The 68736-nt window shown below is 46.1% G+C and overlaps 4 protein-coding genes, 1 long non-coding RNA gene and 1 other non-coding gene across 9 annotated transcripts in view; 3 read left to right on the forward strand and 3 right to left on the reverse strand.

Moving 5' to 3' along the window:
* Positions 1-12183: 12183 nt before the first annotated feature.
* On the forward strand, positions 12184-15336 carry ATP5MC1 (ATP synthase membrane subunit c locus 1). Of its 3 annotated transcripts, none has more exons than XM_066364467.1 (5): positions 12184-12321; positions 12988-13035; positions 14140-14217; positions 14614-14792; positions 14911-15100. In XM_066364467.1, the coding sequence occupies exons 1-5, from the start codon at positions 12259-12261 to the stop codon at positions 14954-14956; spliced, it is 414 nt and encodes a 137-aa protein (XP_066220564.1). In that variant the 5' UTR covers positions 12184-12258; the 3' UTR covers positions 14957-15100. The 3 variants fall into 3 exon arrangements, with proteins under 3 accessions (XP_066220564.1, XP_066220563.1, XP_066220565.1); XM_066364466.1 differs by lacking the exon at positions 14911-15100 and adding an exon at positions 15118-15336 and having other exon boundaries at positions 12244-12321; XM_066364468.1 differs by lacking the exons at positions 12184-12321; positions 14911-15100 and adding exons at positions 12374-12506; positions 15118-15336.
* A 4997-nt stretch (positions 15337-20333) lies between these two features.
* Positions 20334-20409, forward strand: TRNAV-GAC (transfer RNA valine (anticodon GAC)). The gene has a single exon. It is a non-coding gene; the product is annotated as a tRNA-Val (tRNA).
* A 1207-nt stretch (positions 20410-21616) lies between these two features.
* LOC136392354 (uncharacterized) lies at positions 21617-26922 on the reverse strand. 2 transcript variants are annotated; one of them, XR_010748934.1, is made up of 4 exons: positions 26837-26900; positions 24294-24363; positions 22450-22548; positions 21617-22321 (listed from the first exon to the last, which is right to left on the reverse strand). It is a non-coding gene; the product is annotated as an uncharacterized lncRNA (long non-coding RNA). The 2 variants fall into 2 exon arrangements; XR_010748935.1 differs by lacking the exon at positions 24294-24363 and having other exon boundaries at positions 26837-26922.
* Positions 26191-46015, forward strand: UBE2Z (ubiquitin conjugating enzyme E2 Z). Its single transcript, XM_066364469.1, has 7 exons — positions 26191-26637; positions 28423-28495; positions 30271-30458; positions 32756-32867; positions 36084-36196; positions 38125-38215; positions 44010-46015. Exons 1-7 carry the CDS (start codon positions 26309-26311, stop codon positions 44178-44180), a joined length of 1077 nt encoding a protein of 358 aa, XP_066220566.1. The 5' UTR covers positions 26191-26308; the 3' UTR covers positions 44181-46015.
* A 909-nt stretch (positions 46016-46924) lies between these two features.
* SNF8 (SNF8 subunit of ESCRT-II) lies at positions 46925-57268 on the reverse strand. Its single transcript, XM_066364470.1, has 8 exons — positions 57112-57268; positions 56708-56758; positions 54192-54330; positions 51546-51650; positions 50572-50644; positions 49501-49642; positions 48432-48506; positions 46925-47564 (listed from the first exon to the last, which is right to left on the reverse strand). The coding sequence occupies exons 1-8, from the start codon at positions 57163-57165 to the stop codon at positions 47427-47429; spliced, it is 777 nt and encodes a 258-aa protein (XP_066220567.1). The 5' UTR covers positions 57166-57268; the 3' UTR covers positions 46925-47426.
* Positions 57269-63283: 6015 nt separating this feature from the next.
* GIP (gastric inhibitory polypeptide) overlaps positions 63284-68736 on the reverse strand; it is a 5655-nt gene continuing 202 nt past the window's right edge. Inside the window, exons 2-6 of the mRNA XM_066366413.1 lie at positions 67982-68086; positions 66067-66213; positions 65448-65537; positions 64623-64724; positions 63284-63405 (exon numbers count right to left, since the gene is read on the reverse strand). Coding sequence (XP_066222510.1) covers positions 63396-63405; positions 64623-64724; positions 65448-65537; positions 66067-66213; positions 67982-68064 — 432 coding nt within the window. The 5' untranslated portion in view covers positions 68065-68086 and the 3' untranslated portion in view covers positions 63284-63395. The remainder of the gene's footprint in view (positions 63406-64622; positions 64725-65447; positions 65538-66066; positions 66214-67981; positions 68087-68736) is intronic.

Genomic DNA, 68736 nt, shown 5'->3' on the forward strand with positions numbered 1-68736 from the left:
GTAATCCCAGTTCTCATTTATCAGCTTGGCAGAAATTCGAAAGTTTGACCACATAATCGTACTTGGCTTGTGTGACATAATAAGAAATATTAAACCAGAGTCTCTGTCCCTGGTTCCTTACATAGTGCTCTTAAAACCCTGGTAGTTTCCTAAGTACAGGGGTGAGAGGAGCATCTTTTATAATCCGTGATAAATCCCTTTGAACTCCTCCTGAGTTTATGCTAGTGAGGTGAGCCCCGGATGGGGGCTGGTTGCCAGAGGAACCAACCACATGATCAAAGGGTTGGGACTTTCAGCCCCACAATCCCACACCCCACCCTCAAGGTCTGTGGGGAGAGGCCTCTTTGAGGATTATGTTAATCACCAATGGCCAAGGATTAAATCACTCATACCTACTCAATGGAACCTCCATAAAAACCCTAACTGAAGGGGTTCCAAGAGCTTCTGGGTTGATGAACAGAACGCATGGAGATGCGGGTTAGGCGGAGCGCGTGGAGAAGACAGGGAAGCGCCACGCCCCTCCCCACATCCCCCTGCCTGTGTGTCTCTTCCTTTTGGCTGTTCTAAGTTGTATCCTTTATAATAAGCCAGAAGTAGTAAGTAAAGTGTTCCCTGAGTTCTGTGGGCCATTCTTGGAAATTGTTAAATCTGTGGACCAGGTCATGGGAACCCCTGGTTTGTCACAAGTATGGGAGGCCTGGGCTTGTGACTGGTGTCTGAAAAAGGGGGCAGTTTTGCAGGACTGAGTCCTTAAACTTGGAGGTCTGCATGAACTCTGGGTAGTGAGTGTCGAAATGGAATTGAATTGTGGGCCACCCAGTTGGCATCGGGAGCGCTGGGGCACGGGCCGGTGTGGGGAATAAAGAGAACCCTGTATATTTGGCATCAAAAGTGTTGCTGTGACTAGAGGAATCAGAGTTTCCCTTTAGCTGGTGGGAGTGCAGCATGGTGACCCCTGTGGAAGAGGATTTGGCAACATCTAACAAACAAGATAGGCATTTAACCTTTAACCAGCGATCTCACATCTAGACTTTTCTCTGGATATAAGCCTCCAACAATATGAAAAAAAATACAAGGTTTTTCAGCATTGATTTTAATTATTTTTATTTATTTATTCATTTGAGAGAAGAGAGACAGAGAGAGAGAGAGAAAGAGAAGGGGGGGGGGGAGCAGGAAGCATCAACTCCCATATATGCCTTGACCAGGCAAGTGCAGAGTTTCGAACCGGCGACCTCAGCATTCCAGGTCGATGCTTGATCCACTGCGCCACCCCAGGTCAGGCTCAGCATTGATTTTAATAAGAAAGAATTAGAGCCTGACCTGGGGTGGCACAGTGGATAGAGCATTGACCTGGAATGCTGAGGTCACCAGTTCGAAACCCTGGGCTTGCCAGATCAAGGCACATACGGGAATTGATGCTTCCTCCTCTCCCTCTCCCTCTCCCTCTCCCTCTCCCTCTCCCTCTCCCTCTCCCTCTCCACTCTAAAATAAATAAATTTTTTAAAAAACGATTAGAAACAACTTAAATGCCCAAACATAAGAGATTGGCTAAAGAAATTATAGTACACCCACACAATGGAGTACTATGCAGCTATAAAAAAGAATAAGAATGTTTACTCTGAACTGACACAAAGTCATGGTCAGGTTATATTGTTAAGTAAAAACACACACACACACACACACACACACACACACACACACACAAAAACAAGGTACAAAATAGTATATACTATGTATAGAATGTTACTTTTTGTGTAAGAGAAATCGTCTCAACCACAAATTGGACTAAGGAAAACAGGGCATTCAACACAGGAGAGCGACAAAGGGGAATGTGAGGTGACAGCCGAACTGAACTGCAGGCTTGGAGAGCAGCCAGCCCAGATGGAGAGGGAGATGAAGAGCTCTAGAAGAACAGGCCCAACCTTGTGGGGAAACATATTGAAGAGCTGTTGGAAGGGGAGGGAAGAATTAGAATAGTAGCTACAAAGAAAACCAAATAAATCTTTTAAAAAAAGGCAATTAATTCCAAGCAAACCAAAAAATTGCATGACAAAGGGAATGTAATTGTAGTATACTATATGGCTCAGCTGGGAGTCATAGTTATTTAGTCATAAAATTAAAACATTAAATTAACCAAAATTTTTGCTGTGCAGAGTTTGGAGGTGTGTAAGAGGAAATAGTGGGTGGAACTGAATAGAGCTCTATGCTCGCCTACCATAATAATAAGTAAATGAATAATACGTAATGCTGAGAAATTAGGATTCAACAAGATAACCATATTATTTAAAAATATGAAAAAAATGAAAGAAATACAGTGGTAATACCAGAGAAAACTGCTAAAACTAGATAGATAACAGCAGTTGCCTCTTAGGAGTGGGACTGGGAAGTAGGGAGGGATCAGGCAGGGAAATGGTATTTTCCATTATAAGCCTTTTAGTATCACTTGCTTTTTAATTATTTATACATAATACTTTGACTTGAAAAAAAATGTTTTGCACTTTTAAAAAGATACATTAGGCCCTGGCCAGTTGGCTCAGCGGTAGAGCGTTGGCCTGGCGTGCGGAGGACCCGGGTTCGATTCCCGGCCAGGGCACATAGGAGAAGCGCCCATTTGCTTCTCCACACCCCCCCCCCCCGCCTCCTTCCTCTCTGTCTCTCTCTTCCCCTCCCGCAGCCAAGGCTCCATTGGAGCAAAGATGGCCCAGGGCGCTGGGGATGGCTCCTTGGCCTCTGCCCCAGGCGCTAGAGTGGCTCTGGTCTCGGCAGAGCGACACCCCGGAGGGCGTGCCGGGTGGATCCCGGTCGGGCGCATGTGGGAGTCTGTCTGACTGTCTCTCCCCGTTTCCAGCTTCAGAAAAATACAAAAAAATAAAATAAATAAATAAAATAAAATAAAAAGATACATTAAAAACAGATGACTCCAATAGTAAAGCAGCAGTAAAAGTTACTAGAGTGGGGAGTTGAAGAATCCAACCTTGTCCTCACTCACTCTGTCAAACCACATTCGTCCCCCTGATTTCAGCAGACTGCACAGATGAGTCTGACCAGCAAGGACCTGACCAGATCCTGAGATGCTGGAGTATTTGTTCATCTGATTTGTTTTTGAATGACATGCTTGAAACCGAGCAAATGATCTAACTTGGGCTCCCCCAGAAGCAGCCCCTGAGTCAGTGTTTGACTGACACATAGTGTTGACAATCCCAGGAGGCATGGGCAGAGGAGGGGAGTGGGGAGGCGAGGGAAAGAAGCCGACACCGGATGTGTTCCTGAGCAGATGACTGCTATAGGCAGCTGGGGTTCAACCCTGTGTAGAGCCCGCCACAGAGGTGCCTGAATCAAGAGTGAGAAAACAGGCCCTGGCCGGTTGGCTCCGTGGTAGAGCGTCGGCCTGACGTGCAGGGGTCCCGGGTTTGATTCCCAGCCAGGGCACACAGGAGAAGCGCCCATCTGCTTCTCCACCCCTCCCCCTCTCCTTCCTCTCTGTCTCTCTTTTCTCCTCCCGCAGCGAGGCTCCATTGGAGCAAAGATGGCCCGGGCGCTGGGGATGGCTCCTCGGCCTCTGCCCCAGGCGCTAGAGTGGCTCTGGTCGCGACAGAGCGACGCCCCGGAGGGGCAGAGCATCACCCCCTGGTGGTCAGAGCGTCGCCCCCTGGTGGGCGTGCCGGGTGGATCCCGGTCGGGCGCATGCAGGAGTCTGTCTGACTGTCTCTTCCCTTTCCAGCTTCAGAAAAATACAAAAAAAAAAAAAGAGTGAGAAAACTGGGGTATTCATCCACCAACTCCTCCCCACCAGGTTGAGGGCTACCCCCAGAGCGGTTAACTCCCAACATTTGCCCCATTCCTGGCCTGCCCCAAGTAGGCCAGTCACCTTTCAACAGCACAGCCTGCCTCGGGGTGAAAGTTGCAGTGCTCCATATAGAAAACTACCTGTGTGTAAGGAAGGTATGTAAGGGAACAGTGGATGTGGAGGGGTCAGGGAGGGGCACTGATGTGGTCTGCCGCAGGACTGAAAGGAACCACACCTCCTTTGCTTTAGGTGAGGGGGGAGTTTCTCAAGAAAGGGCTAAGACGCCCTGTGTGGAGAGTCCTGTAAGAGGGGAAGGTGGGGCAGATTGAGGGACAGACACAGCTGGCGAGAGGCAGAGTCCACATTAAACAACTCCTTTCTGCTTGACTTGTGGTGGCTCAGTGGATAAAGCATTGACCTGGAACAATGAGGTCACCAGTTCGAAACCCTGGGCTTGCCTGGTCAAGGCACATATGGGAGTTGATGCTTCCCGCTCTTCCCCCTGCCCTTCTCTTTCTCTCCCTCCCCCATCACCTCTCTAAAATGAATAAATAAAAAAATAATAAAGTTAAAAAACAACAACAACAACCTCCTTTCTAAAGCCTAGGAAGGGAAGCCCCTCCCTTTGTATGGTACAATGGAACATGGAAAATAAAATGACTGTCTCTTTTTATCACACTCTACTGCTCCTTTGAGCTCCTTCATTCGTTGTTGCCTAGTGTGTGTTTTGGGAGGGTTTTCTGTTCAGGTGGCCTAGAAAGCGTCAGTTCGCCCCCCTCTGCCCAGATTTCCAGGTGGGGTAACTGCTGGCCACCCCTTCATGGTGTCAGCTCTGCCGCAGACTCTCTTCTATCGCGGCCACCGGCAACTGCAGCAGTTCCAAGCGTAACTCTACACAAAATCCAGAGTGAGAGAAAGAATTATTTATCCTTGTTGTGTCTTTTTTTAGAAACCAAATGGCAGACTTCCCCCCATATGTCATTGACCAAACTTGGGCTCTAGGTAGCGGACCGATCATCTCAGTTGGCCTGGGACTGAGGGGTTTTCTGGGATGTGGGACTTTCATCCAGAGCACCCCATGGGCTCAGATGAAGCCGAACTCCAAGTAAGACCATATCTTCCCATCCCTTTCCCCTGCTTCCCTCATTTCCTGAGGACAGCCTGTCCACCATCACTTACACAAACATCCCTGTCTCAGGAGGTAGATTCTGTGACTGTAGGCTGAATTATATATAACCAAACTAATTTTACCATAGGCTGATTGATATAAACAAGAGTTCATTCCTACACATCTCATCAACATTATAAGGGAAGAACATTATTCCAGGACTTGCCGTATCTTGTATCTTAAAAGGATCTCTCTGGCTGCCACTGGGTGGATAAGGATAGAAGCAAGTAAACGCCAGGCAAGTGTTAGGTCTGTGCAGTAATCCAGGGCTCCCGCTAGAGCTGAAGCACAGCAGGTGTGGACAAGTGGTCAGATCCTGGACCGAACTGGAAGGCAGAACCAGAATGGTTTCCTGGGATTGAAGGTAGGGTGAACAGAGAAACCAGTTCATTTAAATAGCAAACCAAAAAAAAACAAAACCCTCAGGTCTCTCCACGGTACCATTCATTGAGCGCCCTCTGTCGGAAAAATGTGGAACTGCCTACCGTTTTAAAAGAACTTATAGATGTATTAACTTTCCAAGGCCGATTAGAAGAGAAAGTCTCCCATCAGACCCCTCACTCCCATTGTTCACCATCCATACCCTGAGGCTAAGGCTCTTCATTAAAAAGAAATTGATGCACTGTCCGGATAGCTCCGTTAGAGCATTGTCCAGAGAGCAGAAGTTACCGGTTCCCTCTCTGGCCAGGGCACATATAAGAACAGATTGATGTTCCTCTCTCTCTCTCTCTCTCTCTCTCTCTCTCTCTCTCTCTCTCCCCTTCCTCTCTCTCTAAAATCAATAAAACAAACCAAGCCTAGCTCTGACTTCACCAGGCCTGGAAAATTATCAGAGACAAGATTCTTAGTCTGAGATCCTTATCAGAGACCTCCCAAACACTGCTGAGGTTTTATGGGAATTGTAGCACCAGAAACAATATATATAATGCTGGCAAACAGAGGCCTGGGACTTTCTTAATCCAACGTTACAAGAAGACTCAGTCCCAAACCCTCATTTAAAAATAAATAAATAAAAGCCTGACCAGGCAGCGGCACAGTGGATAGAGCGTCGGACTGGGATGTGGAAGGACCCAGGTTCGAGACCCCAGGGCACATATAAGAACAGATTGATGTTCCTGTCTTGATGAGCCAGCTTGAGCGTAGGCTCATCTGGTTTGAGCAAAGCTCACCAGCTTGGACCCAAGGTCGCTGGCTCAAGCAAGGGGTTACTCAATCTGCTGAAGGCCCCCAGTCAAGGCTTATATGAGAAAGCAATCAATGAACAACTAAGGTGTCGTAATGCACAATGCAAAACTAATGATTGATGCTTCTCATCTCTCCGTTCCTGTCTGTCTGTCCCTGTCTATCCCTCTCTCTGACTCTCTCTCTGTCTCTGTAAAAAAAGAAAGAGAAAAAGAAAAAGAATACCAGCAGTAGTAGAAAGCAAATGGCTTAACCTGCATGGCTCCCTACAGGAAACCCTATCCATTGATCTTGGGAGCAGACCTGAAAGATGCTGGCTATACAAGGAAAGTCGTCTCAGCCGGTAAAGTCATTAGGACCAAGGAACTCACTCCATTGCCCAGGAAATGAGCTTATCTACTATAGATTTGACCAAGAGTGCTTAGAGTAGCTATTGGGATTGCCTTTTTCTTTCCCATTATTATTTTTTTAATATATTTTTTTATTTATTCATTATAGCGAGGGGAGAGAGAGTGAGAGAGAGAAGGGGGGAGGAGCAGGAAGCATCAACTCCCATATGTGCCTTGACCAGGCAAGCCTAGGGTTTTGAACCGGCAACCTCAGCGTTTCCAGGTTGACGCTTTATCCACTGCGCCACCACAGGTCAGGCCTCTTTCCCATTATTGTATATAAGTACTGACTACTAGTAGTTATTGCTAATCAAAACTAAAACTGGGCCTGACCAGGCGGTGGCGCAGTGGATAGAGCGTCGAACTGGGATGCATAGGACCCAGGTTCGAGGCCCCGAGGTCGCCAGCTTGAGTGTGGGCTCATCTGGCTTGAGCAAAGAGCTCACCAGCTTGGACCCAAAGTTGCTGGCTCGAGCTAGGGGTCAATCGGTCTGCTGAAGGCCCACGGTCAAGGCACATATGAGAAAGCAATCAATGAACAACTAAGGTGTCGCAGTGAAAAACTGATGATTGATGCTTCTCATCTCTCTCCGTTCCTGTCTGTCCTTATCTATCCCTCTCTCTGACTCTCTCTCTGTCTCTGTAAAAAAAATTATAAATAAATAAATAAAACTAAAACTGGGATTTTGTTATGGTCAGTAATATATTTATATAAGGAAATGTATCTTATAATTGATGCTAATGTAAATGTGTGTGTTTAGAAATATTTGGGGGCTGGAGAAATTTTTAAAAACTCTATTAACATGTTTAGTAAGCAAAATGCTGGGAGTTGCAAAGTTGATTTTAAAATATATATAATAGCCCTGTCCGGAAAGCTTGATTGGTTAGAACATCTTCCTGAAACACAGAGGTTGTCAGTTCGATCCCTGGTCAGGGCACATACAGGAACAGATCGATGTTCTTGTCTTTCTCCCTCTTTCTCTAAAATCAATAGAATAAACAATTTTTAAAAAGATTAAAATATATATATTATATACCATTTGATACTTTAAAAAAAATTTATTTATTGATTTTAGAGAGAGAAAGAGAAACATCAATTTGTTGTTCCACTTACTGATGCATTCATTGGTTGATTCTTGCATGTGTCTTGACTGGGGATCAAACCCACAACCTTGGTGTATTGGGACACTTTCTTAAATCATAAGAGAGAGAGGGAGGAATTGAGCTAAACTCGAAAGAATTTTGTGCAAAGATAATGACTGAGATCCTTAGACTAAAGGTCCAATGAGCCTGCGTACTCAGAAAGGTCTTGGCACTGCACCTACATAAGTGAACCAAGTGTCCATGAGTCTGTCTGGTCCTTGCACTGAGACTTGTGTTGCACGGAAAGAAGTTCCAAGTGAGCACAAGGTGGGGCACGTGGCAGACATATCTATTGTTTAATCTATAAATGACAGGATGATATGGACCCACACCAAGTTAAGATTGAGCCTGAACTAGAAGACCATACATCTCTAGATTATAATTGGCGACTAGCTGCCTCACAATGTTGCCTCTGGAGACTAGCTGGACATGGGTGATTTAACTTTGAGAAGAAGATGAGTTATGGTTGTCCTTGAGGTGGTTGGGTCATGCTTGGTGGGGGTCATCTTAGGCCATATTGGGCAAAGGTGTGTATCTGTGTGTGCGTACATGTATAGAATGTAGTGGAGACCTCTTGGGTTATCAGCCTGGTTATGAGTCTTCACTTTCCCTTTTCTAGATACTGCTCCTTGATTTCTTTTTTTTTTTTTAACTTTTTTTTTTTTCCAGGGACAGAAAGAGAGTCAGAGAGAGGGATAGATAGGGACAGACAGACAGGAACGGAGAGAGATGAGAAGCATCAATCATCAGTTTTTTTGTTGCGACACCTTAGTTGCTCATTGATTGCTTTCTCATATGTGCCTTGACAGCGGACCTTCAGCAGACCGAGTAACCCCTTGCTCGAGCTAGCGACCTTGGGTCCAAGCTAGTGAGCTTTTTGCTAAAGCCAGATGAGCCTGCGCTCAAGCTGACGACCTCGGGGTCTCGAACCTGGGTTCTTTGCATCCCAGTCCGACACTCTATCCACTGCGCCACCTCCTGGTCAGGCTAATTTCTTTTTAAAATTTTTTTTATTGATTTATTTTAGAGAGACAGAGAGAGGAAATGAGAGGAAGAATTAAACTGTTGTTCCACTTGGTTGTGGAACATCGGTTGTTTCCCATGTGTTCCCTGACTAAGGAACGAACCCTTAATCTTGGTGTTTGGGGACAATGCTCTAACCGGCCAAGGCAAATCCTTTATTTATTTGTTTGTTTATTTGTTTATTTATTTATTGTGACAGAGAGAGACAGATAGGGACAGACAGACAGGAAGGGAGAGAGATGAGAAGCATCAATTCTTCATTGTAGCACCTTAGTTGTTCATTGATTGCTTTCTCATATGTGCCTTCATGGGGGTGGGGGGGCTACAGCAGACCGAGTGACCCCTTGCTCAAGCCAGTGACCTTGAGCTCAAGCCAGTGACTTGGGCTTTAAGCTAGTGACCTTTGGGCTCAAGCCAGTGACCACAGGGTGATATCGATGATCTCACACTCAAGCCAGTGACCCCACTGTCAAGCTAGTGAGCCTGCACTCAAGCCAGCAACCTCGGATTTCAAACCTGGGTCCTCTGTGTCTCAGTTTGACACTTTATCCACTGCACCACTGCCTGGTCAGGCAAACCCTTAATTCTTGAGATGGACTCCAACAATCACAATTGAAAGGTTTTTGGTGTTTTTGCTTTGTTTTTTTGTCTAAAAGCATGGTTTTTAATGTTTTGATTTCTTATTTAATTTCATTGTGGTCAGAGAATGTGGTCTGTGTGATATTGATCCTTTGGTATTTATTGAATCTTGTCTTGTGGCTTAGTAAGTGGTCAATTTTTATAAGCGTTCTGTGTGTGCTTGGAAAGAATGTGTACTCTCTAATTGCTGAGGGCAGAGTTCTATATAAGTTCAATAAATAAAGGTAGTTCATTGTGTTAGTCAAGTCTTCTACATCCTAGTTGATTATTGGTCATTAGACCTGTCAATTACTGACAGAATGTGTTAAATCTCCCACTTTGAAGGTGAATTTCTCCTTAAATTTCTGTCAATTTTCACTTTACATGCATGTGATTAGGTACATACTGTTTATAATTATAGTCTCTTCATGAATTGAACCTTATGTTAATGTGTATATGAGACTCTTTTCTGTAGCAGTGATTTTTACTGTAAAGGATTTTGTGCCTGATAGTAATATAGTTATAACGCCAACTACTCTTCCCTACTTAAAAGCATTGCTTCAGAAGTCCTCCTTTTTCTCTACTTAAAAAGAAAATTTTTTTGTTTAGGTGAGAGGAAAGGAGATAGTGACACAGACTTCCATATGTGCCCCAACTGGGATCTACCTGGCAACCCCCATCTGGGGCCGATGCTTGCAACCAAGCTATCCTCAGCACCTGGGGCAATGTTTGGACCAATCGAGCTACTGGCTGTGGGAGGGGGAAAGGAAAAAAAGGGGGAGAGGGATAGATATAGATATAATTATAGATTATATATATATATATATATATATATATATATATATATATCACCAAATTGCTTTCAGGAAAGGTTTTCTATTTCATACTCTTACTAGCAGTATAAGAGATTACCTGGTTCACATTAATAAAAGGAATTATACTTTTTTTCTTTTTCTTACCACTGATCCAACTGCCTAGGACGTCTTTTTGTTTTTAATTCCTTTTAGCTACAGCCTGACCTATGGTGGCGCAGTGGATAAAGCATCGACCTGGAACACTGAGGTCGCCGGTTCGAAACCCTGCACTTGCCTGGTCAAGGCACATATGGGAGTTGATGCTTCCTGCTCCTCCCCCCTTTCTCTCTCTCTCTCTCTCTCTCTCTCTCTTCCCTCTCTAAAATGAATAATAAAAAAAAGAAATAATTCATTTTAGCTACAGAGGGAGAGAGATAGAAACATCAAGCTGCCCCTGCATGTGCCGGGACTGGGGATCAAACCAGCAACCTCTGCACTTTAGGAGGATGCTCCAACCAACCAAGCTATCCAGCCAGGGCAGAACTCTACTCTTGATAAGAGAGAAATGTTTCAGTTAAACTTATATTTCTTTGTTTAGTGAAGTTAAATGTTCTTTCCTTCAAATTTATAATACTTTAGTGAATTGCTTATTCCTATCCTTTGATCTGTTTTTTTTTACAAGTATTTTTTTTTTAATTTAATTTTTTTAATTTATTCATTTTTAGAGAGGAGAGAGAGAGGGGGAGAGAGAGAGAGAGAGAGAGAGAGAGAGAGAGAGAGAGAGAAAGAAGGGGGGGAGCTGGAAGTATCAACTCCCATATGTGCCTTGACCAGGCAAGCCCAGGGTTTCAAACCGGCGACCTCAGCATTTCCAGGTAGACGCTTTATCCACTGCGCCACTACAGGTCAGACCTGGTTGTTGTTTTTTTAAAGACAGGCACAGAGAGAGATGAGAAGCATCAACTCGTAGTTGCAGCACTTTATTCATAGATTGCTTCTCATACGTGCCTTGACGGGGAGGTGGGGTGGCCCCAGCTGAGCCACTGATCCCCTTGCTCAAACCAGAGACCTTGGGCTCAAGCCAGATGAGCGGGTGCTGAAGCGGGCGACCTCAGGGCTTGAACCTGAGTACTCAGCGTCCCAGGTCTACTCTTTATCCACTGTGCCTCACCAGTTCTTTGCCTGTTTTTCTACCGGGGTACTGTCTTATCCTTAGAATGTTGTTGTTACAATACAAAAAGAAAAAAACCACCCGCCTGGCTTGAGGTGACGCAGTAGATAAAGCCTCCACCTGGAATGCTGAGGTCGCTCTTCAAAACCCTGGGCTTGCCCGGTCAAGACACATAAGACAAGCAATCAGCAAACAACTAAAGTGAAGCAACCGTGAGTTGATACTTCTCTCTCCACCTCCCTCTCCTCTCTCTGTAAAATCAATAAATAAAATCTTTTTAAAAACCATCTGTCTGACCAATAGTGGCGCCTGTCGTCAACCTGGAATGCTGAGGTCACTGGTTGGAAACCCTGGGCTTGCCCGGTCAAGGCACACACGAGAAGCAACTACTAAGAATTGATGCTTCCTGCTCCTACCCTCAACCCCTTTCTCTCTCTCTCTCTTCTCTCTAAAATCAATATACTGTACAAAAAATTTTTTTGTTAAAGAAAAACATCTGGTTGCGAGTGCATGACTGTGGAACACCAGCAGAAGGGCACAAAGGCGCGCTTGGCCGCCAGTGAACTTTCAAGGCCAGCGGGCGGCTTTTATTCCCCATAGCGGAAACAAGGTTTCCACAAACCCACACGGGAATTGCTGCAAAGGCGTTGCCTCTGCCAGCACCAGGCTTCCTCAAAAATGTCTCGCGGGATTTCAGCTGTCCTTGGGGCCCGACCCAACTACAAATCCCAATATGCAACGCGCCTCAAGGCCTGAGCGCCCGAATGAAGTCTCGGGTCCAAGGTCATGTGTCTGTCTGCGTAAGGCGTCCGGTCATCTCTCTCACGCCTTTTTCTGCGGCTTCCACCTTAGTCGCCATTTTGTGAGGGAGGTTATGGAACCTCTGATTCCCGCCGACTCTATGGTCGAGCACTTCAGAGATCAACCAGTCCGAAGCCAGAATTCGGAGGAAAACCCCGCCTTTACGCTCAGGGAGGCGGGAAATGCCACGAAGCTCCCGTAGAGAGGGAAGAAGAAGCTGCAGAAAACCAATAAAAAAAGAGAAGGTAAAAACATCAACCAATGGGAACGCGGGAGGATTGTGGCCAATGAAAGTGTGGGGACCCCGGGACACGTGGGTGGGGAAGCTGACTCCTGAAACCTAGAGCTAAAGCTGGGAGGTGATTCAGTCACCTTGAGCCGGGCGAGAGCCGTGGTCTGAGCAGAGGCAGCAGGGCGGTTGGGAGTGCAGGTGACTTGAGGCCGGGAGCCAGCGATCGGCAGGGGTGTGGGCTGGACTGAGCGGAGGGCCGGGAGAGACGATTGGCATGTATAACCTTAACACTTAATGTTAATTACCAACGGTAATAAGCGATTAACTATCCCGACTGAGGCGGGCGGAGCACAGCTCTGTAAAATGAACAGGACCATACATGGCAGCTGCCCTGTGTCGGCCTCCAGTTTTCCCGGGAGACCATCCTCTTTCGCTACATTTCCCTCCTGGGGCTCGGGCTTCCTTCCTCTACTTCCGATTTCCGTGACCTTCCTTTGCAGACACACCGCGCTGAAAGCGGTGGACCCGGGAGTTCGCGATGTCCCTCTGACCTCTAATGTTGGGCACGGTGCTAGGAAGAGTGTGGTCCAGGGAGGACGGGCGAGGGTGACAGGGACGACCGAAGGTCGCCACTCTAAGAAAATAACCAAACTGTGGAATTTTTTGTTTTCCTCTGCAGACTGAAAAAATGCAGACCACCGGGGCACTACTCATTCCTCCAGCTCTGGTAAGTTGCAGCTCAGGGTGCTGTGTAAGCGCCAGCTGTGGGAGCCATCAATACCTAATGAATGAACTGAGAGGAGCTTGGCATCCTGATGATGTGGGCGTTTGGGGGAGGTTGTGAAATGTGGTGCAGTTAACTCGAGTTTATTTGGACCTGTAAACCAAACTATCTTAGCTTGGGAATGTGGTCAGAGTCTGGCTCTAACCTTTACCCCCAGCCTGGCTTGGCCATATGGTAAGACAGCCCACTGACAGTGATTCTTCTACCTTGGCTGCACATGAAAATCAACTGGGGAGTCTTAAACACTACTGATGCCCAGGCTGCACAGACTCTGGGAATGAGAGTGGAACCCATGCATCTGTATTTTTTAGAACTGCCCAGGTGATTCCAATGTTCAGCCAAGTTTGAGAACCACTGCACTAAAAAATATTTCAAGAAAGCCATGTTACAAAGGGTTCTGCTTAGATGGCTGTTTCAGGAGCCTCCCCAGGCTTACTGGTCCACTCCATTCAGGGTATGTAACAGTGAGTACCATTTTAGCAAAGTAAGATTTACCCCTTCTGCTTTCTTTGATGATCTGGGTACAAACCCTTCCTGTGGCTGGTTTGATATTGGTGTGGATTTTTGTCTTATTCTGGGATACCGAATAGGACTGTGCCCATAAAAGTGAACTCTCATACCCAGTTTTAAATGCGAAGATTGCTACCGCTGACAACACCAGGGTCTTAGGTATTGACCTTGAAATTCATTGGATTTTTTTCTTTCATTTTAGTAATGTGTTAAATTGATTTTAGAGAGAGAATAAAGAGAGAAAGAGAAGCATTGCTTTGTTGTTCTACTTACTTATACATTCATTGGTTGATTCTTATATGTCCCCTTAGCAGAGATTGAGCCCACAACCTTGGCATATCAGGACAACACTCTAACCAACTGATCTACCCAGCCAGGGCTCATTGGACTTTTTCTCCCCCGCCTCCCCGTTGGACTTTTTCTGTTTCTAACATTTGTAGTCCTTGACAGAAGCTCAGAGCTTGAGGGTTTGGGTTTTTTTTGTTTGTTTTTTTCTTCCTTGCCTGAGATGGGGGTTGTCTCTTTCTGATTTTACAGATCCGCTGTTGTACCAGGGGCCTAATCAGGCCTGCATCTGCCTCCTTTCTGAGTAGGCCGGAGATCCCACCTGAACAGGTAAAGGAGTATGGGCCCTCTTACGAATTTCTCCAGACAGAGGTTCTCCCAGTTAGTTGCATTGCCTTTAGGTCAGTCACAGTGGGCAGGGAGAGTATCTGTGCTGCTTTAATAGTTCTAAGTACTCCCAAGGTGAGCGCTATAGGTGAGAAACTTGCGAAAGTGAGGTTTCCCTAACCCATGACATTTCCCGAGCCCTCTCTGAAAGTGGACCCTAAGAGTAATTCCCAGTGCGCTCTGTAGCCTGAGCATTCTGTACTTGCTGGGCAGTTTGCCAGCAGTTTCAGAGCTCAGGTGGGAGGGGGGAGGGGGGTAGAGTCAGCCACCTGTCTTTGTGCCTAACTCCTTTATCTCTTTTCTCCCCTTCCGTATTTCCCTCTTTCTTGGTTCATCTAGCCTTCCTACAGCAACTCCCCACTCCAGGTGGCCAGACGGGAGTTCCAGACCAGTGCTGTATCCCGGGACATTGACACAGCAGCCAAGTTTATTGGTGCTGGGGCTGCCACAGTGGGTGTGGCTGGTTCAGGGGCTGGAATAGGAACAGTGTTTGGCAGTTTGATCATTGGCTATGCCAGGTGAGTTTGGGGGTGGCCTACAGCATCTATCACCATTCAACCCTATTTGGGGGAAGCCTCAGCAAGATGAGATCCCTCTAGTTGCTGGTTTATTCCATCTACCTCCTGTTTTCTCCAGGAGGAGACAAGAAACCTCTCTGATGCATCCAACCTGGCTCACTTAAACTTACCATGTTGGTACTCCGCTTGTCTGGCCAAATCCCAGGATTGTGCATATGCAGGCTAGGTCCTCTCCTAGTTTTAGCACTCCCCATTCACCTACCCTGCCTGAGCCCTCCACTACAGCCATGCCCTCACCCTTTCCATCACTCTCTGTCCCTGGCAGGAATCCGTCTCTCAAGCAGCAGCTCTTCTCCTATGCCATTCTGGGCTTTGCCCTGTCTGAGGCCATGGGGCTCTTCTGTTTGATGGTCGCCTTCCTTATCCTCTTCGCCATGTGAGGCTCCGTGGGGGTCACCTACCCATCCCTGCTGCTTCGACTCCAAGCCATGCCCGGGGCTGGAACGTGCTAAGCTTGACCATTAAACACATTTCTCTAAACCCATATGCCTGCGCCTCTGTCCTTTGCCCTCGGGGAAGGTCTTGGTGGAAAGTTGGGACAAGGGAAGAGGGATTGGGTCAGCTGTTGGTGATTACGAACTGCTCAGGTTGAGAAATATCCATGCCATGACTAAGAACCTGGAGGGTTCTCTTTATCTTCCGGGGGAGTGTGAGCTTGTCTAAGTAATGACTGGTGCTTTTTTCCTTCAAATTTAGTATAGCAATATGTACCAAGTGTTTTATGTTTTTACCTCAACGACCCTATGAATTCTAAGTACAGTGATTAGAACTGTTTTGTAAATGAGGGAACTGAGGTTTAGGGAAGCAAAATAACCTGTCTTCTGTCACAGAGCTGGTAAGTGGCAGAATTGGGGATTTGTCCACAGGCCTGTCTAAACTTTTAGCTGTGCTGTCCCATCTAGTTTACTCTTGGTCACACAATATAGGTGGCGCAAACAGGGAAACAGTCCCAAAGAAGTAAAGCACATTAGAGGTGGAGGTAGGACTCCACCCACCTGCATTCAGCTCCACTTGGAAATTTCATTATCTATTCGTTTGGGTTTTTTTGTTTGTTTGTTTGTTTTTTTGTTTGTTTTTTAGAGAGGGGAGAGACAGAGAAAGAGATGGGGCAGGGCGGGGGGGGGGGGGGGCAGGAAGCATCAACTCCCATATGTGCCTTGACCAGGCAAGGCCAGGGTTTTGTACTGGCAACCTTGGCATTCGAAGTTGACACTTTATCCACTGCGCCACCACAGGTCAAGCGGAAATTTCATTATCAATTCATCTTTTTGAGTGCCTGGGTGTTCTTTTAGTATTTTTTACTTTTTCCATTGATTTGAGAGAGAGAGAGATGCATGGACTCACTGTTCTACTTAGCTGTTCCATTTAGGTGTGCGCTCATCGGTGGCGTCCTGTGTATGCCCTGACTGGGATTGGACCCGTGACCTTGGTGCACTAGAATGATGCTCTATTCACCTTGCCATGGCCTTTGAAATTTTTTTATATTTTTGACCTTTTTATTTTTTATTATTTATTGACTGATTTTAGAGAAACAGGAAGGGAGAGAGAGAGAGAGGGGAGCATTCATTTGTTATTCCACTTAGTTGTGCATTCATTGGTCACTTCCCTTCATAGGTGCCCTGACCAAGGATTGAACCTGCAATGTGTTTTGGGATGACTAAGCAACTGAGCTAACCAGCCAGGGCATGGTGTTCTTGAATAAAGCAGAAGACAGTCTCCGTTTCTGGAGAATTTACAATCTTAGCTTTGCTAGGGATAAAAAGGGTGTTTAGGGGGAAGGAAGGGAGGAACAAACTAATGAATTGTTTAGAGAACTTTGCGAAGCATTTTCCTGGTGGTCTCAAAGTCTACACTCAGCAGGCTCTCCCACTTGCCCAGAATGGGACTGATAACCCAGGTACAAGAAAGCTAAACTGGTAAGATCACAGCTGCTGCTGCTCTGAGCCCCAGCAGGAGCAAAACGAGCAGAATGAACATAGAGGTTCTGATAGACATTGTCTCAAATTGGAAGGTTTCAAAAGAAAGTAATAAAAGTGGATAAAACGTCGACCTGGAAATGCTGAGGTTGCCGGTTCGAAACCCTGGGCTTGCCTGGTCAAGGCACATATGGGAGTTGATGCTTTCTGCTCCTCCCCCCTTCTCTCTCTCTCTCTCTCTCTCTCTCTCTCTCCCCTCTCTCTCTCTCCCTCTCTCTCCTTTTTTTAAAAAAAAAAAAGAATAAAAAAAAAATGGGAAAAAAAATTTGCCTGACCTGTGGTGGCGCAGTGGATAAAGCATCGACCTGGAAATGCTGAGGTCGCCGGTTCGAAACCCCGGGCTTGCCTGGTCAAGGCACATATGGGAGTTGATGCTTCCAGCTCCTCCCCCTTTCTCTCTCTCCCTCTCTCTCTCCTCTCTAAAAATTAATAAATAAAATTAAAAAAAAAAAAAAAAAAGTGGAACCCGCCTGACCTGTGGTGGTGCAGTGGATAAAGCGTCGACCTGGAAATGCTGAGGTCGCTGGTTCGAAACCCTGGGCTTGCCTGGTCAAGGCACATATGGGAGTTGATGCTTCCAGCTCCTCCCCCCTTCTCTCTGTCTCTCCTCTCTCTCTCTCTCTCTCTGTCTCTCCCTCTCCTTTCTAAAATGAATAAATAAATAAAAAGTGGAACCCATTTTGTGAAAACCTTGTATCAATTTACAGCAAAATTTCAGTGAAATAGTGAAATCAAGAATATTCCTAATTAGTGTTAACACCAAAAATGTGAGTCAAGAATGGATTTGGCCTGACCAGGCGGTAGCGCAGTGGATAGAGCGTTGGGCTGGGTTGTGGAGGGCCCAGGTTTGAGACCCCAAGGTCGCCAGCTTGAGCACAGGCTCATCTGGTTTGAGCAAAGCTCACCAGCTTGGACCCAAGGTCGCTGGTTTGAGCAAGGGGTTACTCGGTCTGCTATAGCCCCATGGTTAAGGCACATATGAGAAAGCAATCAATGAACAACTAAGGTGTCGCAACAACAACAAAAAAACTAATGATGGATGCTTCTCCTCTCTCTCTGTTCCTGTCTGTCTGTCCCTATCTATCTCTCTCTGTCTTTCTCTGTCTCTGGAAAAAAAAAATGGATTTGACCTTGGCTGTGTTGCTAAGTGGATAGAGCATCGTCCCAGTACATAGGTTGTCGGTTTGATCCCCAGTCAGGGCACATACTAGAAGCAACTGCTGAGTGTACCACTATAGTAAATGGAACAATGAGTTGATACCTCTCAAATTAATGGGAAAATTTTTTTTGAAAAGAATGGATTCCATTTATATGCAATTTAAAGACAGTCATGCAGGTATTTAGGTGCTAAGCATCCTAAGAGTCTTGGGGAAAGCAAAAAAAAAAATCTAAGGTCCTTGCTCTGAAGGAGTTTGGGGCATCAGCAGAGTGGAAATAACAGTGAACAATGCTATACGTTATGGAATATGTGGGTACAAAAGCTATGTGCTGTAGAAGAGAAAAAGCAGAGGCCAGTAGTAGTTGTAATACTGTCAGCTAACATTCGAGCACTTTTATGTCAGGTGTATTGCTAAGCTCTTTGTGAATAACTTCCAACTTCCCTATGAAGTCATTTTATAGGTAAGGAAACAGGGAGGCTCAGAGAGCTGAGGCAGCCTGTGGAAGTCACACTGTTGTTAGTAAAGCTGGGATTCAAACTCCAGAACCTGTGTTGTTGTTTTTTTGTTTGTTTTTAATTAAATTTAATGCAGTGACATTGATAAATCAGGGTACATATGTTGAGAGAAAATATCTCTAGATTATTTTGACATTTGATTGTGCTGTATACCCCTCCCCCAAAGTTAACCTGTGTTCTTATCACTGCAAACAGCTAAGGTTTGTACAAGCTTAGTGACATGCACAAGATCTTATGGCATACCACTGATTCTAATCTAAGTCCATCTAACATTCATTCAACAATCATGGCCTTCCAGCACAAGATTTCTCAACCTTGGCACTTTTGGGGCCATGTAATTCATTGCTGTGGGGCTGTCCTACTCATTGTTTGATGTTTAGAAGCATCCTTGGCCTCTTATCCAGTAACAACTTCCCTTTCTCCAGGAGAAACAACCAATTGCCAAGTAGATATTGACAAATATCTCCTGGCTAGAGGCAAAAATCACTCCCAGTTGAGAACTACTGGTCTACCCTAATCTGCTGCCTGCCCTTTTAGCCTCTCCACCGTAAGTAACTCAAGGTTACTTAAGTAAGCCAGTGATAGAACCTGAAGCAGAGCCCAAGAATCTCAGGGCCAAAGAGGAGGAATGGGACTGAGGTTGAACTGGCAGCTGAGTTATTACCAACAGAGCATTGGATTGACTGTTAATATTATTATGCAAACAGAATGCAGTAAACCTTTGGGATATCAAGCTGGCATCCTTGCCAGGTCACTACCCTCTGGTAGTAATCAAGTAGCAGCCCCCAGGGAAGGAGGTTGCCTTTCCTTCTTGTGAAGCTCCAAGAACCTAGTTTTTACCAAGAGGCAAGTAAGAATTTACCTTCAAGTGGGCTCCAAACAGCCTTGGAATTACTTGGCAATCCAAATCAGCAAGGTTGGGGATGTGGCTGGTAGCCCCATAGGGCACTATAAGGTCAGGAGAGAATATACCCCTTCCCCCAACCGGGCTACTCAGTCCATTACCATTAAGGTTTTTTATCTAGGGTCATGGTCCATGAGTGGAACAATTTTGCTTAGTGCAAATTATTTGTAAGTGGATAGAGATGTGCATTGTTCTTGGGAGAGGGTCCATTGTTTTCATTGTATTCTCAGGGGTAATAACCAAAGAAACAATTAGTAATTACTACCTTAGGAGTTCAGTGTGGTAGCAAGAACGTGGGCTTGAAAGTCAAAGGAGTGTGCAAATCCCAGCCCTGCCATTTCCTAACTGGGATGTTAATTATCTCCTCTGAGCCTTGATTTTCTTTTTTTTTTTTTTTTGTATTTTTCTGAAGCTGGAAACGGGGAGGCAGTCAGACAGACTCCCGCATGCGCCTGACTGGGATCCAGCCGGCATGCCCACCAGGGGGCGATGCTCTGCCCATCCGGAGCGTCGCTCTGTCACGACCAGAGCCACTCTAGCGCCTGGGGTAGAGGCCAAGGAGCCATCCCCAGCGCCCGGGCCATCTTTTGCTCCAGTGGAGCCTCAGCTGCGGGAGGGGAAGAGAGAGACAGAGAGGAAGGAGAGGGGGAGGGGTGGAGAAGCAGATGGGCGCCTCTCCTGTGTGCCCTGGCCGGGAATCGAACCCGGGACTTCCACACGCCAGGCCAACGCTCTACCACTGAGCCAACCGGCCAGGGCCAAGCCTTGATTTTCTCATTTCTAAAATGGGGATCAGAACAATTCATGGTGGTTGTGACAACAAAATGAGATAATATGGGTAAATATGTAAACTAGAAAGCCCGGCGGTCATACGAAATGACCGCTGTTCTAGATATTATAAATTGTAATTAAAATGATTTGTGCAGGCCCTGGCCGGTTGGCTCAGTGGTAGAGCGTTGGCCTGACGTGCGGAAGTCCCGGGTTCGATTCCCGGCCAGGGCACACAGGAGAGGCGCCCATCTGCTTCTCCACCCCTCCCCCTCTCCTTCCTCTCTGTCTCTCTCTTCCCCTCCCGCAGCTGAGGCTCCACTGGAGCAAAAGATGGCCCGGGCGCTGGGGATGGCTCCTTGGCCTCTACCCCAGGCGCTAGAGTGGCTCTGGTCGTGACAGAGCGACGCTCTGGATGGGCAGAGCATCGCCCCCTGGTGGGCGTGCTGGGTGGACCCCGGTTGGGCCCATGCGGGAGTCTGTCTGACTGTCTCTCCCCGGGAGTCTGTCTGACTGTCTCTCCCCATTTCCAGCTTCAGAAAAATACAAAAAAAAAAAAAAGATTTGTGCAAAGGTGTCTGCTAATTCAAACTGAATTACCCAGGGCAGGCGGCAAGGACGCCCCTTTGCTTACTGCCCCACAGGGTTTCCCCCTTCTACTTGCTTAATTGCTTAAAGTAGAGTGCAATGAAGGAAACCACTGGCGGTACATTTCTTAAGAGCCACCGCTAGCTCAATAAATAAAGGTGATTTAAATAATAAAATGTTAATTCACATGTCAAAGATCTCTTTGTACACAACATTTCTTGTGTAGATCTTTCCATCATTTTTAAACTCGCCTTGCAGAGGACCATCAATTATTTTTAATTTTACGTCCGTTCTTTCATGAACTCTTGAACAGGCAACATAAAGTTGACCGTGTCCAAATGCAGGCTCAGGTAAAAAAATGCCAACACGCTTAAGCATTTGGCCCTGAGACTTATTGATGGTCATAGCAAAGGCAAGTTTTACAGGAAATTGTCTACGTCTCAATTGAAACGGCAACCCTGTTTGAGATGGAGCTAAATCAATTCTTGGAATGACATGTATTTCACCTTTAGAGGAGCCAGTCAAAGACTTAGCTATTATGACATTATTTTTCAATTGGAGAACCTCTAGTCTTGTACCATTGCAAAGACCCCTTCTGGTGTTAAGATTTCTCAACAGCATAATAATTGCTCCAATCTTTAACCTCAATTTGTGAGGTGACATGCCAGAAGGTGGGACTATTTGAATGCCATGGCAACTTCACCCCATTGGCTAGTACAGTTACGCAAGCAACCAATAAGCTATCGGCGACAAACAGACACTTAAGCCACATATAATAAAGATAATGCATGTAATAGATACATGTACAGTATTGATTAGAAATGTAAGAAATACTATGATGTACTGAGATATGTAATGCTTTAACAATGTAGGTATTATTAAAATTTTTAATATAGCTATTATTACTTATACTCAGAAGCCTCAAAACACCCAGTCCAAGTTCTAATTTTTCCTTTTGGTCCAGAATTTATGACCTGGAGGGGAACTCTTTATCTATCCCTGACATTGGGCCCAAGACAAAAAAGGTTGGGTCCTGGGGTAAGAAGGTCTGCTCCAGAGGGCAGTCAGTGGAACACGGGATTTTGGGAAAGAAGAGAAGGATCGTAACAATATATCTTTTTAAAGAGGGTTCAAACACGGCAGTGACCTGGGCTCTGGGACACTTGCTGGCCTCTGTCCCTGGGGGAGGGCACTACCACACTTTGTTGCATAAAGAGATAGCTCAGTGCAGGGCAGTCCAGTGCTGGGGAGGCGTGAGGCTTAAATCCAAGTTCCTGTAGGAAGACCGTTTGGCTGTGTCACGCATTCCCAGAGGGCATGAGACTGGCTGCCCTCTGGCCACGCTGCCAGTGAAAAGCAGCCAGGTGCTGCCTTGAAAAAAATCAACGCTGGATAAAGTAAGCAAAGCCCGTTTAAAAAGCAAAGCCAGTTTAAAACATTCTTCCAGCCTCTCCCTGGTCATCCTCTTCCCCAGCTGAGCTCCCTTGAAGCAGCTGCTGCCTTCTGTAGCCCTTCAGGCCTTGATCTGCAGATTCTTTGTGCCAAGTTCAGCTCTGCCCTTTGGAAAGAAAATAGACATATCTGAGGAGGAAGAGGTGAAATCCTAAATTTCCTTGGCCAGGGGAAGGGCAACTAGCTACCCCGTCCTCATTTCCAATTTGTTCTCACCATTTCTGCAGTACTCACTGAATTTCAGGTCCTAGAGATACAAGATAGGCAGGCACTCCATGATTCTGCCCTAGATGATGTCCTTTGTAGTCGCTAGACAGATGAGTAACCAAACCACTAAAATAAAAAGTAGTATATGCTATAATAAAGGTATGAATTACTCCAAAGGATAGGGTAATTAAAAATGACTAATAATATTAATAATATGCCTGGAGGTATTAGGCTTGGCCGAGAAAGTAATATTACTGCCAGCCTTGAAGATGAGTAAAAATAGTAAGAGTTAATTATTGAACATTTACTCTGGCTGCGTATTGTGCACATTCATTATCCCATTATCACTTTTTTATAGCTGCTATTATTTTACCAATATTACTGATGAGGAAAAGAGGCTCAGCAAGTTCAAATAAGTAGAATTTCCTCTGGTAGAGGGAAAGAATATTCTAGGTGGAGAAAATAGGAAGAAAGACAGACGGTATCTGGGCAAGTGAGGTGCCAATTACAAACCACTTCTGGAAATGTCACACTTAATAATAAAAATAAAGACCAGGCGGTGGCGCAGTGGATAGAATGTCAGACTGGGATGCGGAAGGACCCAGGTTTGAGACCCCAAGGTCACCAGCTTGAGCGTGGGCTCATCTGGCTTGAGCAAACCTCACCAGCTTGAACCCAAGGTCGCTGGCTCGAGTAAGGGGTTACTCGGTCTGCTGAAGGCCCGCGGTCAAGGCACATATGAGAAAGCAATCCATGAACAACTAAGGAGTTCCAACGAAAAACTGATGATTGATGCTTCTCATCTCTCTCCGTTCCTGTCTGTCTGTCCCTCTCTCTGACTCTCTCTCTGTCCCTGTAAAAATAAATAAATAAATAATAATAATAATAATAAAAAACTCTGAGAGGTAGGAAATATCACCATTCTATGGATGCAAAAACTGGCTAAAATTGGATATTTGCTGAATGGTGCAAATCAAAAGCTTGAACTTTTCTTCTGGCTCTAAGGTAAGTGCTCTCTGTTCATTGCCCCATTGCTAATGGGCCTTGGACTTGAAAACTGGTCCAGTAGCAAGGAGGGGACAAACTGCGAAACCCTCTCACCCCATGGGCCATCTTTGAGCCTCTGCGGCCAGTAGCCATGGAGGAGTTTTTGGAGTAGTGTTTTAGTTTGTGTGAGGTTACCCAGTGAATTAATTGACATTTGACTATCTTTCTAAATAAATACCCATATAAAATTCTGGAATACTTTAAAAATGAATAAAATATATAGTTTGAATAGTTAATAGATGCACAGTACAATATTTAAAAAGTACAAAAAAAAAAAAGCCCTGCCTGACCAGGCGGTGGCGCAGTGGATAGACGTCGGACTGGAGTGCCGAGGACTCAGGTTCGAGACCCTGAGGTCACCAGCTTGAGCGCGGGCTCATCTGGTTTGAGCAAAGCTCACCAGCTTGGACCCAAGGTCGCTGGCTCAAGCAAGGGGTTATTCAATCTGCTGAAGGCCTGCGGTCAAGGCACATATGAGAAAGCAATCAATGAACAACTAAGGTGTTGCAATGCACAACGAAAAACTAATGATTGATGCTTCTCACCTCTCCATTCCTGTCTGTCTGTCCCTGTCTATCCCTCTCTCTGACTCACTCTCTGTCTCTGTAAAAAAAAAAAAAAAAAAAGTCCTGGCAGGATAGCTTGGTTGGTTACAGCATTGTCTCAAAGTGCAGAGGTTGCTGGTTCTATTCCTGGTCAGGGCACATACAGGAACAGATTGTTTTCCCCCCCCCCTCTTCCTCTCTCTGAAATCAATAAAATAAACATTAAAAAAAAGATACTAAAAAAAAATATATGTATATGTACATATTCCTTTGGCCTACCTTAGCCAAAATGATCCAGGGGAACCACTGTTTACATTTCTTGTGTGCCCTTTCAGAAATATTCTGGCACCTTTATTATAGAATGATAAAACACTTTATCAACAAAACATGAAACCTATAAAAAATATTCTTTGATTCATCTTGCTTCATGTTAGTACCTAAGCTGTGTCAGGCCCTGTGCTGGATTCAAATATATAGATGGTCTGGAGTCCCAAGAGTGGTGTGTGTATGTTGGGGGATAGGGAGTAGTAAAAGCAACAGTTACCAAAGAATAACTGGTACAAGGTGAAATGCAGTAAGTGTGGGAGAGTCCATAGCTTCGAGATTCACAGAGGGGTTTGAACTTTTCTCTGGAGTCAGATTTGGCCTATAGCCCTAAATCTGCAACTTGCTCTCAGTGTGACCTGTGTAAATGACTGAACCTCTTCTGTAAGCCTGTCTTTCCATTGGTCAGATGGACTAGTAACAGTACTTACTTCATAGGGTAGTTGAAAGTAGTAAATAAGACAAAGTAGCCTGACCTGTGGTGGCACAGTGGGTAAAGCATCAACCTGGAATGCTGAGGTTGCTGGTTCGATACCCTGGGCTTGCCTGGTCAAAGCACATATGGAGAGTCTGTCCCTGTCTATCCCTCTCTCTGACTCCTGCTCCTTCCCCATCCTTCTCTCACTCTCTTCTCTAAAATGTATAAGTAAATTTTAAAAATATTTTTTAAAAAAGACAAAGTATACAAGGAGCTTGGCATCATATCAAGCACTCAATGAATGTGAGCTAAAAAAACCAAATTTTTAACTACCAATAAATGCTGATAAATCATTCAAGGCCACGGTTCCTTACCGGAAAATTCACAAAGCTGTGAAAAAAATTTTTTTTTCATAAAATAAATTAGCTGCAAAATATAATCCAAAGTGAAGTTGACTATTTGGTAAGTTTAATATGAATATTCATGCCAAATTAATATAAATATTCATATACTTTGCTGTAAGTACTGTATCAATATTTAGTTACTTGGTACTGCCCCAGGCCCTGCCACCAGTGTTACTCTCAATTCTGAAACATATCTGGCCCCAAGTCTTTCCGAATTAGATAGTGAGCTCGTATCTTGCTAGGGAGAAAAGGGAAGGCTCCTGTTTTTCTAAGTCCATAGTATTTTTCACTTTATGTATCTCAGGAAAGTCCTAAGGAATCCTTCTAGGATTTAAATTCACAGCCCCTTACTTGATTCCTCAACGAAATATACTCGAGTTGTGGGAGGAAACAGTACTGAGCTTGGAGTCAGCAGACCTGATTTTTTTACCCTTTACCAAGTTTCTCTAGGTCTGTTTCATTATCCCTATGGCAACGCCTAGCAACAGTGCCTGGCATTTACTGGACTCTTCATAAATATATATTGAATAAACACTAAAACGAGGTAGTTTTTCACTCGCAGGTTCTGATTACTTCCTTCCTATTTTTTGGTCCTGTTGCGGGCCAGGGACAATGGCAGCCTGCCCTCTGTGAGTGAGGGCGCAAAGAGGAAAGATAAATCACAGCCTTTTGGACAGCAAGTGACCTAAGCGAGTTACCCCAATGTATTCAACAACTCCCTACAAAGAGGCTGGAGCGCCAATCCTACCCCATGAGTCTCTCCTTAAGAGGGGATATGGTCCTTCCCTCCTCCCCTTTCAACATTTGAAAACAAAATATTCATTGGAATTGGGCTGTCAACTGCACCCAGGAGTCCGGGTACACGATTCAAAACCTCCTCCCGCAAAGTGCGGTGCCAACACAGGCGCAGAACGCAGGTTCCTCTGGCTAGTTCCTCTCCCGCCCGCCCTGGAGGACCGTGGGTGGACGCTCTTGCAGAGCGCCTCTCGCTGGTAGGGGCAGGGGTGGGCGGAGCCAGTACCGCCAGGCTGTGGCTACGGAGGGTGGGGACACTCTGGCCCGGCTCTCGGTGGTGCGGGAGCGGGTGGGAGCAGCGGCCGCTCTGGTCGGCGGACGTGCTGCCGAGCAGTCCCGGAAGCGAAGCAGCGATGGCGGAGAGTCCGACTGAAGAGGCGGCGACAGCTACTGCGGGCGCCGGGGCAGCAGGCCCCGGAGCGAGCGGCGTTGCTGGTGTTGTTGGCGTTAGCGGCAGCGGCAGCGGCGGCGGGTTCGGGCCGCCTTTCCTGCCGGATGTGTGGGCGGCGGCGGCGGCAGCGGGCGGGGCCGGGGGACCCGGGAGCGGCCTGGCTCCGCTGCCCGGGCTCCCTCCCTCGGCCGCTGCCCACGGGGCCGCGCTGCTTAGCCACTGGGACCCCACACTCAGCTCTGACTGGGACGGAGAGCGAACCGCGCCGCAGTGCCTACTCCGGATCAAGCGGTGAGCCGGGTTTTTCCTCCCCCAGCCCCGAGCTCTGGGGCTCGACCTTCCCTGCCCCCATCCCTTCCCACCACGGCCCCCACAACTGCTTCGTCTCCGCGCTCCGCTTGCGGCCGCCCAGCTGCCAGGCCCACTTCTGACCAGCACGGAGAGTCGGGACAGGAGCCCCCACTTACCCCGCCCCCAGCCCCACACTCACCAAACCCCTCCTCGAGTGCCCAGGTCCGACCCCGCCCCTCGACAGCCTCCCGTGAGCGCTCAGTCTCCATTCCGGACACCCTCCCCCATACCTCTCGCCCGAAACCCGACCCTTCCGCGCTTCAGTGACACCCCCTCCCGCCCACCGCTCCGCCCCTCTCCCCTCTTCCCACCCTAGCCCTGGTGGATGCTGCTTGGAGTCCCCACCCATCAGGGTCCCTCTCTTCTTGGGCCCCGTTTGTAACACTCACACAAGCTTGCTTTCCGGCTTCAGACTCTAGACCAGCCTCTCTTTTTATTTCCCGTTTCTTCAAACCACCTCCATATAGTCCCTTCGGAAGTCTAGATCACTTCCCTCATACACCCACAATCTTCCCTTCAAGCACGTTTCCAGAACCCCAAAGCTGTCCACTAACACACCTGTTCCAGGAACTCAGGCTTCCTCCCCCAGGTCTCACTCTGGCTTGTAATGTCCCACTCGATATTTCTTCCTGTATTTCTAACTCAGGATCATCTGGTTTACTTTTCTAAAGTAGATATACCCAATGCAAATATAGGAACAACGTCCTGAGTTCTTTCTGAGCTTGTTTCTTGGGTGTCTGATATTAGATCGTATCATTTAATAGATAATATTTTGCAAATATTCTTAGCACAGTACCTATCGCATAGGAGAATAGTAATGCTTTTTAGCTGCTATTAAACTTGTTTCCTGATGGCCAGACTCATTCTCCACATGCTGCTCCCAGCACAGTCCTCATTCTTTTCCCCCACTTTCCAAGTCCCTTCAGGTGTATCTCTGCCTGCCTTTAAAGATTGTAATGAAAATTAAAAAGCATATTGTGTGTATAAAGTACCTGGCCCAGTGCTTGACTTTAGCCTTTTCCCACCTAGAATGCCCTATTTTAGACCCTTGCTCACAACGAATCCATTCTAGTTTGTGAGGTATGACCTAGCAGTCCTCTCACTTCTGTAGTAGCCACTGCATGTCATCTTCCAGATGTGAGGTTCTCAGCGATTTCAGAAGGTCCCCTTCCCGACCTTCAGAGATTTCTGCCCTATTAGTAGTCTCCTGGGCAAGAAGATCATTGCTCCCTGCAAGCTCACTTGCTTCTTGTAATTCCCTTGGCAACAAAGGTCCACGGTGGTTTATGGAATTCTTTTTTCAGTGGGGTTGATGGTTCCTCTCTAGTTACTGAAACAATCTTCCTTTAACGTTCAGCTGTAGTACCTGGGGATCCCCAGGCTGGGGAGTGAATGAACTGCCATGTGGGAGGAAGTGAGCGTAAAGGGGATGTGGCTATCCCAGGGTGACATCTGATGCCATTGGGACCTCTGATTTTTCTTTCTCCTCTCCTTCCCCTCCCCCTGAGGAAACAATGCCCCTTTTATAATAATTTGCTTTCTGCCTGCCTGACAGTACTCAGCTGAGATTTCTCAGCCAGCAAGACAGTACAAACATTTGTGGTACCAAGCACCACTTTCTCGAACCCTGGCCTCAATGAGGTGATAACAGCTGTCCTGTTCAAGGGATTCCCCTTTTTTCTCCTCTCCCTCACTCCCTCCCCCGCTCCTCTTGGTGTTATACAGGGATATCATGTCCATTTATAAGGAGCCTCCTCCAGGAATGTTCGTTGTACCTGATACTGTTGACATGACTAAGGTATGTAACTTGCTGGGGTTCGGGATTTGTTGGGAAATTGGGCCCATAACGTTGGAAGAGCCTAAAAGAGATTGTCCAGCTCCCATCTCGGATGGTTACATAGAGAAGAAATCAAGCCCTCAAGAGAGTAAGTGGCTGGCCCAGAGTTACACAGTTAGGTGGAGCAAAGACTTGAACAGGTGTCTTATTAGAGTGCCAGTAGGTCCTGGTTGGCTTGGAAAATTCCAGTTTACACCAATTGTTCCAGCTTAACTATTAATAGGGCACTCTTTCATTCTTAAAAGTGCTCCAGTTTGGATGATAAATTATGTGGTCACCCTGTCCATTGTACTACCCAACTCTTCCCCCATCCTGCCACTCTTGACCTTTAAGTAAGCTGCTATAAATCAGGTGGAGAGAAAGCTGGGGGTAGGGCATGCTTGAGTGAACAGTGTTTGTAGTTAAAGGGTATTGTTTAGGTTCCTAAACTGATGTTGGGGAAGAAAATCAGGTTTCCTAAATCTAGTGTTGACATGAAAACTTATAGTGTCAAATTTCTTAACTGTAGAAATTCAGATTTTGTATTGTTGGTATCTATTTTGTTATGAATAGGTTTCGCTTTCAATTGATTTTTCTTTTTCTTTTTATGTGGTTGGAAATGTTTTTCCTATGACATTTTGTCCGCAGTCAAGTATCTGTTAATATGCTAGTCCCTGGGTTCCTCGGATCAATGCCATGTTGGTACCAGTTAAGCTTGCTATTCCAATGACTTGAGGGCTAAAAGAAAGTCTGGATGTCACTAGGGCATGGTAGGGACTATACACTGACGCATTGGATTGCAGGTCCTCTTTCCGCTTGCTGTTCAAATTCTGAGCAGACTTACGTGCCTAGGAGCCTTTGTAAAGGAAGACTCATAGCTGAGTTCAGGTTAGGGAAATCTCATTCAATATCATGGCTTTAGGAAGAGAGTTGAGTGTTATTTTAAGTGCCATTGCATTTTTCTTTTTTCTTTTTTTTTTTTTGAGTTAACTTACAGTGTTGAGGAAAGTTCTAGGGATGGTCTAATGGCTCCAGTGGACCATGTGTTTTCCCCATTTTTCTTTGTGCCTTTGACATAGCTGGATGCTGCTTGAGTCACATCCTACACAGTAGGTTTGATCCTCTGCAGAGGAAGCAGACAGCGTCGGCCTCCATCACAGCTGTTACTGCCCTGCCATCTGTACCGTTACTGGCCCTGGTGCTGTGGCTTCCCATCCTTGTCCTCTTTCCCATTCGTCTTACCCCCTCTTTGTGCCACATAAATGGAGGGTGGAGTTGCATCACATGTGTGTTAAAGCTAGGCAAACCCAAACATACATACTCAGAAAAAAGACAGTTCTCATAATTAAACATGCTAGGATAATACTTTATAGATTTGTGTTATATTTTGCATGTCGATGTTCTATTCATTTGTTATACATACTGATCAGAGAAGTTTGGGCAAAAATCATGCTTTAAGGGAGTTTTAAGAATACTTAAGGATGATTTTGACTAGATTGAATTTTCACCTTGGGCTCTACCTTTAGAATGTAACCATTGAGTAAGATTCCACTTCACTATAATGGGATTTCTTAAAATTCCAGAAATACTAGTATGAGTGAGTACAGGCTGTTCATTCTGCTGCACAGATAGATATAGGATATGGAATACAGATACTAGATGAAGGTCCTGCTTCTGGCGTGGGTAGCAAGTGGAAGCCAGGAGGGGTTGGGATGGGACATCACCTCACAATTTTGAGATGGGGTTTTATTTTGCAGATTCATGCATTGATCACAGGCCCATTTGACACTCCTTATGAAGGGGGTTTCTTCCTGTTCGTGTTTCGGTGTCCGCCCGACTATCCCATCCACCCACCTCGGGTCAAACTGATGACAACGGGCAATAACACAGTGAGGTTTAACCCCAACTTCTACCGCAATGGGAAAGTCTGCTTGAGTATTCTAGGGTAAGAGGAGACTTCTAAGTGGCCAAGTTGGTTGTTAGCAAATAATTACCCTAGGCCAGCCTTTATCAACCGGGGTTTCTCATCTGAACTAGAGCACGGAAGATAACTGGAGTGTATATTTCCTTGATTCTCCCCAGGATGGTTCATGACTAGTCCCATTCCAGGTATAGAAGAGAAGTGAATCCCTTACATGCAGCGGATGCCTTAGTGAAACGGTTCTCCCTGAGCAGCTAGCACCTAGGAACTTGTAACCATGCCAGTTCTGGGGCCCTACCCTGGACTTCCTGTATCAGAAGCTCTAGGACGGTGGCCTAACAATCTATGTCTTAAAAGCCCTTCAGATCATTCTGGCGTGCCCTCCAGTTTGAGAACCACTCCCTTAGGGCATCAGGGCTTAATTCTTTTCTGATCAGGTTGAGAAAGGCTGCAGATCTGTGCCATTCAAGATCGTGGGTGTCTTATTTCTGAAGTCAGTGAGTGGCTTTGGAGGTGGCGGTGGTGATGATGATGATGATGATGATATTTTAACAACTGAATGGAAAATGTCTGAGGTTGAAAATCACATCACATACGAAACACAGAAGTTTTTAAGTACATTTTGTTTCTGTGTGCTCCCGAGATTTTCCTTCATATAGTTCATCCGTTCCTTTTAATTGCCTCAGGGGGTTAACATTTCAGAGTGAAATGTCTTGTAGTATAGTCTGGATTGGTCTTTTTAGTGTGGTCTGAATTGCCCTGGGGCAGAGAGCAAGCGTAGGTTACACTTGAGAAAGTTGCCCAAACTGATGATTGTTTTCTTTCTTCCTGTCCAACAATTTCTGGGTTTGTGTCAGGATAAGACAGCTGACACAAACTGAAAACATCATTTTTTTTTTTAATCTCTCTGACCTAGGAATATGTTCTGTGATTGTGGCAGTGAGGAAGTTTGTCCTTCATCTCTCTAGGGTGTATAAATTGTTTGTGCTGGTAGGATAGTGGTCTGTGTAACCCACAGTGGTAAGGAAATTTAGTTGTCTTCTGTATGAGGTTTGTTTGGGAAAGTGTTTTGCATTAGGTTCTCCTTCATTAGGCCAATATAAAACTGTCTTGATCAAACACACCAGCTCACAGTAGAAATAGGGGAAGTCAGATGGTAGGGTAAAGTGGCAGAAGTAGGTTGGGTAGAAAAGGAGAAGCTACCCTGAAATTCAAAATTTGCCACAAATAATCAGAATGGAAAACTCCCATGCATTTTTTGGTGACTATATTCACTTTATCAGCCTCATTTCTTTCCACTCAACCTAGAAAAAAATATTGGGCTGACTTTCCGACAAAAGAAATTTAGTGGAAGTTTACCTACCATGTTGACTTGAATTCACAAATATCTGAAGCCTTAGCCCAAAGTTGACCATTTGAGGGGAAGCAAAGCTGAGAACAGGTTGAGAGGCACCCAAGAGCAAGAGCTGATGAAGTCACTGATCTGCATCGCTTACTGGGGCTTTCTCAAGTCCAGGGGGAAGGGAGTTGGCGGTTAACCTGAAGAAGCAGTCCTGGCTCAGGCTGTGTTCCGCTTCCAGTTCGGTGCCATCTCGTCATCTAAAAGGAAATGTCATTAATGTCCAGCTTGCCCGCTTCCTCTGAATACTCGATCAGATTTATGAAAGAGACGAGCAGTTTTGGTGTTTCTTAGTCAAGTTGTTTTTCATGTTTCCAGACCCTCCACAATCTAGAAGTGCCTTCATGTCTTGAGGCAGAGTTTTGTAATCTTCAGAGAATTTGACACTCCTTGGGGGCTTGATGAAGGACTGGATCCCTGATCATCAGCCCCACCACATGGCCTCTAACCAGATGGCTTCAGTCTCCTCTGTGCCTTTACGCTCAGCTTCTCTCTCCGCACTAATTCCATCACATCCATAAAATAAATAAGCTCTTTGAGATCACAGAGGGTAACATTTTGACTCCCTTTGGATCTGTTTTCTTACCTTATATTTTTTCATTCTGATGAATAGAACCTTCCCTGGCTATTGTACTATTTCTTTTCTAGCCCAAAGAAAATCTCTTTAAAGTTACCTTGCTTGCTTTACTCTTTTCTTTTGCCCCACTTGATAAGAGGATTAGGCATTTAACTCATTTCTGGTGAATGAGGGTGAGACAGAGGCTGGGAAATTCCAGAGTGTTAATAGTGAAAAAGAAACGTTGAGTCACTTAAGGCTGTGCTTGCTAGGTGCCAGCGTCCTTAGACGCTGGTCTTTCTGTGGCAGCCTTTCCCGTCTCTCTCTGCCTCATCCCTCTTCCATTCCCTCTGATGTGTTTTGCAGTACGTGGACTGGCCCTGCCTGGAGCCCAGCCCAGAGCATCTCTTCTGTGCTTATCTCCATCCAGTCCCTGATGACTGAGAACCCCTATCACAATGAGCCTGGCTTTGAGCAGGTAAGGCTGGGTGGGCCCAGCTCTGGGTTGTGGATTATTGGGTTTTAAGAGATCTGAAAAGTCTGCTTGAGGGTTTTTGTTTTGTTTTAAACTTGGCTTAATCCCATGTATTAAACTTGTCACTATGAGAAAAAAGAGCTGGCGTGTATGCTCCTCATTAATGAATTTTTTCCCTTGTAAGTTACAGTAACACTGTCTAGTTATTTCCATTTGACTTGAATTAATTTACCATGTAGAAGTCAGTGGAGTCATTTAGAAATTGATTCTGAGGCTGCTTTGGGGGCTCTTGTATCCAGAGTTCTTTATGCCTCCATTCTCCAGTGTCCCTTTGAGGTGATCTCTAGTGACTACTGCCCAGCCAGACATTCTTTTGTAGTGACTCAATACAAGTTGACTGTTGAGCAATGTGCATTTGAAAATTTGCGTGTAATTTTGACCATAGTGAGTTCTTTTTTTTTTCATAGTGGGTTCTTTGCATTTACCAGTTCAATCAACTATGAATTGAAAACAATATTTTTGATCCATGATTGGGAATGCAAAGATACTGGGTTTTTTTAGTGAGAGAGACAGAAAGGAAGGGAGAGAGATGAGAAGCATTAACTCATAGTCGGTACCTTAGTTGTTCATTGATTGCTTTCTCATATGTGCCTTGATGGAGGGGTGCTCCAGTCGAGCCAGTGACCCCTTGCTCAAGCCAGCAACCTTGGGGTCATGTTTGTGGTCCTGTGCTCAAGCCAGTGACTTTGAGTTTTCAAACCTGGGTCTTCAGTGCCCCAGGCCTGCGCTCGCTCTATCCACTCTGCCACCACCTAGTCAGGCAGCAAAGATATTGTTTTTGATCTGTTGTTGGTTGAATCCACAGCTGCAAAACCTGAAGATGAAAGGGGCCAACTGGTTTACTGAAAATAAGTCCATGGAGAAGTAGACCCATACAGTTCAATGGTACAGTTCTGTCCAAGGTCAACTGTACCATTCATTAGCTAGGGCAAGAATATTTAGGCAGCACCACCAAGGAGAAAGTAGAAGAAATTCATATTTTTCTAGAATATGTTATATGACAGATATTATACACTGCCAAGTTTTTGTGTATAATATCTCATTTAATCTTCATACCTGCTCTGTGATGTAAGTATTGTTATCCTCATTTTCAAGTAAAGTAATAGTGGCTTAGTGGGGCTAATGAACTTTTTCAAGGACACACCAGATCAGGAGGTCAGGGTAGGACCCAGGATTTGCCCTGGAGCCCAGAGTTTTTCCATTGTGCCAAAGTACCGTCCAGGATTAATCATGGAGTAGGAAAAGAGTTCCAGTGATATTCTACCAAAATGATAATTCAGTCTAGCCAATTAAAACAGCTTTCAATTTGAAATTATTTGAGATAACACTAACATTGATGATTCTTCTATAGACCAGAACAAAGGGAAAGATGAACCAAAATTATTCTCTGAATCAGTGGTTTTCAACCACTGATCTATGGACCAGCACAAAATTTCTGGCAGACCAGCATTGGCCCATGGACTGGTAGTTAAAAAATACTGCCCTACACTGAGGTACATCAGCCTCAGGCACTAAAAATAGCTCAGTACTTGAATATCAGTCCCAGGCAAGGTTGCTGGTGGATCCTGACTGGGTGCATGTGGCAGTCTGTCTCACTATCCCCATCCCTCTCACTTGAAAAAAAAGAAAAGGAAAGGAAAATGCTGCCCTAAACTATCCTGTATTTGATTAAAGGAGTTGGTAGAAATGAAAATAGACCTCATTGGCTAACCAGGAAGATGATTTTTACATCTTGTTTGGAAATTCAAAAGCTGTGACTTATATTTTTAATACTTTCAAATGTTCTTGGTTCATAGCACCCTCTTGCCTGGTAGTTTTTTTCAGTTCTCTAGGCAGAAAGAAATGCCAGACTGTTCTGTTCGTTAAACAGTTAGGTCCAAATAACTTATTTCCTTTTTAAATGGCTATGATGATCTGACCTGTGGTAGGTAGCACAGTGGATAAAGCATTGACCTGGAATGCTGTGGTCGCCAGTTTGAAACTTTAATCTTGCCTGGTCAAGGCACATATGGGAGTTGATGCTTCCTGCTCCTCCTTGCTTCTCTCTCTCTCCCCCCCCTTTCTCCTTCCCTCTCCCCTTCCCTCTCTCTCTCTCCCTCACTCTCTTTCCCTTCCTTCCTCCTTCCCTCCCTCTCTCTCTCTCCCCCCTCTCTAAAATGAATAAATTTTAAAAAATTAAATAGCTATAATGACGTAATTATATGATGTATACACCTGTTGGGTACCATACAACTTTTAAAGTCTTGGAACCAGATAGAATCCACCACCCTCATTTCAATTCCCCACTGTTTTCATATCTACCTGCTGTTTATCACTCTAGTGACTGAAAATCCAGCTTCACAAAGATAATATGTCATTGAAAGGAATATAGTGCTGTTAAAACTGAATTACCTACCTCAAGCTAGTAGTTTGCATGCTGTTTGGTGTTGACTGGTTTTCCTCAAAAATTTACAAGGTCTCACAGCGCCCCCTTGCTTTTGTTGCCATGCATTTCAGGAACAGTAATAGTAGGCTGAAGGTGTATATCTCTTTCCTGTTCATGTTTTTATCAGAGGCCAAGACTCTTAATTGACCAGAGTTAGTTGGTAGGAGGAGCTTTGGAGAGCAAAAGAAGAGTTAGGGTAGGGGAGGCGGGACTCCCTTCTGTTCACACCCAACACATTCATCTCAGCTTTCAAGATCAAAAGTTGGAGTTTTCTTCTGAAAATTTCAAGTGCTCCTTCTGATAGATTCAAAATAGTTGAATCAGTGATGGTAGAATCCTATAGCTGTGTAAAGAAGTTAAGCAGGAAGCATCCTGATATATATGGGCTTTCTAGACTCAGACTCCTAACATCATTTATGTATAATTGGTTATTTCCTACTTAATCCTTCCCGTGAAAATTTCAGGCTTTGGAAAATTTGATGGATCTAGTTTGCTGTTTCTAGTCAAATGACCCAACAGAGGATGGGTATTAGGTATGCCTGGAGGGAGGTAAACGGTCTCAGAACTGAAGACCTAGTTGCTCTTTAGTGGGTCTGCCATACAATGGGAAAAGTGTCCTCTTAGTTCATTTGTTTGGGTCACATGCCCCATACTAATCCTGAAGTCTCTTCATATTGGCTTTTCTCTTTGCCTGAACTTTGTACTTCGATGCTATGGTGTCTGTCGCATTACAGGAGAGACATCCAGGAGACAGCAAAAATTATAATGAATGTATTCGGCATGAGACCATCAGAGTGGCGGTCTGTGACATGATGGAAGGAAAGTGTCCCTGCCCTGAACCCTTACGGTATGTGTCCAGAGAACCCACTGGGTAATTGTATTCCTTTTGGAGATTGAGCTGGTTCAAACCTTTGAGAACTTCTGGGGCAAAGTCCAGTGTTGGGCACCAGAGGGAGACAGACAGAGAAGAAGCAAGTGATTTAAAAGCATGTGCTTTTCACACTTTTAAAGAGAACGTGGCTGCCCCTGGCTGGGTAGGTCAGTTGCTTAGAGCATCATCCAAATACACCAAAGTTGTGGGTTTGAAACCTCATCAGGGCACATACAAGAATCAACCAGTGAATTTACAAGTGAAGCAACAAATCAGTATTTCTTTCTCTCTTTCTCTCTACCTTTCTGCCTCCACCTCCTACCCTCCCTCCCTTCCTTTCTGTCTAAAATCAACAAGTAAAAAGCAAGTGGCTAAGGGTTCCCCAAGAGGAAACTCAGAGAGCGCGTCTGTGTTCTTGGAGAGTGTCCGGCCTCACAGGAAAGATGTAGTCCGTGCCCTCAGGGCGCCCCAGTCCTCAAGGATGTGGACATGTCAAAACTACAGCTGTTCTACAGCCAGATGAGGTGTAACACACTCATTTTTCCGGGATAGTTTGGTTTTTTGTTTGTTAAGATTTTATTTATTGATTTTAAAGCAAGGGGAGAGAGAGAGGTAGGGTGGAGGAGTGGGAAGCATCAACTTGTAGTTGCTTCTCGTGTGCGCCTTGACCAGGCAAGGCCAGGGTTTCCAGCCGTGACCTCAGCATTCCAGGTCAACTCTATCCAGTGTGCCACCACAGGCCAGGCACAAACCCATTTTTTAAATTTAGAAAATTAAACTTAACAGGGTGACATTGATCAATAAGAGTACATAGGTTTCAGGTAAATGTTTCTATTGCATTTGAACTATTGATTATATTGTATACCCATCACCCAAAGTCAAATCATTTTCTGTCACTATATATTTGTCCCTCTACTCCCTCCTACCCCCTCCCCCAAAGCCCCTTGCCCCTGGTAACCACTTCACTTTTATCTTATGTCCATGAGTCTCAGTTTTGTATCCCATCTTTGTGTAAAATCATGCAGTTCTTAGCTTTTTCTGGTTAATTTATTTCATTCAGTATAATGTTCTCCAGGTCCATCTATGTCAGGGGTCCCCAAACTATGGCCCGTGGCCACATGCAGCCCCCTGAGGCCATTTATCCGGCCCCCGCTGCACTTCTGGAAGGGGCACCTCTTTCATTGGTGGTCAGTGAGAGGAGCATAGTTCCCATTGAAATATTGGTCAGTTTGTTGATTTAAATTTACTTGTTCTTTATTTTAAATATTGTATTTGTTCCCGTTTTGTTTTTTTACTTTAAAATAAGATATGTGCAGTGTGCATAGGAATTTGTTCATAGTTTTTTTTATAGTCCGGCCCTCCAACGGTCTGAGGGACAGTGAACTGGCCCCCTGTGTAAAAAGTTTGGGGACCCCTGATCTATGTTGTTGTAAATGGCAATATGTCATCATTTCTTATGGCTGAATACTATTCTATTGTATATGTGTACCACATCTTTTTTATCCAGTCCTCTATCAAAGGACACTTTGGTTGTTTACATGTCTTAGTCACTGTGAATAATGATGTGACAAACCCATTTTTTAGTGTTCAAGTTTATTTCTAAGTGTTAAAACTAGAACAAAATCAAGAGTTAATGAAACAAACTTCCTTGGAGAATTTCAAGTATGGATTGGAATTAGTGGTGGCCTCTGGAAAACAAATGAGATTGAGCAAGACATGAGTTGAAGTTGGGGTCGAATGACTGGTATTAACAGTCACTCTCATTTTATAATTTCTAAGTTATAAGGGAAATCGACCATTGGCTTGGGATCTCTAGCTGTTTAATTTGATGTTAAGCTTAGACGGTAAAATGGTAACCCCCCGCCCCCTTGTTCCTAACTGAAGCTTCTCTGCTGGTTTTCCAGAGGGGTGATGGAGAAGTCCTTCCTGGAGTATTATGACTTCTATGAGGTGGCCTGCAAAGATCGCCTGCACCTTCAAGGCCAGACTATGCAGGTAATGTAGTCCCTGCTCTTGACTCCAAAGACCTTCCAGCAGACCGTGTAAAGGCCCCTCCCCCCAAGGGTGACATCCTCATCTCTCCTAGAACTCAGAGCCAAAAGGAAGCTGGTTCAGCTGAGTAGCTGAGGCCCAGAGAGTAGACTGACTTGCATACAGCCATATGGAGTTTGTTCTAAGTCCCTGGCGTAAAGTAGGTACTCATGAGTAGAATCTGAATCATCCTTTCTGGCCTGGAACTCTTCCCTTCTTGGTCCATGGTCTTCAAACCAAGAACATTCAGCTCTCTCAGAATCTTAAGGATTATAACAGTCATCTCTTGGAATTCCATCCCTAGCTCTGAGGGGAACTAAGAGATAGAAGGCTTAGAGAAGCTTTGTATATGTAGTGTTATATGTTAAAAGATTTCTCTTATAGGATGGTAACCAGTTTATTCATTCTCTGCCTCTACTGGGGAAATGTGCTTCTGCTTCCAATAAGAATGCAGAACTTCAGTCTTGTTTTAAAGAGAGGTTCTTATTAAACCAAATTTCAAATAGGTTCCTATATAAAAAACCTCACTGGCAAGAGGGTGAGAACCCTTAGTCTTGAAGGACACGTTATTGTGTCTTTTTATTTTTTAATTAATTAATGGTGGTCTTGCTTAGAAATATGGTGAGTTGGGTAAGTGACTAAGACCTCTTAAGGTGCTCTCCAGCTCTTCTTGGGTTCTTCCTGCCCCTCCCCCCAGCACCATCAGGAATAGGAGTTGCTTAGAAATGTTAGTTTCCCTATCCTTCCTTCAAGGAATTCCCACCCACCTGCCACATTTAAACTCAAAAGGCAAGGCCAGCTCAGAGTGTATCAAAGGTGAAGCAGGCAGTGGTTTGTTCCCCATCAGGGATTCTCATTGCTGGTATCCTGCGGCATTTCCAATGTTCAGTCTATTAAGGAAAAATAACTCGTGGTGAGGGAAGGAAAGGGAGGAGCAGCATCTGGGGAGGAGAGCAGGATAAATGAAGCCAATGATGAAAGAAGGAAGACTTGGAAAATTTGTAGCTCCAGGGTAAGTGGAAATGTAAACCTCGTAAGTGAAAAACGCGTGCTATAGTCACAGTGACTGTGTAACTTGCGTCCACTGGTCCCCAGTCTTGAAGGTAATATGTGGGCAGTTGTGTAGGAGTTTATGTGGGAGCAGACAGATTGTGAGAATGAAAAATCGTATGTCTTTTTGTGACTGCCAGTGAAAGGTCTCCACGTGTTTGAACCCTGGTCATTCTACTTGGCTGCTGTATTCCCTAAGTAATATTTTATTTTATTTTATTTATTTTTACAGAGACACAGAGAGAGGAATAGATAGGGACAGACAGACAGAAACGGAGAGAGATGAGAAGCATCAATCATCAGTTTTTCATTGCGACACCTTAGTTGTTCATTGATTGCTTTCTCATATGTGCCTCGACCGTGGGGCTACAGCAGACCAAGTAACCCCTTGTTCAAGCCAGCGACCTTAGGTCCAAGCTGGTGAGCTTTGCTCAAACCAGATGAGCCTGCGCTCAAGCTGGTGACCTCGGGGTCTCGAACCTGAGTCTTCCGCATCCCAGTCCATCGCTCTATCCACTGCGCTACTGCCTAGTCAGGCCCTAAGTAACATTTTAAATTCCTTTTTTTATATCTCTACCCCAACCATAGTTATTTTTGGACTTTAAGGACAGTGTGTAATGTTTGGAGATTTTTTTTTTAAGATTTTATTTATTGATTTTACAGAAAGAGGAGATGGGGAGCAAGAAGTGTCTATTCATAGTTGCTTCACTTTAGTTGTTCATGATTGCTTGTTGTATGTGTCTTGACCAAGAAAGCCCAGGGTTTCGAACCAGCAACCTTAACGTTCCAGGTCAATGCTTTAACCCTGCGCCACCACAGGGCAAGCATGTTTGGAGACCTTTGATCTAGAATGACGAGGACTAGGATCAAGGGTAGGTGGTCATGGCATGATGCCCAGAAACCTGGACAGGAATAGGGTGATTGGTCCCTAGGGAAGAGTACAGGTGCTTATCAAGAAGTCAGAACTATCTGACCGGGCAGTGGCGCAGTGGATAGAGCGTCAGACTGAAATGCGGAGGACCCAGGTTCGAGACTGCGAGGTCGCCAGCTTGAGTGCGGGCTCATCTGGTTTGAGCAAAGCTCACCAGCTTGGACCCAAGGTCGCTGGCTCGAGCAAGGGGTTATTCGGTCTGCTGAAGGCCCGCGGTCAAGGCACATATGAGAAAGCAATCAATGAACAACTAAGGTGTCGCAACGAAAAACTGATGATTGATGCTTCTCATCTCTCTCCATCCCTGTCTGTCTATCCCACTCTCTCTCTGTCTCTGTAAAAAAAAAAAAAAAAAAAGCCTGATCAGGCGGTGGCGCAGTGGAAAGAGCGTCAAACTGGGATGCAGAGGACCCAGGTTCGAGACCTCGAGGTCGCCAGCTTGAGCGCAGGCTCATCTGGTTTGAGCAAAAACCCACCAGCTTGGACCCAAGGTCACTGGCTCCAACAAGGGGCTACTCGGTCTGCTGAAGGCCTGCGGTCAAGGCACATACGAGAAAGCAATCAATAAACAACTAAGGTGTTGCAACGCGCAATGAAAAACTAATGATTGATGCTTCTCATCTCTCTCTTCCTGTCTGTCTGTCCCTTCCTGTCTGTCTGTCCCTGTCTATCCCTCTCTCTGACTCATTCTCTGTCTCTGTAAAAAAAAAATAAAGAAAAGAAAAAAGAAGTCAGAACTCCTGAGTTCTATACTTGGCTGTAACCTTAAAAAAGCAAATTACTGACCAGGCGGTGGTGCAGTGGATAGAGCGTCGGACTGGGATGCAGAGGACCCAGGTTCGAGACCTCGAGGTCGCCAGCTTGAGCGCAGGCTCATCTGGTTTGAGCAAAAGCTCACCAGCTTGGACCCAAGGTCGCTGGCTCAAGCAAGGGGTTACTCGGTCTGCTGAAAGCCCGCAGTCAAGGCATATGTGAGAAAGCAATCCATGAACAACTAAGGTGTCGCAACGAAAAACTGATGATTGATGCTTCTCATCTCTCTTCGTTCCTGTCTGTCTGCTGTCTGTCCCTGTCTATCCCTCTCTCTCTCTGTCCCTGTAAAAAAAAAAAAAAAAAAAAGCTAATTACCTGGCCCTGGCAGGACAGTTCAGTTGGATAGGAGCATTGTCCTGATACACCAAGGTTGTGGGTTTGATCCCCGGTCAGGGCACATACAAGAATCAACCAATGAATACATAAATATCTCTCTACTCCTCTCCCTTCCTCTCTAAAATTAATTTTTTTTTAATTGTCTTTTTTTTTTTTGCCTGGCCTGTGGTGGTATAGCGGATTGAGTGTCAGCATGGAGCACTGAGGTCTCCAGTTCAAAACTCTGGGCTTGCCTAATCAAGGCACATATGGGAGTTGATACTGCCTGCTCCTCCCCCTTCTCTCTTTCTCTCCTCTCTAAAAAATGAATTGAAAAAAAAAAAAAATGGTCTACCAGAAAGTTCTGTTCGTTTTTCGAATAAAACAAAATACAAATTTTTCTTACCGTCAATAAACTTTATTAAATAATATAATTGCCATTATTATTAATGATTTCTTGCCAGCGTGAGGCCAATTTGTATATCCCATTTTTGAAAAATGTTTTATCTTTTGATGCGAAAAATTGAACCAGTGCTTGTTTGATATCTTCTTCATTTTTGAATTTTTTGCCCTTCAAAAAATTTTGTGCCTGACCTGTGGTGGCACAGTGGATAAAGCATCGACCTGGAATGCTGAGGTCGCTGGTTCGAAACCCTGAGCTTACCTAGTCAAGGCACATATGGGAGTTGATGCTTCCTGCTCCTTTCCTCTTCTCTCTCTCTCTCTCTCTCTCTCTCTCCTCTTTCTCTCCTCTCTAAAATGAATAAAGTCTTAAAAAATAAATAAATAAACAAAAAATTTTGTAAGGACAAAAACAAGTGATAGTCGGAGGGTGCTAAGTCCGGGGAATATGGTGGATGTGACAGACATGCTTCTGTAGCATTTCTTCCTTGTTGAAATTCGTAAAAATTACAGTGGCGTAAATGAACTTTATCAGTAGCCATGGGTACACTATCACTTCACACATAAGACTAACGTGGCCTGACCAGGCGGTGGCGCAGTGGATAGACTGTCGGACTGGGATGTGAAGGACCCAGGTTCAAGACCCTGAGGTCGCCCGCTTGAGCGCCGGTTCATCTGGTTTGAGCAAAGCTCACCAGCTTGGACCCGAGGTCGCTGGCTCAAGCAAGGGGTTACTAGGTCTGCTGAAGGCCTGCGGTCAAGGCACGTATGAGAAAGCAATCAATGAACAACTAAGGTGTCGCAACGAAAAAACTGATGATTGATGCTTCTCATCTCTCTCCATTCCTGTCTGTCCCTCTCTCTGACTCTGTCTCTGTAAATAAATAAATAAATATCTTAAAAAAGAACGACAAAAAAAAAAAAAAGAACGACTAACGTGAATCAACTTTGTTTTAGTTAAATTTTTTGGTGATAGAAGACAGGAAAGGAGAGAGATGAGAAGCATCAGTTCTTCATTGTGGCACCTTAGTTGTTCATTGATTGCTTTCTCATATGTGCCTTGACCAGGGGTCTACAGCAGAGCGAGTGACCCCTTGCTCAAGCCAGTGACCTTGAGCTTCATGCCAGCAAACTTTGGGCTCAGGCCAGTGACCATAGGTCATGTCTATGATCCCATGCTCAAGCCAGCAACCCCACACTCAAGCTGGTGAGCCCACGCTCAAGTTGGCAGCCTTGGAGTTTTGAACCTGGGTCTTCCGCATCTCAATTCAACACTCTATCCCTGGTCAGGCAAAATAAAATCTAAAAAAAGGGAAAAGAAATTGCCCTTTTTGACTCTGGCCAGTAGCTCAGTGGATCGAACGTTGGCCTGGCGTATGGATGTCCCAGGTTCAGTTCTTGGTCAGGGCACACAGGAGAAGCAACCATCTGCCCCTCCCCCTCGTTTCCCTCCCACAGCCAGTGGCTCAATTGTTCACCAGTGACTCCATTGTTCAAGCGTGGCCCTGGGTACTGAGGTTAGCTCCATCTGAGTGTAACAGCTTCAGGTGCTAAAAATGGCTTAGTACTCAATCATTGTCCCCAGATGGGGTTGCCAGGTGGAACCCAGTCAGGGTGCATGTGGGAGTCTGCCTCACTATCTCCCTTTCTCTTAACTACAAAAAAAAAAAAATGTCCTTTTTGAGTACAGTTAGGTCCTCACTTAATGTTGAGTTCTTGAAACTGCTACAAAACTACCTACTGTATAACAAAACCAAGTTTACCATAGGCTAATGGATAAAAACAGGAGTTAAGTTCCTAGGCATCTCATCATTGTTATAACAAAGACATTAAACCAAAGCATTGTCACTCAAGGACCTGCTATATAGAGAATGAAGGATAATTTTCCCCTCCTATGATTTTGAGGTTAAATGAAAACAGGCACAGTTATTACAGCTCTGATCTTGAATTTCTCTTCCCCTTTTATCTTGCCTTTAGTGTTCTACCTTCTGTATATTGGCTTGTTTTTGAGGAATGCAAACACATTTGATGTTGGCCTAAGCCAGACCGTTTGGGGCAGTAAATGTGCCATAATATTCCTGAACACAGATAATGTAGTCAGCTGCTCAGAGCTGTCTATGCTGTGTCCATCCCTGTTCCTATGACTCAAAAGTTGAGCATGGGTTTCCCATGGGCCCAAAGCTGCTATCTCTAGGGTGAGCCATCCAGACTTGCATGTTCCATCCTCCTGTCTCCTTTCGCCCACAGGACCCTTTTGGAGAGAAGCGGGGCCACTTTGACTACCAGTCCCTCTTGATGCGCCTGGGACTGATTCGTCAGAAAGTGCTGGAGAGGCTCCATAATGAGAACGCCGAAATGGACTCTGACAGCAGCTCCTCTGGGACAGAGACAGACCTGCACGGGAGCCTGAGGGTTTAGACCCTGCTCCCCTGTCCCTTCCCCCCACTCGAGAGTCCCAGCAGAGTTCCTTTCCCTACCCCAGGGATGGAGAGGCGCTGTGTATCTCCCTCCAACGTGACGTCATCCTGCAAGATGGCAGGAACCAAGCAAGCTTGGATCCCAGGGTGTGGGAGTGGGGAAGCTGTTCCCAATCTGACCTCCTTGGTTCTCGAGCATCTGGGGCTCTGTTCATCCCATATCAGGGGCCAAGGTACCTATGCAGGAGCACCTAGGGCGAGGGCCTCTGGCAAAAACAAAACAACCAACACACCTCTCCACAGGGCCAGCTCCTTACGGATAGGTGGGAGACAGAACTTGCAGTTCCAAGAGGGAGTATGCCCAAGTGATTTACGGGGTATCTGGAAGGGAGCTTGGGGTGGAGGGCTGTCTGTTACACTTAAGCAGTCTGGGTGGTTGTCTTGTCTGTCTTCAGTCTTGAAGCAGGGCTTCCCAATGCCCTTTTCCTCCTTGCCTCTGCCTCCACTATTTCCCATGGGCCAGCGTAATTTTGTTTTCCCTATTTATAGTCACTGTTCTAGACAGACCAAAGAGAAGGAACAGTGGTGGGATCTAGGCTGCTGATAAGTTAGCTTTACCTAGCACCTGAGCACCTTTCTCTCCTGTCGCCCATTCCCTCAGCCCTTTCTAGATTTCAGACAGAAGGTAAATGTGATGGGGCTGAACTGAGGTCTTGGCAAAGCCTGCACAGACACCACAGAAAGCTGAAAATGCTGGGTTCCCCCCCAAATCATTGATTTGAAGTCCCCAGCTCAGGCAGCTGCTGGGTTTATGGGATTAGAGCCACTGCATAAAATAGTCTGTTACAGATTTTCATAAATACTATTCAGAATGAGGGGTATTTCTCTTGGGTGGGGTGAGGGGGGAGGCTGATGCTAGTCCTATTGTATTTTGTTTGGCTGTCCTTGTGTATTTCACCCCAGCTTGTAGTCCCCCTTCCTCACTTCAAGGTGCAGGGACTAGTGGGGAGCAAGGGTAGCCAATGATAGGAGATTGGGGCTGGAGCTATGGAGGTTCCTTCCCTTCTCTCCCCTTGCCCTTCCCCCTCCCATGTGCTCTTTGTCACTGGCTCTGATGGGTGTCCGCCTGGCTGTGTTGCTTGTCTGTATTTAGCTGCAGTGATCCTTTAGCTGGTTGGCTCAGAAAAATATGCTTTAGGTGCCCTGTGATACTGGGCATCGAGGGAATCCATCCTCCCCTTTTGATGTGTTCTCCCAGTGTTACCCAGATTCTTATGGCTCCCAGTGGGGTCTTGGTGATCTGTGTGACAGCCCCTGCCCCCCGCCCATCAGTATCCAGCCACATGCAAGGGAGAGGATAACTTGTATCTGCTCTGCCAGCTGCTATGGAGGCCTCTGCCATGTGGATCATGGGACTTCCTCGGGAGAGTTGGGAAGGGGGTAGGACACAAAGGATAATGTCCTGCTTGGGAGGGCAGGAAGCAAAGAAACTGGACAGGAAGTGGGTCTGGGGAATGGAAGTTTATCTTGGCTATCTAAAGGCTGAGTCTTTTCACAGGGAGACAAAAAGGCACCTTGCTTCCAATTTCCCTCTTCCATTCTGGGAGCTAGTACAGGGCTAAGAAGAATGCCCTTGGTCTGTTGGTCCAGTGTTCTGTCATCCATTTAAGTGTTCCCACTTCAAGTGACAATCCTCTTCTTGGCCCTGCCATGGGCAGAGCATGTCTGGCATACTGGCCTGACTTTTACGCCCTAATCTTGAGTTGAGGAAATATATGCACAGGAGTCAAAGAGATGTCTTTATATCTGATTGTACATAAACGAAGTTTTTTTTTTTCCTTTTTGGTGCAATAGTTTGTTTGGCAGGAGGAGGCGCCTGTGGGTGTGGGAGGGCTTGTGCAAAGGAAGAATGGGATATTGATAATGACACATCTTGCCTAGGCCAGAAACTGACAGAAAGTAAGTGCTCAGTGTATTGTCTGAAGCTAAAAGCCAGTTACATGTGGGTAGGGACAGGACTACTGGTAACAAGTTTCCCACCAACCAGAAAGAGGGTCTTTTATTGAGGCAGTAGCTCTGGCAGTCAAGGAGAGGAATGCCATCCTAGTCACAGTTGCTTCCAAAGAAATACCTGTTCAGAAGCTGGAAAGGGAGCATGGCCTACATGAACAGAGGTAAAGATGTGCTTAGGCTCTCTCCTCTGCTAAGGGAAGTATGTCTTAGTATGGATAACCCATTGGGTTGTTTTCTGTACTAGACCAGCCCTTAGGAATTTAGCATTCAGATTGAAAACTGCTTTAAGCCTTCCTGCTGAATAACCACCTTTCCTACTGCTATGGAAGGCCCTTGCTTTCTGGCACAGAGGCTTTTACTCTTGACCTTATGTGTAGGAAGGACACATCCTGCCAACCTGTGCCGCGCAAGGTGTGCACTCGGGTTAGTGGATCTAGGATCTAGGCTCTGCTTCCAAGTGCTGGCAAATTAAGATTCCTTACCTGCAAAGTTAAGGATACCTACTTTTTTGTAAGGTGGTTGTGAGGATTAAGAGGTATATATAGAAATGGTCACAGGGTAGGTGTTAATTGATTTACCTTCCCATCACTAAGGCTGGAAGGACCTAGTGATCAATTCAGGAAGAAAGCTAGTAGGGAATTTGAGCAACAATATTCACAATTGGTGAGTTCCCTTAAATTCCATTGTTTTCTTCCTCTAACCATTTAACAATAACCTCTATTTCTTTCACACTCATAGCTGAGTCTGTCATAACCTGGGACCTCTACAAGAGGAAGCTGGAAGAGTGAATATAATTTACTAGCCCATTAGGATCTGCTCATTTGAAATACACGTTTTATAAGGAAGAGGTTTGAATTAACAGAGGCTATAATTTATGTCTCAGGGCTACAAAGAGACCAGACTGTCCAGCCAGAGACAGACGGCCTTTGTTCTAGGCCAAGCTCTACCGTGGACTTGTAGATGACCTGTGCAAGTCATTTTACGTGCTCGCTGTTACCTGTGTTACTCAGGTTATCCTTACTGGATAAATGAGGTTTTCTCCAATAAAGATGCAATGTGAAGGCACTTTAAAAAAATAAAATGAGTGAAGAATATTGGGGGAAGAAAAAAAACTTGGAACCTTTTTTTTTGTGTTTTTTTTTTTTTTTTAAACAAAATTGTCCAGATTTTATTCACCAACAGGTCCTCCCTCTTCTCCCTGCCTGTTGCGGTGCCTCCTTCCACACGCCCAGAGTCAGGGGAGGGCTTCTCTGGCCTCCTCAGCTGTAATTTCCTGGGAGTAGAGGTCAGTGAAGAGAGCGGGCAGCCAGTAGTGGGCCTCCCCTGGGGCCTGCAGGTCGAGCCAGGCCAGCCCTTCCTTCAGCAGATGTTCCTGGAGGGGAAAGGAAGAGTCGCTGGAGAAGGGGAGTTTGCACAAACACAGTAGATAACCCCAGTGCTCTTCTGGCTTCTGTGAGGTGTTCAGATTAAAACTACATGAGTGCCTTCACACATTTACACAACCACACTGCAATGATCTGTTTGGCCTTGACCTTTGCTTGAGATGTGATTAATGCCACCAAGTCACTTAACCTGTGCCGCTGGAAAAGGGTACAGAGTGGGACGTAGAAGGACTACAGAAGCATTTGCTATGTGTCCTTGAAGCTAATCACTGACTTCTAATCCCTGAAGCAAAATGGAGATCACCATCTTTCAGTTAACTTTCTGGGTAACAGATGTGGGTCAACCTTTTTGGAGAAGTTAATGCAAGGAAAAAGGTATTAAAAACCTACATTTCCATGCTACTTACTCCTTCACAACATCAACCTTTCATTAGCACCATGAACTTTGTATATATACAACTATAACTATATGCAATAGTATATAATTATAGCTATATATGCAATAGGATATAATTTAGATATGTAATTATTGTAAATTAATTTCCTTCACTCTGAACTGTTACTTCCAGTATAAACTACATTAACCATCTGACCAAGTTCTAAAAGGTCAGGAGAGAGCAGGTGCCAGTGATCCCTCAGTCGCGGCGGCAGCCTGGGTTTCCACACATGTCCAGGTTACAAGCCTGCCTTTGTGCCGCCTTCAGAGAAATGCTGGGGTTACCTGTAGTGTGAAAGCAGTGGCCTTTAAGGCAAGAGGCCAGCAGAACAAGGCTGCAACTCCTGTCTGTGTAGTTCCTGACTCCCCACCTCCTCCCACCTGAGCTCATCTTTTTGGGGCCATTCCAAAAGTCACATACCAGCACTTGCCGAGCTCGCTCTGTCTCCCATTTAAGACTGGCTTTGATATCACTGACAGTCACGTAACCATTTTTCTGAAGGAAGGAGGAATGGGGATGAGTCAGTTAAGAGTGTGCTTTCTCTTAGAAACCAGGACTTGCCCAGGGACAGTGATTTATCCAGACTAGAGAAAACAGTGGGCAAAGAAAGCCTAAGTATAGAAAAAGAATGTTTAGAGGTCCCAACAGAAGAGAGGGAGGGAGGGGTGACTTCAGGTGACAGGTTGACTGGTTCAGTCTTCTTTTTTCTTAATGTTTATTTTATTGATTTTAGAGGGAGGAGGGAGTGAGAAGGAGATGAACATTGACCCATTCCCATATGTGCCGGACCGGCAGCCTCTGCTCCAGGACGATGCTCTCACTGAGCCATCTGGCCAGGACTTGACTGGTTCAGTCTTAAGAGTCCCTGGCACTAAAATACTAATTTTTACTTTCTCAGAGAATTCTGGAGTGTGACAAGGGAAGATCCATAATGATTAATCAATAGGAAAAAATAGTGATAATCATTAACTTCATAATCTAAAATACTCCCCAATGAAGAAAAACCTGTCTCTTACTTAGTTTTGTGCTACATTACAGAATTAAGAAAACTGAACATGTCTTCCCTAAACACATGGTAAGGGTTTGGGGGGTGGCACATACTGAAGGCATGCTGAGGATCGGGGGACAGCAAACAAGATTAAATGTTTTAAAGAATCCATAAAGTAGTTTTAAGACATCCCAGAATCTGTCTACCAAGGAAATACAGTTAGTTGTCTGCATGTCTGTCTACTCCACTAGACTGTAAGCTCCTTGAGAGCAGGAACTACGTGGTACCCATCTTTATATGGCCCACAGCCTAGGCCAGTGCTTTGCACTGTTACTGCTCAATAAATTTCTGCTAAATAAGCACAGGTCTGAGGAGTGCATCCATTAGACAGTTTCAGCAGAGACGAGTGACCGAGAGATGATCAGAGGTGCTCCAGAACCCTTCCCAGGCTGTCCCTACCATGCATACACATGTGCACACACTCAGAAGGCACACCAGTACCTCTGCCAACTGCAGCACCACAGTGTGATCCATATTGAGCTCAGCTGGAACAGACTGAATGAGGTAAGTGCCGCCGACAGGGATGATGCCGAAGCCAGTGCCAAGTGCCTTTAGTTTCTTGATGGCCCTGATCAGGTCGTCTCTGAGGTGAGGGACAGCTGCTTAAATACCCTTGGCAGGGCAGAGCTAGCAACAATGCAGCTTCCGCTATGCCCTGAGTAGAAGACACTGCAAGAAGACTCAAAAGGCCGTACAACAGTTAACTACGTCAGTAAAAGGAGGATTAAAGGGCACCAATCGGGCTGGGATATACAAGGGAGATGGTCAGGCTCTCCACGCAGCAAACCATTTCAACACTGGACAGAGGTAAAACCATGCCTGCAGGAGTCCATCGGGAAATGTGAATGAATGAGCTGACCATGAGACAACAGAGTACACTGAACTATGGAAAAATAGAGAATGCTTATCCATTTTAAGGGGGACAACCCAAAGCTGATTATTGCCATTTGAAAATTCAGGCCCAGTATTAACAGATTTTCTGATATCTTAGTTGACAACTAACTCAAATTAGGAAAAAAGAAGACCTACAAAACAAGGTGTAGACCACACATACAGCCCACCTACTGACAGCTTTTTACCTCATCTCAAATTGGAGGCACACATAGGGGCTGCGGAACCAGGTCAATCTAACCACACCCCGTCTTCCGACCCTAACCCCCTTCCCTAGCCTCTCTCTCTGCCTGCTCTATGCTCCTTTATCTCAATCTCAAGAGTATATGGAGACCAAAACTACATACATTATGTATGAAGAAAATACTTAGAAGAATTATCATGCCAAACTGTTTAACAGTTGTAATCTCTCAGTTGAGAAATAATGGGTGGTTTTTGTTTTTTGTGGGGTTTTTTATCTCTGTATTTTGAGTTTTCTAAAATAAAAACTTTTTTATGATCATAATGAGGAATAAAAATGATTCTTAAACTATCTTAACATATGAGCAGTAAAGAGAAAAGATATCCATCTGACTTGTAAAGACCTTTCTCTACTCCACGGTGTTGGAAGTTAAGACCTACTGGCTGACATCCTGGGCGAATTTGCCCCTTCCTTTTAACACCTGTTGATGTAGTTCCTCCAGAGTTATCAGACCTATTGGAGAAGGGGGACAGAAAGCAGATAAAGGGTTACCTTTATGGCTAAAAAAACAAACGAAAAAAAAAAAGCATCACCTTTGAAAAATTATCAATACACTCTTGACATCAGTGCCATGTCTATTTATAATCAATGGTTTTAGGTTTTTCCTTTCTTCAAAACAAACCATTTAATGTGCTTATTAAGATGACACTACTGGATGACCATATTTAAGGTCCCATTTTGGAGAGCACACAGACACTCAGCTGGTATCACCATACCCTATTTCCTACCTCCCTATTATTTTCTGCAACAGCTAGGGACTAGACCAGAGGTAGTCAACCTTTTTATACCTACCGCCCACTTTTGTATCTATTAGTAGTAAAATTTTCTAACCGCCCACCGGTTCCACAATAGTGGTGATTTATAAAGTAGGGAAGTAATTTTACTTTATAAAATTTATAAAGCAGAGTTAAAGCATATAATAATAATTACTTACCAAGTATTTTATGTCAGATTTTCACTAAGTTTGGTAGAATAAATCTTTATAAAACAACTTACTATAGTTAAATCTTATTTACACTTTGGTTGCTCCACTACCGCCCACCATGAAAGCTGGGACACCCACTAGTGGGCGGTAGGGACCAGGTTGACTACCATTGGACTAGACCTTCCTAACCAAAGGTCTTTGGAGAGAAGAGACAATCAATCATTCAGGTAATTCCATTTCCCCTCAGCCATGGAGACCTACCATGGATTCAACTACATGAAGCAACTAAGATGCTTCTCAAGACCTAACAGCTCTCAAGACCTTACTGGCCTTGAGAAGCAGCCTGCAAGATGGGAAAGGTTATCCCTCAAGGTTTTCTTCCTCTTAGAGAAGTCCAAAGTCCGGTCCACAGAACCTAGCCACCCTCACCTCCATTCCGGTGCTTCAGAGCCAGGCACACTTCGATGATCTGGACACCCAGCTCATAATAGAAGTCTCCCACACCTAGCATCTCAGACCAAAACCCTTTTCCAGCTAAAAGACAGAAAAACAAAAGCTAGGTTATTCATTAGTTACAGTTTTTCTTTCAAAACTAGATTAAAACATCTTTTCTTTGGGAAGTCTTCCCTGCCTGGCCTTAAGTCCTTATGCTCCATTTACTACCAAGGATCAACAATCCGACTCTTGGTAATTCCTGCTAAAGAACAGATTCAGCTCTAAAAAGTAGGCAATCTAGCCCTGGCCGGCTGGCTCAGCGGTAGAGTGTCGGCCTAGCGTGTGGAGGACCTGGGTTCGATTCCCGGCTAGGGCACACAGGAGAAGCGCCCATTTGCTTCTCCACCCCTCCACCGCGCTTTCCTCTCTGTCTCTCTCTTCCCCTCCCGCAGCCAAGGCTCCATTGGAGCAAAGATGGCCCGGGCGCTGGGGATGGCTCCTTGGCCTCTGCCCCAGGCGCTAGAGTGGCTCTGGTCGCAATATGGCGACGCCCAGGATGGGCAGAGCATCGCCCCCTGGTGGGCAGAGCGTCGCCCCTGGTGGGCGTGCTGGGTGGATCCCGGTCGGGCGCATGCGGGAGTCTATCTGACTGTCTCTCCGTTTCCAGCTTCAGAAAAATGAAAAAAAAAAAAAGTAGGCAAGCCTGACCAGGCAGTGGCGCAGTGGATAGAGCGTTGGACTGGGACGCAGAGGACCCAAGTTTGAGACCCCAAGGTCGCCAGCTTGAGTGCAGGTTCATCTGGCTTGAGCAAAAAGCTCACCAGCTTGGACCCAAGGTCGCTGGCTCGAGCAAGGAATCACTCGGTCTGCTGTAGCCCCCCATCAAGGCACATATGAGAAAGCAATCAATGAACAACTAAGGTGCCTCAACAAAGAACTGATGCTTCTCATCTCTCTCCCTTCCTGTCTGTCTGTCTGTCTCTATCTGTCCCTCTCTCCGTCTCTGTCACACACAAAAAACCAAAACGCAAATAAAAAGCATTTCGATTTGGCTGCTCATTCTGGCTCAGGATACTATAAAAATGTAGGACTTTCCTAAAGTGCACAGTGAAACATAATGGGACATATGCCCTAGGCAAAGCTAAGAGAAATGCGCAGACCTAGCATTCAAAAATCTATTGAAAATATTTTCTCGAGTGGAAAATGCAGCCCATAAATTGTAATTATAGCATTAATCACATATATTAAAAAAGCTTATAAATATGCTAGTGCCTAGAAAGATACACTTTAAACTGTTAACAGTACTCTATCGCTGCAATTATACGACAGAGACAGAAGACTTCTACTTTCTCCTTTTCTCCTTCCCTTGTTGACTGCATGATCACATACTACTTTCATTAAAACAAAAATTTACTTTTTTTTTTGGTGACAAGAGACAGAGAGACAGAGAGAGGGATAGATAAGGATAGACAGGAAGGAAGAGCGATGAGAAGCATCAATTCTTCATTATGGCACCTTAGTTGTTCATTGATTGCTTTCTTATATGTGCCTGATGGAGGGGCTACAGCAGACCGAGTGACCCCTTGCTCAAGCCAGTGACCTTGGGCTTAAGCTGGTGAGCCTTGCTCAAACCAGATGAGCCCACACTCAAGCCGGCAACCTCGGGGTTTTGAAACTGGGTCCTCCATGTCCCAGTCCAATACTCTATCCATTACGCCACTGCCTGGTCAGGCTAAAACAAAATATATATATATATTTTTTTATTATTATTATTATTTTTTTTTTTTTTTGTATTTTTCTGAAGCTGGAAACGGGGAGAGACAGTCAGACAGACTCCTGCATGCACCCGACCGGGATCCACCCGGCACGCCCACCAGGGGCGCCACTCTGCCCACCAGGGGGCGATGATCTGCCCCTCCGGGGCCTCGCTCTGCCGCGACCAGAGCCACTCTAGCGCCTGGGGCAGAGGCCAAGGAGCCATCCCCAGCGCCTGGGCCATCTCTGCTCCAATGGAGCCTTGGCTGTGGGAGGGAAAGAGAGACAGAGAGGAAGGAGGGGGGGGGGTGGAGAAGCAAATGCGCGCTTCTCCTATTTGCCCTGGCCGGGAATCGAACCCGGGTCCCCCGCACGCCAGGCTGACGCTCTACCGCTGAGCCAACTGGCCAGGGCCAAAATATATATTTTTTAATAAAAGGGGAAAATAGCCATAAAAAATTCCCTTGTAGCCTGACCTGTGGTGGCGCAGTGGATAAAGTGTCAACCTGGAAACGCTGAGGTTGCCGGTTCAAAATCCTGGGCTTGCCTGGTCAAGGCACATATGGGAGTTGATGCTTCCTGCTCCTCCCCCCTTCTCTCTCTCTCTCTCTCTCTCTCCACTCTATAATGAATAAAAAAAAAAATTCCCTTGTAAATCACTCAAGGGAAGATCATGTACAACGGCTCCTGAGTCTGCACTCCAGCCTCTCCATCTTCCCCATTAAACTGGGCACTCAGCGTCCTGCTCGGCACTCCCTAATGATAACACTTTCTGTATCTCCCTGAGGCCCTTCTAGAAGATGCCCCTGTGACACCAGTGGTAACAACTAGGTAGCTTCTTGGGAATCCTAGGAGAACACTAGGCCTCTACAGACAACTCCTTACAGGCGAGAGGATCCACCCCAATGGTGGCACACATGTCCTGGAACTGCACCCGGAACTCAGGATTCTTTCGGATCTCTTGCTTGTGCTTGCTGGCAAATTCCTCCAGGTTGGTTCTGAACATGTCCAACTGCTTTGACATCTGTAAGATGGACATGGGGAGGTTAGGGGAAGCACACCTAGGTGATAATCAGTTACCAAAAATAGGTCCTGGCCCAGTGGTAGGGCAAAGGCTGACATAACCTATGTCCTCAGGCCTATCATTAAGATGTTTTCTGTTCCCTTTTCTTTTTATTCCTGCCTCTCCTTCAGAGTTCTGTTGTCAGCAGAAATGAGATGCTGTACTGTTTCCTGAATTCTAAAATACACATTTACCCCCCTACATTTTACCATTATAAAGCCAGGATGCATCTAACAATCAATGTGCACATCCAACGTGGTACTTCTTTCTCCCAAGAAAACCATTAAATTGAAGATGAACCTAATAATCCATTATATCTTAAAAGTGAGAGAATGCAGCACAGTGGATAGGGCATTGACCTGGAATGCTGAGGCCATCGGTTCAAAACCCTAGGTCTGCCTGGTCAAGGCACATATGAGAAGCAACTACAAGTTGATGCTTCCCACTCCTCTACCCCATCTCTCTTCTTCTCTCTCTCCTCTCTCTAAAATGAATAAATAAAAACCTTAAAAAAATAAACATAGGCCCTGGCCGGTTGGCTCAGCGGTAGAGCGTCAGCCTGGCGTGCGGGGGACCCGGGTTCGATTCCCAGCCAGGGCACATAGGAGAAGCGCCCATTTGCTTCTCCACCCCCCCCCCCTCCTTCCTCTCTGTCTCTCTCTTCCCCTCCCGCAGCCGAGGCTCCATTGGAGCAAAGATGGCCCAGGCGCTGGGGATGGCTCCTTGGCCTCTGCCCCAGGCGCTAGAGTGGCTCTGGTCGCCGCAGAGCGAGGCACCGGAGGGGCAGATCATCGCCCCCTGGTGGGCAGAGCGGCGCCCCGGTGGGCGTGCCGGGTGGATCCCGGTAGGGCGCATGCGGGAGTCTGACTGTCTCTCCCCATTTCCAGCTTCAGAAAAATACAAAAAATTAAAAAAATAAATAAATAAACATAAAATATTTTTTAAATGAAGAGAGAATGTAGCAATACATGCAGTGGGAAATCTTTAGCCACAACAGAAAGCCTGCACAGAAGAAAAAAGTAAGCTTGGCATGAATTAAGTGTGCAGTGACTGTTTGATCTGAGTCACGGACCTCCTTGAGGATCAACTCCAAATAAAGAATCCTGAGGAAGGGCTGTGGGTCTACCAGATTACATTCCAACCATAAACACAAATGTCTGGGGGATTCTCTGACATCCTATTTGTATTACTCCTCACAAAGCCTGCCTTCTATGCTACCAAAAGTAACTACTTGTGGCCCAGCATCTCATTTGCTACATATTAGAAACTGACACACTGGTATAGTCATCATTTCCAGTTGTTTCCTGCATGTCATCTCCCCAGGAGTGGGGCTTTTGAACAGCATAGCCTGTGTCTACTATCTTTCCTCAGTTCAAGGACCCATTTCCCTGCTTAACTGCCTTCTCTTCTTCACCAGTTACAATAAATGAGTAAACTCAGGGTATGCACAGAAAGGGAAGTGTTAGAAAAGGAAAATGTGCAGGAGCCAAACCACCATCACTCACACAGACTTCTGGTATGTACTCTGATGTGATGGTGGTGGTGAGGAGTGTTACAGGTTAAGCAACATGTTCATGTTATTCATAGGCATTTAAAGTAAAGTCAAGCCTGACCAGGCGGTGGCTCAGTGGATAGAGTGTCAGACTGGGATGCAGAAGGACCCAGGTTCGAGACCCCGAGGTTGCCAGTTTGAGCGCGGGCTCATCTGGCTTGAGCAAAAAGCTCGCCAGCTTGGATGCAAGGTCGCTGGCTCGAGCAAGGGGTTATTCGGTCTGCTGAAGGCCCACAGTCAAGGCACATATGAGAAAGCAATCAATGAACAACTAAGGTGTCGCAATGTGCAATGAAAAACTAATGATTGATGCTTCTCATCACCCCGTTCCTGTCTCTCTGTCCCTGTCTATCCCTCTCTCTGACTCTGTCTCTGTAAAAAATAAAAATAAAAAATAAATAAATAAATAAATAAAGTCAAAAGACCTAAATCAAACAGCTCTGCCACTTACTAACCATGTAACCTTGGATAAATTACTTGATACCCCAGGGTCCTCAATTTTAAGCTAGGAAAAAGTGATCCTTCCTGATAGGACTTTCAGGAAGAATGAAGGTAGTCAATGCAAAGAAAATGGGCACATGTCTGGAAGGCTATGAGCATATGATTCAAAGATGTTAACTATCATTATTATTAGCAAGTCACTTAGAAGAGCTGAGGAGCCCAGAAATCAGGATTTACCAAATACTCTCTTTTTAGTTCAACCCAAACAAGCTAGTGTATATCAAAGGTGTCCCGTTCAGCCTTGTGGAGTCTCCCTTCCTGCCTGGAGCCTGCCAACCGACTCACCTGGGCCAGCTGGTCCTCAGCCAAGACAGTCCCCCGCTCCTTATACTTGGCCTGTCAGACAAAGAGACCAGCATGAGTTGAGAGTGGGCGCTGGGGGCTCCCACTTGTACTGCCTCAGCTGAAAAGAGGAGGCTCTCTCTTAAATGGTTTTCTTAGGGAGAGGGATGAGGAAGCGGGATGAACGACTCTCTGTAGTCAAATTTGGGGAAATGGGGGAAAGGGCTGGTGGATCTGGGGATGCTGACATTCCAATCTACCGGAAGCTGGAGAAACTCTGATCCTGGGGACCCAGAAGCCCGTGTCAGACTGTTAGGAGGCAATTTGAGGGTACAGAGCTCTCTGTTCCAGAGATTTCATCTCCCTGCGGGTCAGGGATGGCTGTGGGTCCGCCTTCTTCCCCTCACCTCCGCAAGCTTCTTCTTGGCGATGGCGCCAGCTCCCACCCCGCGGCGGTGCATCGCCGCTGTGGGCCCACGGGCCGCCCCACTGCCGGGACCCCGGGTCTTCGCTTCCCGGGATCCGCCGCTGGCTCCCCAATGCGAAAGCGCGTTCCTTACGTCATCTCCGCGCGCCGGAAGCTACGCTCCGACTTCCTGCGGCAGGGCGGCAGGTTTCCCACAGCTGGGAACCAGGGCCCCGCCTTTCGCTGGTGGCCAAGCTCCGGCAAAGCGTGTGGCGGAGAGGTTGCAGGGTACGGACCCCTAGCCCCAGCCCTCTTGGTGCGGCTCTGCGTTCCCCACCAATGTGGACCTTCTCCTCTTCCTGTGACTGCATTTCCACTGCCATCCCAGCTACCCATGGTCATTGGCCGCCCACTCGGTTCTTGGGTACTGAGGGTTCCATATAGTGCATAAACCAGAATCCGTTCACCCCCAGAGATTCTGACTGGCAAAGGCCTTCGAGTTAAGAACTTGGACTCTGGAATTAGATTGCCTGCCTCCATAGCTTACTTCCACTATATATGGTCCAGTAACTTAAGGCAAATGCCTTTATCTCTCGTATTGGCAGTTTCTATGGCTGTGAAAAAGTAATACCTACTCATAAAGTTGTGAGGATTAAGTTAGAAAGTATATAACAAAGCATTTAGCACAAAGCCTAGCACATCAGTAAATATCAGTTATGATTGTTATTCATCAGGTCTAAGGCGGTATTAGTCACCCACGTGTTTAGGAATCTCCATAGATGATCCCTCCCTCCCCCCCCCTTAGGTAATTTCAGTGACGTTATTGAGTCTAACAAAGGAGTGAATAATGGAAGATTCTTAAATTAGTGAGTAATAAGATTAAATTTTTGTTCCCTGGCGGGATAGCTCAGTTGATGAGAGCGTCCTGATGCACAGAGGTTAGGGTACGTAAAGAAACAGATTGATATTTCTGTCTCTCTCCTGTCCTAAAATCAGTTAAAAATAAATACGCTTTTACTTATTGATTGTAGAGAAGAGAGAGAAAAAGAATTGGGGAGGGGAGCAGGAAGCATCAAGCCTGGGGTTTTGAACGAGTGACTTCAGCATTTCAGGTTGACTCGATCCACTGCGCCAGGGCAGGTCAGGCTAAATTTTTGTTTTAGAAAAATTAGTGGCTGCCCTGGCTGGTGGCTCAGTGGATAGAGTATCAGCCTGCCTGTGGACATCCCTCGTTCGATCCCCAGTCAGGGCACAGAAGAGAAGCTCCTCCCCTTCTCCCTTTCCCCCTTCTCTCCCTCTTCCCTTCCTGTGCCAGTGGCTCATTGGTTAGGGTGGCCAGGGGCACTGAGGATAGATCCATCTGAGCAGAACAGCCTCAGGTGCTAAAAATAGCTCAGTTGATTGAGCATTGGTCCAAGATGGGGTGGAAGAGGGTGAGAGGTGGAGGGGGATCCTTGTAGGGGGCCCATGCAGGAGTCTGCCTCACTATCTCCCCTCCTCTCACCTAAAAAAAATAATAAAGAAGCCTGACCAGGCGGTGGCGCAGTGGATAGACCGCCAGACTGGGATGCAGAAGAACCCAGGTTCGAGACCCTGAGGTGGCCAGCTTGAGCGCGGGCTCATCTGGCTTGAGCAAAAAGCTCACCATCTTGGACCCAAAGTCGCTGGCTCGAGCAAGGGGTTACTCAGTCTGCTGTAGCCCCACTGTCAAGGCACATATGAGAGGGCAATCAATGAGCAACTAAGGTGTCACAATGAAAATCTGATGATTGATGCTTCTCATCTCTCTCCGTTCCTGTCTGTCTATCCTTCTCTCTGACTCTATCTCTGTACCTGTAAAATAAATAAATAAATAAAATTAAAAAAAAAAAAGAAGGTGAAATGATAAAACCTGACATGATAGAGCAGAGTTGGTGGGAAAAGTCAGCACGATGCTAACTTTTCTGGCTTGGGCACCAAGGATGGTGCCATTGGGGAAGAGGGAGACATGAAGTTCGGGAAATAGTTGAGTAGCTTTGAACATATGGAAATTGAGGTCTGCAGGCCATCACAGGAGAGATGGACAATTGTCGTTTGGATGTACTAGTATGAAGTTCTGCAGAGAGAGCTGGGCTGGGATACAGATCCAGGTCAAACCAAAGTGAATAATGTTGTCAGAGAGGTTTCTGTAAAAGGATAAGAGAATGCCTGCAGAGATTCGTGGCTGGATGTTTAGTTGCCATTTCGGGCCTTAAGAGATCATGGTGCTGTGAGTCCTAAGCCCTATGAGCCTGCATGCCTGATGATTTCATGGAACAGAGTTGTTACACCAGCCCTGGACTACCTGCCTTTGGACGTTTACAAGAAAGAGAAATAACATTCTATCTTGCTAAAGCCACTGTTATTTTGCATTTTTCTGTTATTTGAAGCAGAATATAATGTTAATGGATGCAAGGGCCAAGGCTAGAAGAATCATTCACCCTTTCATAATCATCCTTTAGATTCATTCTCACACATACCCCCACACCCGGAGCTCAGATAGCATAAGCCCCTTGGGCACAAACTTTCTCAGACAACAGATTTGTTCTGAAGGTCAACAGATACTAGCCTTTTTGGACCCCCTGCTCCATACATACTGACCTCCTCCAATATACCTACTCACTCTTTCTCTGACAAACATACCAGTACCACACTGACACACTAACCTCATAGCTTCATTTTCCTACTACTCCACTCCCTAACACCAACATTTGGTCCTTTAGGTACCCACTGGCACCATCTAGACACACCTGCTTCATTTGTCACCTTCTGACTCACACTGTATGACACCTGAAGGTGCACACACTGATCCTTCAGCCCCCCACCAATGACCTTAGATTTAACCATGCACACAGACATACTCACTCGCTTAGGTACACACATTGGCCCTCGACAAACCTCGTTGCCACCCTCAAGCAGACATGCTCATTCCCTTATTTGGACACCTTTGTTCACCTTTATAATTTTAGAGAAATTAGGCTGACCAGTAATGTGCTAGTAAATGTTTAACAACCACCTCTCTAGATGGGAAGGAAGGAGCTCTGATTTATAGCGTTTGCCAATTTCTATGGTGTAAATACTCTAACCACGGCCAATTTCAAGCTATCAATGGTTTTACAACCTGCTCTCAAAATTGCTGACAATTTAACAATGGATCTCAGAAGCACTCTGCTACAGTACATCATGAATACTGGTTCTCAAAGAGGCCCTCGCTTGCGTTAAGTGACAGACTGGCCTTGTGGCAAGGTGGCTAAGAGCATACATAGGCTTTTAATTCTCTGCCTCATGGAGGCAGTGTAGTGCATGGTTAACAGATATTATGGTATCATTATCTGAAAGGGTTGTGATGAGGCTTTCAATGAGATCATCATGACTCTTTTACATTTGATCTTAGCCAAAAGGCCAAGAAGCAATCACCATGACCTTTTTAATATTTAAAATTTTTTTCCATTGATTTGAGAGAGAGAGAGAGAGAGAGAGGAATGGGAGGAGGAGGGGAAAGGAGGGAGAAGCATCAACTCATTGCTTCACGTACTTGTTCCATTTAGTTGTATACTCATTGATTATTTCTTATACCTGCCATGTCTGGGGGTCGAACCCGCAACCTCTGGTGTTCCAGGTCAATGTTTTATCCACTGAGCCATATAAATTTTAACAACAGAAAACAAAAAAATAAAAAAATATCAAAAAGTTGAATAAATGTTTATGAAAGACTGAGCACAACGTCTTTCATAGCAAGAACGTTATACAGAATATTTTTTTAAATTTTTTTTATTATTTAGTTTTTACATTTTATTTATTCATTTTTTTAGAGAGAGGAGACACACAGAGAGAAAGAGACAGAGAGAGGAAAGAGATAGAAAGAACAGAGGAAGGAGCAGGAAGCATCAACTCCCATATGTGCCTTGACCAGGCAAGCCTGGGGTTTTGAACCAGCAACCTCAGCGTTCCAGGTCAATGCTTTTACCCACTGCGCCACCACAGGTCAGGCTGTACAGAATATTTTTAAATAACCCTTTATGACTTACTGACACCCCCCCCCCCAGAGATACCCAAGACTCCAGAAATATAGATATAAACTTCTCAAGACAATCAGTTCTATCATGGAGAATCACTAAAATACATCCTCTGAACAGTCAGTCACACTCTAAATTGTGTGGTACACACTCTTAGGACTCAAGGAGTTTAAAGTATAGGAAACTGAACATATGTCAGAGCTGGAAGAGATGGCAAACTGGCAGCCCTCAGGCAAATTCAGCTCTCAAAAGAGTTTTGTTTGGCACCATAATGCTTTTGGGCAAGCAGTCTCTTCCATTTTCACAGTCCCCGTCCTTCCCATTGTCTTACACCCTCCCCACTTTGCTCATTTATGTTTCTGGCCTAGACCTTCAGCCATTCAGCCTGCCATTCTCTGATTTTAAACTAATATGCCCTTGTGTTTTTATACTGAGGTTTAGGTATGTGAGTAAAATAACAAAAGTTAACTTTTATTAACCACTTACTTTGTGCCAAGCATTATCTTAATACTTACTTTAACCCAATGAGGTGGGTACTTTTTAATCTTCTTTTCACAAACAGGAAACTGAGCGTAAGAGAGAGAAACTAACTTGCTAAGTCACAGATATACTAAGTCATTTGAACCTAGGTGTGTTTGACTCTAGTCTACTAAAATATGACTAGATCAAGGAGAGAGGGGGAGGACATTCCAGGAAAAGATGACCCAAGCTAGGGGAGAAGGTGCTACTCAGGGCATTGGGAGAAGGCAGCAGACTGAAGTGGGGAAGACTGAGCACGGGAGATAAAAGTACTGACTTTTGGAGAGAGTGTGCCCGCTTTCCTTCACCGCCACTACCATTGCCCTTTGTAAACCTCGAATCCCGCAAGAGCCTCTTTACTGGACTTCCTCTTCCGCTTTCATCCCTATTCATCTCAGTATAATTCTTACTCTTCTGGGTGTGATTGTTTTTGGAATGCAAATAGATCCTCTTTTTATAGTGAGAGAGAAAGAAAGAGACAGACAGGAAGACAGAGAGAGGGATGAGAAGCACTAGCTCTTTGTGGTGGCACATTAGTTGTTCATTGATTGCTTTCTCATATGTGCTTTGATGGGGAGGGGGGCTCCAGCCAAGCCAGTGACCCCTTGCTCAAGCCAATGATCTTGTGCTCAAACCAGCGACCTTGGGTTTCAAGCCAGTGATCTTTAGGCTTAAACTAAAGACCATAGGGTCATGTCTACGATCCTGCACTCATTGGTTACTTCTTATATGTTCCCTTACTGGGGATAGAACCCGTGACCTTGGTACACAGGGACAATGCTCTGTCCAGTGAACCACCTGGCCAGGGTTTAGCCATATATATATATTTTTGACAGAGACAGAAAGGGACAGAGGGACAGATAGGGACAGACAGACAGGAAGGAAAAGAGATGAGAAGCATCAATTCTTTGTTGTGGCACCTTAGTTGTACGTTGATTGCTTTCTCATATGTGCCTTGACCAGGGTGCTACAGCAGACTGAGTGACCCCTTGCTCGAGCCAGCGACCTTGGTCTCAAGCCAGTGACCTTGGGCTTCAAGCCAGCGACTACAGGATAGTGTTTATGAGTCCACGCTCATGCTCAAGCCAGCAACCCCTGCTGCGCACAAGCCAGATGAGCCCATACTCAAGCCAGCGACCTTGGGGTTTTGAACCTGGGTCTTCCGTGTCCAGCCTGGTCAGGCTGTCTAGCCATTTTAATCCTTCAAATCTTATTCAACTTAAATGTCATTATCTCCAAGAGGCCCTCCTGAGTCCCCACTCCACCTAGATAAGGTTTCACTGTCCACTCTCATAACAACCTCATCTTTCTTGGCATACTTTAGCATGTCATGTGATTATTGTGTTTGCATGTTTAAAGATTAAGGTCTGTCTTCATCACAGACTGTAAACCCTTCACAGGGACAATGATTGTATCTGTTTCCTAATTGCTGTATACATAGTGTTTAGCACAGTCCCTGCTTATGTTGTTTCCAATAAGTGTTTGTAGAATAAATAGATGAATTAACAGATGGATAAGAGCCATATCTTCTTTTCCTTGAGTGGTACACACACAGAAACATATGCTGTTAGTGCTCAGTAGACGCTTGAATACATTTTGACAATGGGCACAAAGATTTATTTCAGCTTTAACTTTATTGGTTTGGCTTCTCTAGGGTACCCAGGAGTGGGGCTGAGGCAGGAGCTAAAAAAGTGAAGGGCAGAGTCCAGTCCCGAGCTGGGTTCAGTCAGAGTCACTGAGATCTATGGAGAGTAGAGAGAGGAGGGTCATTATCAGCTCGGAGTCAGCAAAGTAAATTTATCCTGGCACCTAGCCAGAGTTCAACTGCCCTACCTTCACCTACCTTCAAATGGCCTTTTTAATTATAAATAAAATTATTCAGAAAAGCACAGAGACTGTTATTCACCTTCCTATGGAGATTTTCTTTTTCTTTTCTTTTCTTTTCAATTCAGTGAGAGGAAGGGAGACAGAGACAGACTCCCACATGCGCCCCGACCAGGATCCACCCAGCAAGCCCACTAGGGAGCGACACTTTGCCCATCTGGGCCGTTGCTCTGTTGCTCAGCAACCAGGCTCTTCTTAGCACCAGAGGTGGAGGCCAAGGAGCCATCCTCAGCACCCAGAGCCAACTCACTCCAATTGAGCCATGGCTGCAGGAAGGGAAGACAGAGAGAGAGAAGTAAGAGGGGGAAGAGTGGAGAAGCGGATGGATGCTTCCTTATGGAGATTTTCTCATACTCTCTTCTCTATTGTTCTGGTCACATTCTTCTCTCCCTTCTTATCCTCCTACAGGAGGTTTTCCCATATTTGTGCCCTCAATCCTTTCTTAGCTTCCCAGCATTGAAGTCAATGTATTTTGGTTTCTGTGCCTCGGTGTCCGCATTCTGAATGAGTGTCCTGTCTCACCCTTTAGGTGAGTGGGTCTCTCCATGGTATTTAGCTGTCCCTTTCTTCTAGGACCTAACAGATTGAAGGACTTCTTAGCTGGTAAAGTGGATTCAAGGACCGCTGAGACCAGCAGCTGCTACAGAAAAGGGCAACATGCCTACATCTATAGGGGCTCCATCGATGAGAAGGTGCCATGGCACAAGGGTACATAGGGAAAGCTGAGAACGGGATGGGCAGGTCGGCTCAGGTGGGCAGGGGAGGTGAGAACAGCATCTCACTTGGAGGAAGTTGAGAAAAAAGTATAAGCAGTGATACTAGCTGCCAACATTACTGAACTCTTATTACTCTACAGGTGTTGCTGTCAGCTTTTTCCTTGCATTATCTTATTTAATATCCACCTCAGTCCCACGAAGTGGTTTAAATAGCCCCGATTTTCATGAAAACACCGAGGTTCAGAGAGTCTAAGAATTTGCCAGCCTGTGTTGGGGTAAAGGTCTGGACCTGTGTCTGACCCCAGTGTTCAAGCTCAGAACCACTGTGCACGATCCCCGGAGCCCCCCAACTCTGCCACCTGAGCCCGCAGAGCTCCATCGGATCCGCCATCCAGGCCAGCAGCTCTTGAATCACTAAGTCCTTGAGCAAATCTTCGTCACTGGGCGTCTTGGGGAGGGAGCTGCAAAGCAGAGAGCCTCAGGCAGGCCGCCTTGGTTAGGCTGGGCCCCACCCAGAGAGAGTAAACACAGGGCCTGGGACTCCAAGGGGGCTGGGGGTGGGGGGAAGGAGTCAACACAGCTGCCTCTCGGTTACCTCAGCTTTTAAAACTCCAACCCGTTCTGTCTGCCAGGGTACAGTCTCTTCAGTACAGGCAAAGCCAAACCGAAATCTGGTGGGAGACATCCCACCACCCCTCCACCTCTACAAGTATCCCAGAATGCATTCCAAACCCCCAAAGGATTATTTTGGGAAAATTCTCTCTTCATAATGATCTGTGCCATAGATTCCTCAGTGCCTCAGAAAGGAGGCAACTGATTTTCGGGGACTGGCCGTAGGACAGGATGATCCCTGTTCCACAAATACCCTTCCCCGTGTGCGGCAGGGAGAAGTGGGGAAGCCAGTTCCTGAGGTCTCTTTTGCTGCCCCACTCCTAAGTACTAAGTCATCAATCTTAGAAACCCCAGCCCCCAAACCCTCCCAAGCACCCCGCCCCCATTTCTCCCAGGCTTCTTCCTTAAGCTGAGGCTGACCTCCAAGAGTTCAGTGCAGACCCCTCTTTGAACTCCAGAGTGGAAGGGGCTGCTTATCTGGGGCCTGGCCCTGCTCTGGAGCCTGGGAGAGGGAACAATGGGGGGGGGGTCAGGAGGCCCCACACCCCTCCTTCCCCTGTGGGCTGACTCACCCCTGCTGCTCCCTGGCCTCCTTCTTCCTGTTAGATTGATGGGCCAGCTCTAGGGCCTGGGCCTCCCTCTGAGTGATGTTGTGTTTCCAGCTGGTAAGATAAAGATTAGGGAGTGGGTGGGGGAACAGAGGGTACCTCTTTCTTCACTCAACCTCCTCACTGCTTGTCTTCAGCTGCCAGTGACACAGCTTACGAGAACCTACCATGTGTTCCAAACAGCGAGGGCAGGCAGAGATTTGGCAAAGAGAATGAAGGAGGACAGGACAGTTTATTCTATTTCCAAAGTCGGCAGCGGCCACCCCCCAAAAGCCCTTGGCCACAGCTCAGTTTCCCCTGCCTGCATCCCCAGCCTCCTGCAACTCCTTGGTGAGCCCCCACATTCTCACTGACCCTTCCCCTGAGAAGAAAAGGACTGGAAAGTTGCCCTAGTCCTGCCCCCAGACTGGACTGCTGGCAAGTCAGGGCCGCCATGTTGTCCAGCTCCCTATCGTCGCCTCAGTGAAAGGCACCACCTGGAGTTGTGCCTCACATGGCCGTGGGGCCACGTGTGGCGTCTGGTCTGAACGTAGGAAGGCAGAGCGAGGCACGGGGAACAGAAAGGGCTTGTACAAGGACTCACTCATTCTTCTTCCCCCTCTGTGCCAGCAGCCAGTTCACAAAGTCTTGTTGGCGAATCTTGTCCATGGCAATACTGTAGTCACTGATGAAAGTCCCCTCGGCGTACCTGCGGCTGCGAGGTCTGGAGCCTCTGGCCTTAGTGAGGAATCTGAGGGGCAGGGAGAGGGGAGAGGTAGGAACCGGGACACCATGAAGGGGCAGGATGTATAGGGAATCCAGCTGCCAGCCTCAGTGACTGTTCTGACAGGAGGCCAGCATCTGAGAACAAACCAGCCCATTTCTCAGGAGTCAGTTTTTATGGAGACACCACCTTGTCCATGGATTAAGCCCCTTGGACTTTATTTTCAGCAGAAAGGCCCACTTCCTGCATCCTCAGTGTGTGCGGCTCTGACTTCTGGGCAAAGAGGGACCCGAGGGCCCCCTTATCTCAAAGGACTGAGTCACAGTTCCCTCCTTTACTCCTCTTGCCCTGGCCACACCTGATTTAGATCTCTGGTTCCCAGTCAGTTCTGACAAAAGTGAGCTCTTATACATGAGTCAGGGCCTCTAACAGCCCCTTAATACATACATTCATTTAATCTTCAAAACACCCCTAAGAGGTAGACACTATTTATAGCCCCCCCCCTTTTTTTGTATTTTTCTGAAGTTGGAAATGGGGAGGCAGTCAGACAGACTCCCGCATGCGCCCGACCGGGATCCAACTGGCACCCCCACCAGGGGGCGTTGCTCTGTTGTGACCGGAGCCATTCTAGCGCCCGAGGCAGAGGCCATGGAGCCATCCTCAGCGCCCGGGGCCAACTTTGCTCCAATGGAGCCTCGGCTGCAGGAGGGGAAGAGAGAGACAGAGAGGAAGGAGAGGGAGGAGGGGGTGGAGAAGCAGATGGGCACTTCTCCTGTGTGCCCTGGCCGGGAATCGAACCCGGGACTCCTGCACGCCAGGCCGACGCTCTACCGCTGAGCCAACTGGCCAGGGCCTATAGCCCCTTTTTGTGAATGAGGAAACCAGGGTGCAGAGAGATTAATTTAGCACACGTCATAGGGGGCAGATCCAGGATTTACCCCCAGGTGGTCTGGAACCAGGTCCATGTTCTTAGCTTCAACATGATACTGTCTTTCCTCGCACATGTTTCTGACAGCCATATCTCAAATTCACATCACTGAATTTACACAAGCTAATAGCTTGCCCTTGCATCCAAGAAGGCCCAACTCTTTACTTGGAGAGGTCTCTCTTGGTCCCCCAAACCCAGAGCTCCCTGCTATATTCATTCCTAATACTCTCTGCTTTTCCTCACAGTACCCATGACGGTTTGCGGCTCGCCCAGGTGGTTCCTGGTCTGTTTTCTCCTTGGGCCTACACACCCCATGGAGGCAGGAAGCCTTTGTTGACCACTCCTCACATGTGGCCCCTGCACCTGGTACACAGGAGGTCCTCTATAATATTTGACCAGCCCTGGCCGGATAGTTCAGTTGGTTAGAGCATTGTCCTGATATGCAAAGGTTTTGAGTTCAATCCCCGGTCATAGCACATATAGGAACAGATTGTTGTTTTTGGTATTCTCTCTCTCTCTCCCTTCCTCTCTCTCACAAATCAATCAGTAAATTAAAAATAAAACAAAATTTGATCAAATTCTTAAATGAGTGCTTAAGTGAGATGCTGTCATCTACTTCAGACACTTAGCCACTGAGAAGTCCTTCCAGAGATCTAACCGCAGTCTCTCCTGCTGCAACAGTAGCTGATGATAAATACTCTCTGGCTCTGTCTTCACGTTGCACTCAGACTGCTGGCAGATTTTTCCTGGGAGCTTCATTCCTCTTGGCCTGGAATTCCTTTCTTTCACCCGTCTCCCTTGAAAACCAGAACCCAGTCATCTCCCAGCCCCCTGCCCTGCAGCTGGCCCCACCTTCCTCACCCCTACCTCGAATCACCCTCCTCCTTATCTCCTAGCACCACTACCAAGAGCAGGGACACCAGCAGCAGAGAGATCTTCATGGCCACCATCTTCCAAGGGTGATTTTCTGACCTAAGAGAGAACAGGACCAGGATGAGGGGAGCACTGTGTTGATGGAGCAGCCAGTGTGGCGATGCACTAGTGCCACCTCGGAGCTCGTGGGGTCCTGAAACCCAGGGGACACTGAGCCTTGGGGTTTGGGGCTTTTCTAGGAGGCTGGAGCAGGATCTTAGGGAGGGTGGCGGTGCTGAGCGTTACAGTTAGTAAGTAGAAGGAACAAGGAGTCTGGCCAAGAGTTGAGCCTTCTTTTTGTTTTGTATTTAAATGGAGTCTGGGTAGGGTGGGAGGAGGGAGTGGGGGAGGGATCCAGGAAGAAGAAAGCAGCACAGACCCGTGTGCCTGGACAGCCCCCCTTCTGGGCTTCAGTGGCGAGACATCGCAGGCATGTGGTCTGGCGAGATTCTCCCCTCACAGCCCTCCAGAGTTCACACCAGCCAGCCGCCCAGCCCCCACACTGGCTGTCACCTAAATCATCACAGCCCTCTTGCCCTAAGAGAAAGCCACACTTACGGTCTCCCTGCCCAGACTTCACTATCTAGACTCAGGGAAACTCTTTCTGAAGTCGGACCCCTCCTCCAAGGTCCTGCCCCTTCCTCCCAGGGTTTTTAGTAGAGGTGAAGAACAGTAACCTTCCTCCCAAGCCCTTCCTGCCTTGGTCACCT

The sequence above is a fragment of the Saccopteryx leptura genome, chromosome 2 (genome assembly GCF_036850995.1).
Source record: "Saccopteryx leptura isolate mSacLep1 chromosome 2, mSacLep1_pri_phased_curated, whole genome shotgun sequence".
Lineage (NCBI taxonomy): Eukaryota > Metazoa > Chordata > Mammalia > Chiroptera > Emballonuridae > Saccopteryx > Saccopteryx leptura.

What these genes read in the sequence shown, in the direction of transcription:
- ATP5MC1 (XM_066364466.1), top strand. Translation starts at nt 12,259, where the DNA reads ATGCCACGAAGCTCCCGTAGAGAGGGAAGAAGAAGCTGCAGAAAACCA. An exon ending in AACCAATAAAAAAAGAGAAG is followed by an intron (nt 12,322 to 12,987) that starts GTAAAAACATCA and finishes TTTCCTCTGCAG; the next exon opens with ACTGAAAAAATGCAGACCAC. An exon ending in TTGATCATTGGCTATGCCAG is followed by an intron (nt 14,793 to 15,117) that starts GTGAGTTTGGGG and finishes TGTCCCTGGCAG; the next exon opens with GAATCCGTCTCTCAAGCAGC.
- UBE2Z (XM_066364469.1), top strand. Translation starts at nt 26,309, where the DNA reads ATGGCGGAGAGTCCGACTGAAGAGGCGGCGACAGCTACTGCGGGCGCC. An exon ending in ATACTGTTGACATGACTAAG is followed by an intron (nt 28,496 to 30,270) that starts GTATGTAACTTG and finishes TTTATTTTGCAG; the next exon opens with ATTCATGCATTGATCACAGG. An exon ending in TTCAAGGCCAGACTATGCAG is followed by an intron (nt 38,216 to 44,009) that starts GTAATGTAGTCC and finishes TTTCGCCCACAG; the next exon opens with GACCCTTTTGGAGAGAAGCG.
- SNF8 (XM_066364470.1), bottom strand. Translation starts at nt 57,165, where the DNA reads ATGCACCGCCGCGGGGTGGGAGCTGGCGCCATCGCCAAGAAGAAGCTT. An exon ending in CTGAGGACCAGCTGGCCCAG is followed by an intron (nt 54,331 to 56,707) that starts GTGAGTCGGTTG and finishes TCCATCTTACAG; the next exon opens with ATGTCAAAGCAGTTGGACAT. An exon ending in TGGGGTGGATCCTCTCGCCT is followed by an intron (nt 51,651 to 54,191) that starts GTAAGGAGTTGT and finishes TCTGTCTTTTAG; the next exon opens with CTGGAAAAGGGTTTTGGTCT.